Source organism: Styela clava, chromosome 13 (assembly GCF_964204865.1).
Source record: "Styela clava chromosome 13, kaStyClav1.hap1.2, whole genome shotgun sequence".
Lineage (NCBI taxonomy): Eukaryota > Metazoa > Chordata > Ascidiacea > Stolidobranchia > Styelidae > Styela > Styela clava.
In genome coordinates this window covers 14656320-14728408 of record NC_135262.1, presented here as the reverse complement: position 1 = coordinate 14728408, position 72089 = coordinate 14656320, and the positions used below count along the sequence as shown (strand labels likewise).

The window sequence follows — 72089 nt, the reverse complement described above, 5'->3', positions numbered from 1 at the left end:
CCATAATTGACAGTTTGAAAATGTGTTACTAATTGGGCTACTGATGGTTTCTTGCTGGGAATGACAGTTTTCTAAATTTAAACAAGCCGTTTTATGCCCTTAATAATTGGCCATGTCGTGCGTCTTCTGACAATATGATGCCGATCCGAGATGAGCAGTAGTGCTCCTGTTCGTATAAAGTATTTTTCTTTGACATTTTATAGTAAAAGCTGCGTCCTTTGCAGCTTCATAAGTTTCTGATAAGATAAGCTCAATTTTGGGACTACACGCTGGATTGGAGGGCAGTTGGCAACGCTAGCTACGACAAAACATTTCATGTCCTAAAAATAGTTTTGAAGGAATTACACTCACTAAGCGACTTATATTTTTGACTGTTTTTGACTATCCAGCCTCCTCAGCCACGTAAAAAAAATTTGTATATACAACAAGGATATGGCAGAACATTCGTTGAAAAAGACTAAGCGTGCAAATATTCGATTACTTCCTCGTCGTTTTGCCCTGCACGAAAATACAGGCGACATTAAATGAGTTTCTGAAAAGGAACTCAGATATTTCGATATCGAAAGGCCTGTTAAAATTTTAAAAACAGTGACTCCAAGCCCGATGCCATCAGTAGCCTAATCAGTAGCACATTTTTAATCCACTAATTATGGTTATTGATTACCAATTGAGATTCCAGCCTACATTTACGAATGCCGTCAATCATGTTTTGTCGACGTACGATTGAATCATCTCATTGGCATACTCGACCAGTATAACACATGGGAGTTGGTCGCAAGGTGGTAAAGTTCATTTTGACGGTCGAGTCGTAGTTTTAGCGCCGTTAGGTTAGGTACTCAGTGGTATAGCGTCGTGGGTCAAAGATAAGTAAGTTGAGGGAGGTCGGACAGTGGGTCAAGGGTGTGAAGTTTGAGGCAGATAGTGCAGGGGATTACGGGTAGAAAAGTTGAGGGAGATAGGTCAATGAGTCGAGGATAGAAAAGTCGGAGGGGATAGGAAGGTTGGGGAAATAGGAAAGTGGGTCGAGGATGAGAAGGTTAAGGGAGATTGGGCGGTGCGTCGAGGATAGGAAGGTTGAGGGAGGTGGAGCAGTTGGGCGAGGCGAGGGAGACAGGGGAGCGGATCGAGGATAGGAAAGTGGAGGGAGATGGGGCAGTGGGTCGAGGATTTGAGTTGGAATGACTGTATAACTTCACTGGCTCTAAAGTCTAAATCAGAGGTCGGCAATCTTCTGTCGTTCGCGGGCCAAAATAAAGGTTGCAAGTCATTGGCGGGCCGCACGTATTTTAGAAAGTTAAAAACTAAGGGAATGACCAATGAATCACATTTTTTCACCCAGAAATTTCAAGCAGTGCGCGAAGACTGATTATTTGAATATTTTCAGCGTCATTAAACCATTTGCGCTCAGCATCAACTTTTTTACGTTCTGTTGCGATTTCTCTAATTATAATCAATTATAGGCTCAATGAACGAGTGAATGTGAATTATATACTTGTTAGGTTATAGTATAATTTAGTTTCTCAAAACAAATTTTGACACGTAAAGAATATATTCGTCAATAAAGCTGTTTTGTTAATATAATTCAGTGAAGCGTCGCGGGCCGAATCCGAATGTGGTTTGCCGACCCCATATTTAAACCCTCCAATGAAAGTTTGATCATTTTACTGTGTCGGTCGATATTTGTCTCATCACTGCATCTAGAAATCACTGATACATTTATGCATAGACCGAATTCGATATGAAAGTTTCAAATATAATTGGCTTTATAACTGCAAACTCTGCCTTAACAACGAAACATTGCGATAATCCTAAGTGCTGAAAGAGCAACTCAAAAATACGATTTCAATCCATTCCTTGCTAGTAGACGGTTAAAAAAGTATTCCATGGTTGCCGTAGTGTAGTATATTAGTCAACTCAAAGGCGAGCAACGATGAACACAATTGAATCGATATGACAAGACATTTTAAATTCACGGGTCGGCCATGGATTGAGCGATGAGTGTTGCTCGGGAATTTTCTATTCTGAACCCCCTCCCTTATAGACAGGGTTGCCATACCGTGCTTATTTCTAAGATTTTTGCTTATTTTCTAGCCCGCGTCTTATAAAGTAACGATGTGCTTATTTCTAAGTAAAGTGCTTATTTTTGAGTCGCGTGCTTATTTGGTCTTAGAAACGTGGATGACCAATACTTGTTTTGCGTACAAAGCTTGCGTGGAAACGATGGACGAACTTTTTCTGTCAACAATGGGGTTTGCGGTATTTCCAGGCAAACTGTGACATACACAATAGTTGCTGCTAGTTTTTAGGAATACTGTTTTTAGGGACAAACTGCAATTTAGAGTAAGCGTAACCATGAGTTCTGTTTCGAACATGAAAAGAATTTTTTTTTATTAACTACTGCTATTGCGACATCGAGAAAGGTGAAAAACAGTAATCGGGGCCCACAATACTACCATAAAAACACAAGAAGCATTGTGGTCAACCAAAGTATGAAGACTTTAGGTTAGAGGTCGGCCGCCTGCGGGCCATATCCGCCGCACGGAGTAAAATAATCCGGCCCACAGTTCCCCCCCTAAACCTACGGATCGTTGTTATGTTATTCTTGTTCTTTATTAATAATTCGTTTTCCAATCTTTATGAAAAAAAAATCGCTTTTGTTTTCAATTACTTAACCAAAATAAAATTTTCCCTGCAAAGAACTAGGATTAGTGATAGACATTTAGAAAATTTTGATTTTATCTAGTGTGTCACCTAGTGTCGCATTAAATATTATTTGTAAATATTTTGTATAATAAGACGACTTGAGTCAACGAGTTGTCGCAGTGTTCGCTCGCTATCAAAGTCCAAAATTTGAATTTCTAATCTGTATGAATAATGTGGTTCATCAGCCACCCGTTCAGTTTTTAACTTTCTTGAAAAAATATGTGCGGCCCGCCAAGATTTGTAACACTTGTCTTTGGCTCGGGAGCGACAAAAGTTGCCGACCCTTGTCTTAGAGATTGCGTGTGGCAGTGACTTCGTCTCTTTCCATAGCTTTTTGCAATTTTAGAGCTGCGTACAACGTAGTAGTATATATTTACGGTACAACCATGTTCGAAGCGACTTCTAATGATAAAAAGTGGGAGACTCGTGTATGATTTCATGCCTATTTTTGGCTCTGGGTAGATGACAACCCTGCTTATAGAAAACCATGGCTGCTGCGCCCTTAGTTATAGATAATGTTATATTTGAATCACTACCACATTATGAAAACCACCGTCGTCAAATTTTATTAGTGATGGTAATGCTTCTTCACAGATACAAAATTAACCAAGACAGTTTTCCAAGTGAAAGAATAGCTCGCGGAGCCCTGAGGCTCCGTAGGGAGCACTTATAGCAGTGGGGATCAACGCCCGACAAATAACTCATCTTCCCACCCTCATCGGATAGAAATACATCACTCAAACCCTAAATATAAGCGGAATAACAGCGAATATTGTATAAAGATTGGTTCCACGTGTATCTTACAGCAAAGCATCCAAAACTCATTGAAAAACCAATACGTTTTCCCGCCTATCAGCGTTTTCATACATAAAATACAATTACAGATCAAGGCTAGAGGTAGAAAAATATCTTCGAGTTGCTGTCTCCCAAATTAAACCTCGATTTGATATGTTGTGTATTATACACAAAGCTTATAATTTGCATTAGTCATGATAAACGCTATTATTCACAATTTTATGTGATAAGTTTCATATAATTTTGTGCAAGAAAAATGCTAGTGTCGACAATAGTCTTAAAATCGATAACTAATTACATGTTTACCAAATGCTTGGGTCGCGAGAAGTTGAAATTTTTTTTGGTCGCGCTAAAATGTAGTTGCGGACCCTTGCCCCATCCAGTTGGTAAAGCAACAAAGATGAAATTGATTGATGACATATCTGCATTAGATAACGCAATCGAACATTCTAATGATCATAATTCGATACCCTTTCTACCTGGCTCTTTCATTGCTAACATCTGCATATCTAATGAATCAGAGAAGTTTCTCACATCCTGCGAAAATGCCACAACAATCCATGCTCTCAACAGCCTACAATCAGTAACATGGGACGACGTAAAAGTAGCCACTAATAGCGACCCAGGCATGTCAAAACTCATGACTATGATCAAAGATGGCATCCCAGAATTCCGTATGAACTCCCCGTGGAACTACGCGAAAATCATAGATTTTGTAACGACCTCCACACTTACGACGGGATAATACTCTTCAACAGGGGTGGGCAACCACTGGCACGCGTGCCAAAATTGACTACAAAGAATTATATTATGACGTAACAAAAGAGTGAGGTCTCGAGAAATTTTGTCGAGAAGACCGCAGCATTTATTTGGCTACATTCTTACGTAATATAGTTCGTCTGTGATGCCCTTTTTCTTCATTTCTGCCTGATTTATGAAGTATAGCTCATGTTGGTTAGAGTTACTATTTGCTACCTTACTGTTATAAATTGATTTCGAAAGAACTATAAGCGATTAGGGAAGGGAATACAAGAGAGAAGTGCAGAAAACGAATTATTGCATGATTGGAATGCCATTGCCAAAAATATTTCGTGTCTTAAAAATTTTGCAACTGCATTACTCATGTATGTTTTCATTTACATATGCTTGTGAATCTCTGTTCTCAGTTATGAACTTTATTAAGTCTCGTAACAGGAGTATCCCAAAAGATGAAACGAGTAGTTTGTCATTTTATTTGAAAGTTACCAAATATAAAACCAAGTAAAATCTCCATCAGCGGTAATGCATCAGCAGAAGGCTCACTGATATAGAATAAGAAAAGTAATCAAATCTATTTGCCGGACTGATATTTCACCGAATAGTGGATCTGTCTGTACATGTTTAAAAAGTTTTTTGTTTTGACAGTAGCAAAGCATTGTTTCTATATTGGTAGGCACGCGGAAGAAATATGTCGTTAAATTTAGCCGATTTTGGCACCCGAGCCGAAAAAGGCCCACCCTGCTCTACAAGAACCGGATTGTGGTTTCACCGTACCTCAGGGAACGCATCCTAAAATCCACTCATTCTGCCCATCAAGGGTATCTTCTATGTCATGACATCACGAGCAGAGACATCCGTTTTCTGGCCAGGCATCCCAAATGGTATCACAGCTGCGAGGACAAGATGCAAGCTCTGCAATCGTATGGCACCATCTCAGCCAAGCAACCCACCTACGCCCACAATCCAACCAGTATATCCATTCCAATTTATATGTGCAGACTATTTTCACTATAAAGTGTTTAACTACTCTGTCATAGTCGATAGATATTCACAAATTGAGAATTAAACACGGATGCATTCCAGCGAGCGATGCTACAATATCGCAACATCCCAGATCAGGATACTAAAATGTCTCCGGCCATGCAGGTATTTGGTATGCCAATTCGGGACTTTATTCCTATTCCACCCGGAAAATACGTACCTCAACAGACATGGCGAGAAACAAAAACAGCCAGAGAGGAAGTCTTGAGGAATCGTCACATGAAGGCTGCGGAACGCTGGACTGAACACATGCGACAACTCCCTGCCTTGGAAATCATGTCCGAATCCAAAATCGAACTGGCACACATCTGAATAAATGGGATAAGACTGGAATTATCATAGAGGTGAAACAGTTTGACCAATACATGGTTAAAGTTGACGGATCTGGTCGAATTATCATGAGGAACAGAAAATTTCTTAGGCGATATGTACCAATGTATCCTAGAAGCCCAATTATCGACCTCTTTCAAAATATGGCATCCCCATACATGCCACAAATGCAACATGGCCGCACGTCCAAAAGCGTTGACCGGTCACGAACAATACCACCTGATGATGAAGCAAAAATCCGTACTCCAGAAGAATAAACATCAGAGAGCAAACCCAACCACCCGCAGAAACCAACAATTGAGTCCCCGATGACACCAACATCTTTAAACTATAAGAAACTACCTAGAGCAGGGTGGTCCAAACCCAGCCCCGCCGCCGCTTCATTATCTGTGGCCCGCGTCACATTCGGAGAGTAATCAATAAATCGCATTTCGTGTTGTTTTGTAATCAAATTAATCAGAAAAACATATTGTTACATATTAATGATACATATATTTGACACTAATGTCACTGAATTGACTATAGTGTTATGGCTATCTGAGGCAATTGGCGAAATTGAATGATGTGCTTGGCAGTCTAAATTATTATCTGGCTTTCTATCTTTTTGGTCGGGAATATATGCTAACAATATAGGCATCATAAAAAACTGAAAATCAAATGCGGATTCTATTAGCCTGGGATGGCTATGTCTGATAACTATGTGTTTGCACAATAAAAAAAAGCGTTTGTTTTGTATTGCACTGTTTACCTATTCTTGGCACTATTGTGGCCCGCAAACAATAAAAAAATAAATTTGTGGCCCGCGGAGCCGACAACCTTGGATCACCATGACCTAGAGCGTTATCCAGGCTTCAACCTTATAACAACCCTGGTCTACACGAATAGCCACGAATAACTTCACACATGCCTAATACCTTGCCAAATCAAGATCTACCACTTCCGTCATTAAGACACAAGAAAACCGGCGGAACCTTATACATGCATGAGAATCAAATATTTCACTTTGGCCATTCATTTGCGTCCCATATTCAGATAATAAACATATATAGAATGGCCCTTAAATTTTTAGCAATTTTATCTATGTTCGATCAAGATTCGTCTGAATATAGAGGTTTCATCTGCGTCCGAGGATATTTTACTGATGCAATAATGGCACAATCTGAACTCAAGCTGTGAACAACCAAATGCGCAATTGCGCAATCTACCTTACGCAAAGCGTTACGCACGAAACGTCGCGTGAACGTTATCACGACAATGTCGTCGTCGTCCTTTGCGTTGTTACGCAAACTTGGCGTCAAAATAGTTGATCAATTTTGTTCACAAACCATTGGAATCGATAGCACAAATTCTGCAACAAAATGAGTTATGCGTAATTTAAGAAAGTCATCCGTATATCTCCTGATAGGTAATTGAGTATACTTTTCAAAATTTTATATAAATTGATGACACATTTCTAAAAAAGTTGTCAAATCTTACCAAAATACAAAAAATTAGTAGATGGGGCTAAAAATAGGCTTACACATCTCATTAAAACATCTCGTAAGAAATGATGCCAGTTATAAATAAAAGACTAGATTAGCTTTTATAAGACATATTACATACCATCTGATATCTAATGGTTTAGAAGTTACATTGATTTAAAATTAGGGATATTACAAATTTTTAACGCGTCGAATTGATGAGACGCCGTGGGATGTCAGGATGAGAGAGTAGCGTCGTTCTGGGGATTCAGAGTTCAAGGTGTTAATATACCGCACCAATCTGCACCAGTCTCTCTCGAATTTGGCCAGTACAAGGTTAGAAAGAGACCATTTAGTAGCATGAATACCGTTTATCAGACTTACCAAAAAACGCCTAAAATCAAGATGATCGTACACAAAATCATCTTCATCCACAAATATTTTGCTATATGGCGCATATTCATCAAACTTCAAAGATATGTGTTTTTATGTTGTTTACAGTCGGTTCATGTTCAAGAAGTCGGCAATTGATTGTTTAAACTTGTGGTTGTATCGCGCGAAATATCTGTAGTATTATCAAAAACATAAAACTAAATCTCTCAACATGCGACTGCGACTAATGATTCAACGTGTTACTTCAATACAAACTCAAACAAGAGTTTGAGCTAATATCTGTGTTTTTATCTATACTAATTTTATTACATTTAATTGGAAATACATAGCATACTAATATATACATATTTTGAGTTTTAAACTGAAACAGAGTATAAACGTTGTATTCATGATTTGAATATACTTTAACGCTCCAGATAATGAATATGTTCGAGAGGGTAATATTAGCCATCAATTTAATTCTTTGGTATAATTGTCTAAGTTATTAACATAAACACATTTGGAAAAATGCAATTTCACAATTTCCCATCCATTCCCTATTTCAATCATTTTGTTGAAGACTCGCAGCAAATCTTCTGCTGTCAGGAGCCGATTGCGCATTTGTAACCAAACACTTCTCGAGCTTGCTTCGATATCATTGTTAATAAGATTTCCCGTGTATATTATATAATTCTCATAATCATTATGCATAGAACACATCAGCGTCTGAAAATCCTCTGCGACTTTTTCATCAGTTGTTTGCTGTTCCGACGAAGATGCGTCGATGTCTTTTGTTAATTCACTTTCAAACCTGTTCCGATCACCATTCATAATTCGATATCTGTCGTCTCCTATATAATCAGAGATTAGGGGAATCTTTTCTTTTTGATATTGTAATCTAACTGATAAAAGAATCTACTACGTTCGGTTGATTTATATTCGTTTGCTGCAACACACCCTGAGATGCTGTCGATCCTTAGGTTAGCATTCAGAACATCGAACCATTTACCGTCCAATCTGCCCCAGTTTATCTGATACGCAGTATCATGTCCCTGAACACTTTCCTCATTGCCACACGTTGCTTTTCTTACAAAAAAAATACAAAGCCCTGTGTTACTTCAAGACAAACTCACCCCGAATTCGAGCAAATAGCTGTGATTTACTTATATCCGTTTCATTACATTCACATGGAATATATACAGAGTTACCATATATTAATGACTTCAAAGCGGGACGCCTCCAAAGACCAAGACCCGTTAGCTGTGATTTTTTCGACTTCACATTTTCCGATTTTACCACATAAGCCTACATTTAAAGCCATCCCGGCAGTCTTCATTGACCATATTGTAAACGAGAGTTCATGCGCATATTCTCTGTCTAAATATCGGGTTCAGTTCGAAAATAGCAAGGAATTGACTTTAAAGATACAAAATAATTTGAATTTAGATATTTTTTATGTACAGCAAAAAGAAAAAGAATAATAAAATTGCCTTCCGCTTCCAAGCAATGAGAATTTACTTATTATACTCTATATTACTGTTTACTAACGATACAAAATAATTCGAATTTAGAATTTTTTATGTACGCTTTCAAGCAATGATAATTTACTTATTCGCCCAACCATATTGTTCTGTAGATAACATCTTTTTAAAAAGACGTTGTTCGATGTTACATTCTTGCGTACGACTTTTACGTCCTGCTGACTAGCAACCTCTCTAGCAACGTACAGGGCTTACACGTAACAAATTGTACCAATGAACCGCCAACAATGTTAGCGGAAAACAACGGAACAAACAAAACCGCCTTCAGTGGGTATAGGCTTCCGGCACGCTACACAGCAACAACAGTACCACGAACATGCTAATTGGTAATGTTCGTGTATTATGCTGACTTAACGCCAAACTGGAACTTTTGGCTGAACGGTCGGGACGCCGGGACAAGACGTGAAAAGTGGGAATGTCCCGCTTAAAACGGGACGTAAGCCTAAATATAAAGCATATATATATACAGGGTGTCTCAAAAGTAAGTATACACTTTTAATTATGATTTTCTTTTCAGGTACTCATCATAGAGCGTTCATTTCATCAGGAAACATCCTAAAAGTAAAATTTAGATATTGTTTGCATTTTTCATCAACCCACAGAATGACAAGGAGATTGACCCAAGAAATGAGGTGAAAAATTGCTGTTTGGCAAGAAGCATATAAATTAGGAAGGCAAAGTATTATTAGCTAAGAAATTCCCTAGCGACACACATCTTTTCACCAAAATGCTTTTAAAAACGTCTGTCAAGTGTTCCACTTGTGAGACACATTCGGACAGGCCCTGGGGACATTCAAAAAGAACAAAAAACAATGATGTAATATTTAAAATAAAACCGGCATTTATATATTACCAAGCAAAACTTCTAATTCCGGCCAAAGGCAAGTTATTTACTTTTTCGAACCTGCATCAAAACAAATTGAATCTGGTTTACATTTCATATTGAGCTATGGGTCAAAAGGTAACCTAATAGTGCTCAAAACATAACGCATTTCTAGACTTCCAAGCACTCGATGAATCAAAAACTGTCAAATTGTGCCCAGTGGAGCATGTCCCACTAAACCCCGGTCCATTGTTCCCCACAGGGAACAAATATTTTCACTAACCCATGTCGAGATTAGGAATGCACATCGAAACGCCAACGTTTTGAATGTTTTACAGCGGACCGAAGCTGAAAAATATCAGACGTTGGTTTGTCATGTTGGAAAGGCTATGGTAGAAAAACAATAAAACTTCAATACTAAAATTTTAGTTTCAACCCTCCAAGCAAATTTTATCCCATAACTTACGTCGCTCACAGCCGTTGTCCGTTTGCGAGGACGTTGTAACTCAACGAAGGGCGGATTCAAAAATTGAACCGCAGACCTGATTTCGGGTATAGTATGAGTGTGAGAGTTGATTTTCTGTTGTGCCCCGTGGCCCACCTTCCCTTACTTACCTTGAGGCACCCTGTATAATATATATATCAAGTATTTAACTACTCATCAAAGATAAAAGTTGACTTGAATATATTTTAACACTCCACTGAATATTTTAGAGAGAGTAATGTCATACAACACATCGTTCTTCGGAAACACGCGGGCCCCACAATTATTTTTGTATTGTTTGCGGGCCACAATAGTGTCAAATATAGGTAAACAGTGCAATACAAAACAAGCACTTTTATTGTCCAAACACAGTGATCGTTATTTGTCATTTATCAAGCTAAAACATGCAAAAACTACCAAAAAACTCACTAAAACGTACAAAAATCTCACTATATCTACACTTAGTGTAAGATTTTACACTCATAACTGAGAAAGTTTCCGTTTTAGATTGTCTGTTTTAATTGGTCAGCTTTATTTTCATTAATATTTAGTTATCAGGCATAGCCAACCAAGGCTAATAGATTCCTCATTCAAATTTAGTTTTCTATGAAGCCTGCTTTGTTAGCATATATTCCCGACAAAAAATCAACTTCTATTCAATATTTGTATAGAATATTGTCCAAACACATTGATCGTTATTTGTCATTTATCAAGCTGAAACATGCAAAAACTACCAAAAAACTCACTAAAACGTACAAAAATCTCATCATATCTACATTTAGTGTAAGGTTTCAAACTCATAACTGTGAAAGTTCCCGTTAAAGATTGTCTGTCTCAATTGGTCAGCTTTACTTTCATTAATATTTAGTTATCAGGCATAGCCAACCAACCCTAATAGATTCCTCATTCGATTTTAGTTTTCTATGAAGCCGGCTTTGTTAGCATATATTCCCGACGAAAAATCAACTTCTATTCAATATTTGTATTTGCTGCCTCATTTAATCGCCGAAGGAATTCATTTATGATATATTCCTCATCGGCTGGGTCATACGAATTCTGGAAAATAACGTCATTAGCATCTTTAACAGGGTTGATGAACACTGACAGCATTATATAATTTTTGAAATGATTGAAAACGAATTGGATGGGACAAGTTCAAGAGATTTTCACCGCCAACAATATTTCTTCCCTGAACAATTTTGGTGCAAACAATTACAACGTAGATTAAGCGGCATTCGCCCTTTTCCAGAAAATGCTCGAACACAATACAACACAGACCGGAGTTTTCAACTGTTTTACTGACCCATTGCGTGTAATATAAGATTATATTCTGAAAAACAGAAGAAATTTTCATTTTTTTGTTTGTTTTTCAAATTGAAACTCAATTTAAACTAAAAATGATTCAAAATAGATGTATTTGATAGTGTATAGCAAATAATAACAAAAAAATATTTTTTATTAATTTATCAAGTCAAATTTATGGCTATTCAACGACAATATCCCAAATGTAATATTTTCCTTACCTTGTAAATTGCTCCTACAACTTTAGTAATATCTGTTATAGTGAATAATGCATCATTATTTACCTAAAATGAAATCTTGCTATCTAACTAAATTTTTTAATGTTGTTGCTCTGTAGCTGAATTTCACATTCTGAAGTTTGCAAATAACTCTTGCTAAGCATAAAGCCGCAAAGAATTCTTTTGAAAATCAAAAACTAATTGGATGATTTTTTTAAAGCTCCTCAATAATTCACAAAACAAATGGTGCTGTTTTGTTTTGTTCCTGTAATACATTCTTCATGTAATTTTGATTAATTTCGTTTTGTCTGTATGTCAACCGCAATGATACAAATATTGAACAAGATGTTGGAATGTCCACAATAGCTTTTTTAATACCTCGTTATATGATAAGAAGAGTTGAACGATATCTCCAACCCTTTGCGAATATTTTTCAAGCCCATTTTTTCCCTGAAAGAACAAATAATGGGAAATATATATTATATTGTAAAAATCATAGTTACATACCGTGTTGAGTCATATCAGGTCAACTTAAAAGTAAAAGAGAATAATTCTCGCATTACAAAACTGAAATGTCAAAATATATATGAGGTAAAGAAAGGGCGGGATGCACGTATTTATTAGAAACAAAAACATTATAGTGCGTTTTAATTTTATCAAAAATTATATACGAAAATAGACAACTTCTACCTAACTTACAACGGCTCCTTTCACAAGTGTTGAAATTCATTATGCAGATCTTTGTACAGGGTAAATTACCCTTTTGTGAATTTGCTTAAATAAATATTGCCAAAGACTTATCTAACTTCCTAAAATTAAACGATTCTTGTTTAATCATTGAATCATCATGCCTTGAATCATTATATTCCGCGAAAAAGTTGGAAATTCAATGCTCGAATCTAGTCAATGAGCCTGGTCATATAGTTACGCGGTTTGGAAATATAATGTACTTTGCCGTACAGACTGTAGAAATTACGATATATATTAAAATTTTGATAATCACTGTTCAAGATGCTTATGGCTTTTCTAATTATTCAAGACTTCGCATTAGGAACGAATAACCTGGGAACTATCTTTTTTTATTGATTCGGATTGGCGACTTAAATTAAACTTGGCCAGTTAATTGACTCAGCTATTCAGACACATCAAAGGAAAAGAATATTTTTCGAATTGCGACACATGATCAAAGACGAGAATTTGAGGAATGTCAAACTTCTATAAATAAATGTGTTTCTAGATTTGATTTTACCCTGTGATAATATTTTTCATTATACGCCAGCGTTCTTACCATATCATTATTCCTTGATTAAGTTTGTCTGCATTGAAACGTCACCAAATTATATTATGCCAACACCAAATTAGAAAAGCGCCAACAGACCTACTCAACGTATGAGTCGCTCGCTATACGGAGTCTAGTAGAAATTTACTGCATTGTATACTTTGAAAGTCGATTTTCTGCGATCTTTATTTCGATTTGCACTTCTTTCATGAACAAAGCATATTGCCTACAGCATATGCGCTCTAGAATGTGCCACTAGCTACCTCATTGCTTCAGCCAATACTTCCTTGCAGTATATTGCACCGTGGACATACTTACACGTCAGCAATTACTTACCTCCTTCTATTCATCTTCACCATCAGACTATATTTGAAATAATAAAAGAACGATACTCAAATAGATGGACACGATAGCCGGTGCTCCTTAAGTATGCGTAACAAGATGTCGGACACCGGAACGTAGTATATGTACCACGTTGGGGTTAGGCCATAATGTTAGGTACAAATACTACTAGAGTATCTTGGCTAGTCCCCTAACTTGAAATAAAACAAAATAAGGAAAATTGGAATAAAATTATGGCCTAACCCTAACTTGATACACATAATTCGTCCCGGTGATGCCATATTGGTTTACATACTTCGGGAGTACCGAAGTCGAATACTTAGTCATATATTAGGTGCAAACGTTATGTGGTGTATGTGGTCGCCGAGTTCGCCATATTTCATTTTACTTGTATTGTATTATTTATCGACTGACGATTTGCTTGCTCGTTTTTATTATTTTCCTCCGTGGGACCGCACTCGCTAATTTCTATTCTCTACCCAGGTTTCTACCCCTTTTTTACCACGACCACCTGTATCGTGTGCTGATCCTGCCCTGCCCTGGTGTATCAGAATCTAGCTTATTCAATAACGTCACGCATGACAACCCACGACTAGGCTAATTAACTCTCAAAAATTACAATACACATACTGGATTGTTTTAAAGGAAGTGTTGTTATAGCTGAATGGAAGTCGTTCATCTGAAACTATCGTTTGCGTTTGCTTTACACTTTTACAAGATTCGTGGAAATAAAATGATATCTCATTTTAGCTCTTGATCATTTTAGTTTTTTCGATAAAAATGCGTAATTGCGAAAAGATGCGTAAGATAATTTGAGAAGTGAATCCGCGAACCAAATTTCTTACGTTCAGTCAGCTTTTTCATCTTTCACAAACAGATTCAATTTATTATTTGAGTATTTTATTTCAACCGGCCAATATCGAGGTATATGTCGTTTGACTGATTCGAATCTGCCAATTAGTCTAATTCTAAACACTGAGCCCATTGAAAAATCGTCTATGGAAATTACTAAAGTGCAGATATTTCTGTGGTGCCCATTTTCATTATTGCCAGAAGCACCTGATTCTATTACTTAATTCAGTGGTTCCCAATCATTTACGGTAACACGTCCTAGCAGCCACAGCCTGTCGGTACTGGACTATATATGTTTCTTTCTTCTAACAGCATTATCCAAGTCTTCATTACGTTTCATTCAACTGCTCTTGACCTATAAATAATAGACTACAATCTAATTTACAAACGTTATTGCGATTATTTTGCAACTTTGTGATTCTTCCGAAACTATGCCAGCAGAAATTAATCAACTGAAAGTAGGCTACCGTACGATTTGGGCACAGATAGCAAACGTCAGCTTCAATAACAGATGCATCGTATGACATGAAAATTACAAGATTGCAAAAATTTTTGACCCCTCTGCTTCAGGCAAATACTTGCTTCACCTATGTTTGAATATTGTGACAAAAAACAAACATGGGGGGAAAATGTTAGAAGTCTTTCACGTTCATTATTATTCTGGTAATTGTAAATAAAATTGCAAGCTGGTTCATATTTTACACAATGCCATAAGTTTATAAGTTATATATTTCCGTAGTATGGGAACTGGGTTAAGCCATACCTTCATTCAGATTTTCCTTATTTTAGTTATATTTTGAAATCGGGCTGCCTGTGTTGGCCAAGTAAAAATACTCCTTAACATAGGTTTTTGTCCTTGATGTAAAGTGGCCCAACAAAATTAGTTACCTCCATATTTGTACACACACTTGATCTGGCATTTTAAAACCTTGTGCAAGTTTGAATGCCTGACATTGGGTTAAATAACTATATTAAGCAGAGACTAAAATTAATTGACTACCATCTCGACGTAGCATGTTACAGACAAAGTTTCTTTGTTTTATTTTGTATATATTTGACAGGGTTTATTTCAAGATATCGGTCATTGAGCTTTGTTATTTGGTTGACAGCTCATAAATTACTCCCTTTTTTGAAACAATTTCACCATCTGTTTGTGGGCAGGAATAGGCCTGTCGGCGTAAACAAAACCCTTTATAGGTCTTTTCTTTTTCTCTCATTCTTGTTTGTTTATTATTTTGAATCATTGCCAGTCGGCTGTTTACTATTTATTTAGTGTTAGGAGTTTGATTTATTTTGCATAATTTAATGTTGCTATTGTTTGCATATTTTAGAATAAAGTATGTTTTAACCTGCCTGCTGGGTTGGTCGTAAACTTTAGCAACACTCAACATTACTATATCCATTTATTGGGCCCTCTACATTGCAAAAAATATTCACACGTCTATATCTACGATACTGGAATCATTTGTTTTTATCACCACCCAATTTTGTTGTTTCATTCATCACATTTACTTGTCGGTATTTCATCGACTGCAATATATTTCAATCATATTCAAAGTGGTGGAATTTTTAATAATCGAGAAATCTGGCAGGTTATACATCAAAGGAAGTTAAGAGCGCAAAATATCACCGCCCAACACGTTATAGGCTTCTTGTAGAATGTAGATCCTCATTATAAGTACTAAGTCGCTTATACCCTACATATCATATTGACACACTCTGTTGTATTGCTCAACATATATGTACAAAACTGCGTGTCGAAATTGGTTGGTATAAATTGTCACGTTTCTGGTTTAAACATGGAGATCGTCGCCAAAGTGACCCTAGAAAGAAAATTTTCTATAGAAATGATCACTTGCACAAGTGTACATGCAGAATGAGATATACTTATGGTGGTGTCTCTCTTTTGTCAAATATAAATTTTATTGAGTCTCCTCAAGCACGACTCTCTCGTCAAATATTTATTTTATCTGATTCTTCCCAAGCACGAAAAACGAATCCCCCTTTATGGTTTTTAACTTGCTATACTCCGTCATGCTAGTCAGCAATTTCTTTTGTGTATCTACGTTCACCCATGCATGAAGTTACAAAGTAAAACTGACTACGCTCACTCATGCATGGCGTTACAAAGAAAAACTGACCATGCTCACTTATGCATGACGTTACAAAGTAAACTGACTTAGTGCACTCATGCATGACGTTAGAAAGTGAAACAGACCACGCTCACTCATGCATGACGTTAAAAATGTGAACTGACTTCGCTCACTCATACATGACGTTACAAAGTGAAACTGATTGAGCTCACTCATGCATGAATGACGTTACAAAGTAAAACTGAATACGCTCACCGACGCATGAAGTTTTATATTAATACTGAGTATTTTACAAGGTAAAACTGACTACGCTCACTCATGCATGATGTTACAAAGTATAACTGACTATGCTCACCCACGCATGAAGCTACAAAGTACGCTCACCCCATGCATGAAGTTACAAAGTACAACCCCATGTATGAAGTTCCAAAGTAAAACTGACTATGCTCACTCATGCATGAAGTTCCAAAGTAAAACTGACTACTCTCACTCATGCATGAAGTTACAAAATGCGTGAAGTTACAAAGTAAAACTGACTATGCTCACTCATGCATGAAGTTACAAAGTAAAACTGAATATGCTCACTCATGCATTAAGTTCCAAAGTAAAACTGACTACGCTCTCCCATGCACAAAGTTACAAAGTAAAACTGACTACGCTCTCCCATGCATGAAGTTCCAAAGTAAAACTGACTACGCCCTCCCAAGCATGAAGTTACAAAGTAAAACTGACTATGCTCACTCATGCATGAAGTTACAAAGTGAAACTGACTAAGCTCACTCATGCATGAAGTTACTAAGTAAAACTGATTCGCTGACCCATGCATGAAGTTACAAAGTAAAACTGAATATGCTCACTCATGCATGAAGTTACTAAGTAAAACTGATTCGCTTAACCATGCATGAAGTTACTAAGTAAAACTGACTATGCTCACCCATGCATGAAGTTACAAGGTAAAACTGACTATGCTCACTCATGCATGAAGTTACAAAGTAAAACTGACTATACTCACTCATGCATGAATTTACAGAGTAAAACTGACTATGCTCTCTCATGCATGAGGTTACTAAGTAAAACTGATTTGCTGACCCATGCATAAAGTTTCAAAGTAAAATGACTATATGCTCAATCATGCATGAAGTTACAAAGTAAAAAAGGACTATGCTCACTCATGCATGAAGTTAAAAGTAAAACTGACTATGCTCACTCATGCATGAAGTTACAAAGTAAAACTGACTACGCTCGCCCATGCAAAAAGTTACAAAGTAAAACTGACTACGCTCACCCATGCATGAAGTTACAAAGAAAAAGTGCCTATGCTCACCCATGCATAAAGTTACAAAGTGAAACTGACTATGCTCACTCATGCATGAAGTTACAAAGTAAAACTGACTACGCTCGCCCATGCAAGAAGTTACAAAGTAAAACTGTCTACGCTCACTCATGCATGAAGTTACAAAGTAAAACTGACTTGCTCACTTATGCATGAAGTTTTAAAGTAAAACTAATTGAATCTAATACGCTTACTTACTCATGCATGACGTTACAAAGTAAAACTGACTACGCTGACTCACGCATGACGCTATAAAGTAAAACTGACTATGCTCACTCATGCATGAAGTAACAAAGTAGAACCGACTACGCTCATCCATGCACGACGTTACAAAGTAAAACTGACTACGCCCTCCCATGCATGACGTTCCAAAGTAAAACTAACTACGCCCTCCCATGCATGACGTTACAAAGTAAAACTGACTATGCTCACCAATGCATGAAGTTCCAAAGTAAAACTGACTACGCTCACCAATGCATGAAGTTCCAAAGTAAAACTAACTACGCCCTCCCATGCATGACGTTACAAAGTAAAACTGACTACGCCCTCCCATGCATGACGTTCCAAAGTAAAACTAACTACGCCCTCCCATGCATGACGTTACAAAGTAAAACTGACTATGCTCAATCATGCATGAAGTTACAGAGTAAAACTGACTATGCTCACTCATGCATGAAGTTACTAAGTGAAACTGATTCGCTGACCCATGCATGAAGTTACAAATTAAAACTGACTACGCTCACCCATGCATGAGGTTCCAAAGTAAAACTAACTACGCCCTCCCATGCATGACGTTACAAAGTAAAACTGACTATGATCACTCATGCATGAAGTTACAAAGTAAAACTGACTATGCTCACTCATGCATGAAGTTACAAAGTAAAACTGACTATGCTCACTCATGCATGAAGTTGCTAAGTAAAACTGATTCGCTGACCCATGCATGAAGTTACTAAGTAAAACTGACTATGCTCACCCATGCATGAAGTTACAAAGTAAAACTGACTATGCTCACTCATGCATGAAGTTACAAAGTAAAACTGACTACGCTCGCCCATGTATGAAGTTACAAAGTAAAACTGACTATGCTCACTCATGCAAGAAGTTACAAAGTAAAACTGACTACGCTCGCCCATGCAAGAAGTTACAAAGTAAAACTGACTACGCTCACCCATGCATGAAGTTAAGAAGTAAAACTGACTTGCTCACTTATGCATGAAGTTACAAAGTAAAACTGATTGAACCTAATATGCTTACTTACTCATGCATGACGTTACAAAGTAAAACTGACTACGCTGACTCGCGCATGACGCTATAAAGTAAAACTGACTACGCTCACTCATGCAGGAAGTTACAAAGTAGAACCGGCTACGCTCACCCATGAATGACATAACATTGTAAAACTGACTACGCTCAGCTATTCATGACGTTACAAAGTAAAAATGACTATGCTCACCCATGCACTCAGGCATGACGTTACAAAATAAAACTGACTACGCTCACTATATGTTACAAAGTAAAATTGACGGAATCTGACTACATTCATCTATGCAGGAAGTGATGTTCACTCATGCATGAAGTTACATAGTAAAACTCTCACCCATTCATGAAGTTGCAAATCTGCTATGCATGAAGTTGCAAAGTAAAACTGACTATGCTCACTCATGCATGAAGTTACAGAGTAAAACTGACTATGCTCACTCATGCATGAAGTTACTAAGTAAAACTGATTCGCTGACCCATGCATGAAGTTACAAAGTAAAACTGAATATGCTCACTCATGCATGAAGTTACTAAGTAAAACTGATTCGCTTACCCATGCATGAAGTTACTAAGTAAAACTGACTATGCTCACCCATGCATGAAGTTACAAGGTAAAACTGACTATGCTCACTCATGCATGAAGTTACAAAGTAAAACTGACTATACTCACTCATGCATGAATTTACAGAGTAAAACTGACTATGCTCTCTCATGCATGAGGTTACTAAGTAAAACTGATTTGCTGACCCATGCATAAAGTTTCAAAGTAAAATGACTATATGCTCAATCATGCATGAAGTTACAAAGTAAAAAAGGACTATGCTCACTCATGCATGAAGTTAAAAGTAAAACTGACTATGCTCACTCATGCATGAAGTTACAAAGTAAAACTGACTACGCTCGCCCATGCAAAAAGTTACAAAGTAAAACTGACTACGCTCACCCATGCATGAAGTTACAAAGAAAAAGTGCCTATGCTCACCCATGCATAAAGTTACAAAGTGAAACTGACTATGCTCACTCATGCATGAAGTTACAAAGTAAAACTGACTACGCTCGCCCATGCAAGAAGTTACAAAGTAAAACTGGCTACGCTCACTCATGCATGAAGTTACAAAGTAAAACTGACTTGCTCACTTATGCATGAAGTTTTAAAGTAAAACTAATTGAATCTAATACGCTTACTTACTCATGCATGACGTTACAAAGTAAAACTGACTACGCTGACTCACGCATGACGCTATAAAGTAAAACTGACTATGCTCACTCATGCATGAAGTAACAAAGTAGAACCGACTACGCTCACCCATGCACAACGTTAGAAAGTAAAACTGACTATGCTCACTCATGCATGAAGTTACAAAGTAAAACTGACTATGCTCACTCATGCATGAAGTTACTAAGTGAAACTGATTCGCTGACCCATGCATGAAGTTACAAAGTAAATCTGACTACGCTCACCAATGCATGAAGTTCCAAAGTAAAACTAACTACGCCCTCCCATGCATGACGTTACAAAGTAAAACTGACTACGCCCTCCCATGCATGACGTTCCAAAGTAAAACTAACTACGCCCTCCCATGCATGACGTTACAAAGTAAAACTGACTATGCTCAATCATGCATGAAGTTACAGAGTAAAACTGACTATGCTCACTCATGCATGAAGTTACTAAGTGAAACTGATTCGCTGACCCATGCATGAAGTTACAAATTAAAACTGACTACTCTCACCCATGCATGAGGTTCCAAAGTAAAACTAACTACGCCCTCCCATGCATGACGTTACAAAGTAAAACTGACTATGATCACTCATGCATGAAGTTACAAAGTAAAACTGACTATGCTCACTCATGCATGAAGTTACAAAGTAAAACTGACTATGCTCACTCATGCATGAAGTTGCTAAGTAAAACTGATTCGCTGACCCATGCATGAAGTTACTAAGTAAAACTGACTATGCTCACCCATGCATGAAGTTACAAAGTAAAACTGACTATGCTCACTCATGCATGAAGTTACAAAGTAAAACTGACTACGCTCGCCCATGTATGAAGTTACAAAGTAAAACTGACTATGCTCACTCATGCAAGAAGTTACAAAGTAAAACTGACTACGCTCGCCCATGCAAGAAGTTACAAAGTAAAACTGACTACGCTCACCCATGCATGAAGTTAAGAAGTAAAACTGACTTGCTCACTTATGCATGAAGTTACAAAGTAAAACTGATTGAACCTAATATGCTTACTTACTCATGCATGACGTTACAAAGTAAAACTGACTACGCTGACTCGCGCATGACGCTATAAAGTAAAACTGACTACGCTCACTCATGCAGGAAGTTACAAAGTAGAACCGGCTACGCTCACCCATGAATGACATAACATTGTAAAACTGACTACGCTCAGCTATTCATGACGTTACAAAGTAAAAATGACTATGCTCACCCATGCACTCAGGCATGACGTTACAAAATAAAACTGACTACGCTCACTATATGTTACAAAGTAAAATTGACGGAATCTGACTACATTCATCTATGCAGGAAGTGATGTTCACTCATGCATGAAGTTACATAGTAAAACTCTCACCCATTCATGAAGTTGCAAATCTGCTATGCATGAAGTTGCAAAGTAAAACTGACTATGCTCACTCATGCATGAAGTTACAGAGTAAAACTGACTATGCTCACTCATGCATGAAGTTACTAAGTAAAACTGATTCGCTGACCCATGCATGAAGTTACAAAGTAAAACTGAATATGCTCACTCATGCATGAAGTTACTAAGTAAAACTGATTCGCTTACCCATGCATGAAGTTACTAAGTAAAACTGACTATGCTCACCCATGCATGAAGTTACAAGGTAAAACTGACTATGCTCACTCATGCATGAAGTTACAAAGTAAAACTGACTATACTCACTCATGCATGAATTTACAGAGTAAAACTGACTATGCTCTCTCATGCATGAGGTTACTAAGTAAAGTACTGATTTGCTGACCCATGCATAAAGTTTCAAAGTAAAATGACTATATGCTCAATCATGCATGAAGTTACAAAGTAAAAAAGGACTATGCTCACTCATGCATGAAGTTAAAAGTAAAACTGACTATGCTCACTCATGCATGAAGTTACAAAGTAAAACTGACTACGCTCGCCCATGCAAAAAGTTACAAAGTAAAACTGACTACGCTCACCCATGCATGAAGTTACAAAGAAAAAGTGCCTATGCTCACCCATGCATAAAGTTACAAAGTGAAACTGACTATGCTCACTCATGCATGAAGTTACAAAGTAAAACTGACTACGCTCGCCCATGCAAGAAGTTACAAAGTAAAACTGGCTACGCTCACTCATGCATGAAGTTACAAAGTAAAACTGACTTGCTCACTTATGCATGAAGTTTTAAAGTAAAACTAATTGAATCTAATACGCTTACTTACTCATGCATGACGTTACAAAGTAAAACTGACTACGCTGACTCACGCATGACGCTATAAAGTAAAACTGACTATGCTCACTCATGCATGAAGTAACAAAGTAGAACCGACTACGCTCACCCATGCACAACGTTACAAAGTAAAACTGACTATGCTCACTCATGCATGAAGTTACAAAGTAAAACTGACTATGCTCACTCATGCATGAAGTTACTAAGTGAAACTGATTCGCTGACCCATGCATGAAGTTACAAAGTAAAACTGACTACGCTCACCAATGCATGAAGTTCCAAAGTAAAACTAACTACGCCCTCCCATGCATGACGTTACAAAGTAAAACTGACTACGCCCTCCCATGCATGACGTTCCAAAGTAAAACTAACTACGCCCTCCCATGCATGACGTTACAAAGTAAAACTGACTATGCTCAATCATGCATGAAGTTACAGAGTAAAACTGACTATGCTCACTCATGCATGAAGTTACTAAGTGAAACTGATTCGCTGACCCATGCATGAAGTTACAAATTAAAACTGACTACGCTCACCCATGCATGAGGTTCCAAAGTAAAACTAACTACGCCCTCCCATGCATGACGTTACAAAGTAAAACTGACTATGATCACTCATGCATGAAGTTACAAAGTAAAACTGACTATGCTCACTCATGCATGAAGTTACAAAGTAAAACTGACTATGCTCACTCATGCATGAAGTTGCTAAGTAAAACTGATTCGCTGACCCATGCATGAAGTTACTAAGTAAAACTGACTATGCTCACCCATGCAAGAAGTTACAAAGTAAAACTGACTACGCTCACCCATGCATGAAGTTAAGAAGTAAAACTGACTTGCTCACTTATGCATGAAGTTACAAAGTAAAACTGATTGAACCTAATATGCTTACTTACTCATGCATGACGTTACAAAGTAAAACTGACTACGCTGACTCGCGCATGACGCTATAAAGTAAAACTGACTACGCTCACTCATGCAGAAAGTTACAAAGTAGAACCGGCTACGCTCACCCATGAATGACATAACATTGTAAAACTGACTACGCTCAGCTATTCATGACGTTACAAAGTAAAAATGACTATGCTCACCCATGCACTCATGCATGACGTTACAAAATAAAACTGACTACGCTCACTATATGTTACAAAGTAAAATTGACGGAATCTGACTACATTCATCTATGCAGGAAGTGATGTTCACTCATGCATGAAGTTACATAGTAAAACTCTCACCCATTCATGAAGTTGCAAATCTGCTATGCATGAAGTTGCAAAGTAAAACTAACTATGCTCACCCACGTTTCAAAGTAACACTGACTATGCTCACCACCCATGCATGAAGTTGCAAAGTAAAATTCACTCATTTTCTTGGAGACCTTTCAATGCATTTCTTTTTGTAGTTATTCGGGAACCCTCATCAATTGCGAACTTATAATATTTGTCTAATACAGACAATTGCTGGGTAGATTTATATAATTCAATAGCCCGACTAGATCTGCCATTTCGATACGGAATAGAACAAAACAGTCAAAATCGTTATTTTATTAAACAGATCTATTTTTTCATTTATTATATATATGCAAAATACAACTAAAACATATTGCAAAGTAAGTGCAGTAGTCACATATTTAATGAAATAATAAGTAATATTTATTCATTGCAAATAGTAACATTGTATTTTTTAATAATTAAAATAAAAAAGTATTTTCTAAATGGTCAAAATAAAATACCGATCTTCCATGTGGACCCAAGAGGTGTCGGTTTTTCCACTCGTTAGGACTTGTTGATGGGGTCCTATCGCGCTCCAGAAAAATCTGAAACGCCCTATGCCCATATTTAAATTCCGAACGAATTAACCAATTTGGGAAACAAGACTTTACCAATATTATAAAAACCCAGTCATTAATGCATTATATTATACCTTATCGTGATTGTCTTCACAGATATTGTTCGGCTTCTTCTATTTCTTGGTAAGTATCTGAAAAAAATATCATATAATAAAATATTCAATAAAATCGAACTTATTAATAAAATTCACCTAATTGAACTTCTTATCATAAAAAAATATCTAAGCCTAATAAATTTGGTAAAAATATTTACATGTAATTTGTAGATTTTCCTTGTATACGTCTTTTCTTAATTTTTTTCAGTCCCTTCATAGTTCTGTGCCTGAGAAGCTAGAATAACATTAAAAATATCTAAGCCTAATAAAAACCCTATTTTTCCTAATGGCGGGAATGGGTCTAAATCTATCTATAACAAATAAAATGTTAATAGTAAAAAAGCCATGGCGATCCCTGTTAAAACTGTTCTTCTTTTGTCGGTGTCACAATATCATGTTTCCTGTTGAAAATATCTCTAAAATAGAAGAGAAAATAATGATTATGACAAATAAGATAGGCGAATATGGATACAGCATATTATCGAAAAAAGCTTTATTAATAAATATTGAATAATAATAATAACATATTTACCGGTATTTTAGATTTGTCTCTGGTTCCGTCTTTTTTCAATTTTTTCAGTGCCTTCAAAATTCTGTGCCTGAGAAGCTAAGATAATATTAACAATATCTAAGCCTAATAAAATTAGTAAAAATATTTACATGTAATTTGTAGATTTTCCTTGTATCCGTCTTTTTTTGATTTTTCCAGTCCCTTCATAGTTCTGTGCCTGAGAAGCTAGAATAACATTAAAAATATCTAACCCTAATAAAAACTCTAATATTCCTAATGGCGGGAATGGGTCTAAATCTATCTATACCAAATAAAATATTGAAAACAAAACAAAAAACATGGCAAGCCCTGTTAATACTTTTCTTCTTCTGTCGGTGTCACAATATCTTGTTTCCTGTTGAAAATATCTCTAAAATAGAAGAGAAAATAATGATTATGACAAATAAGATAGGCAAATATGGATACAGCATATTATCAAAAAAAGCTTCATTAATAAATATTCAATAATAATAATAACATATTTACCGGTATTTTAGATTTGTCTCTGGTTCCGTCTTTTTTCAATTTTTTCAGTGCCTTCAAAATTCTGTGCCTGAGAAGCTAAGATAATATTAACAATATCTAAGCCTAATAAAATTGGTAAAAATATTTACATGTAATTTGTAGATTTTCCTTGTATCCGTCTTTTCTTGATTTTTCCAGTCCCTTCATAGTTCTGTGCCTGAGAAGCTAGAATAACATTAAAAATATCTAAGCCTAATGAAAACTCTATTATTCCTAATGGCGGGAATGGGTCTAAATCTATCTATACCAAATAAAATATTGAAAACAAAACAAAAAACATGGCAAGCCCTGTTAATACTTTTCTTCTTCTGTCGGTGTCACAATATCTTGTTTCCTGTTGAAAATATCTCTAAAATAGAAGAGAAAATAATGATTATGACAAATAAGATAGGCAAATATGGATACAGCATATTATCAAGAAAAGCTTTATTAATAAATATTCAATAATAATAATAACATATTTACCGGTATTTTAGATTTGTCTCAGGATCCGTCTTTTTTCAATTTCTTCAGTGTCTTCAAAATTCTGTGCCTGAGAAGCCAAGATGATATTTACGATATCTAAGCCCAATAAAATTGGTAAAAATATTTACATGTAATTTGTAGATTTTCCTTGTATCCGTCTTTTCTTAGTTTTTCCAGTCCCTTCATAGTTCTGTGCCTGAGAAGCTAGAATAACATTAAAAACATCTAAGCTTAATAAAAACCCTATTTTTCCTAATGGCGGGAATGGGTCTAAATCTATCTATAACAAATAAAATGTTTATAGTAAAAAAGCCATGGCGATCCTTGTTAATACTTTTCTTCTTTTGTCGGTGTCACAATATCTTGTTTCCTGTTGAAAATATATCTAAAATAGAAGAGAAAATAATGATTATGACAAATAAGATAGGCAAATATGGATACAGCATATTATCAAGAAAAGCTTTATTAATAAATATTCAATAATAATAATAACATATTTACCGGTATTTTAGATTTGTCTCTGGTTCCGTCTTTTTTCAATTTCTTCAGTGCCTTCAAAATCCTGTGCCTGAGAAGCTAAGATAATATTTACAATATCTAAGCCTAATAAAATTGGTAAAAATATTTACATGTAATTTGTAGATTTTCCTTGTATCCGTCTTTTCTTAGTTTTTCCAGTCCCTTCATAGTTCTGTGCCTGAGAAGCTAGAATAACATTAAAAAGGTCTAAGCCTAATAAAAACCCTATTTTTCCTAATGGCGGGAATGGGTCTAAATCTATCTATAACAAATAAAATGTTTATAGTAAAAAAGCCATGGCGATCCTTGTTAATACTTTTCTTCTTTTGTCGGTGTCACAATATCTTGTTTCCTGTTGAAAATATCTCTAAAATAGAAGAGAAAATAATGATTATGACAAATAAGATAGGCAAATATGGATACAGCATATTATCGAAAAAAGCTTTTTTATTAAATATTCAATAATAATAATAACATATTTACCGGTATGTTAGATTTGTCTCTGGTTCCGTCTTTTTTCAATTTCTTCAGTGCCTTCAAAATTCTGTGCCTGAGAAGCTAAGATAATATTAATATATCTAAGCCTAATAAAATTAGTAAAAATATTTACATGTAATTTGTAGATTTTCCTTGGATCCGTCTTCTCTTAGTTTTTCCAGTCCCTTTATAGTTCTGTGCCTGAGAAGCTAGAATAACATCAAAAATATCCAATCCTAAAAAAAACCTATTTTTCCTAATGGCGGGAATGGGTCTAAATCTATCTTCAACAAATAAAATGTTTATAGTAAAAAAGCCATGGCGATCCTTGTTAATACTTTTCTTCTTTTGTCGGTGTCACAATATCTTTTTTCCTGTTGAAAATATCTCTAAAATAGAAGAGAAAATAATGATTATGACAAACAAGATAGGCAAATATGAATACAGCATATTACGGAAAAAAGCTTTATTAATAAATATTCAATAATAATAATAACATATTTACCGGTATTTTAGATTTGTCTCAGGTTCCGTCTTTTTTTCAATTTCTTCAGTGCCTTCAAAATTCTGTGCCTGAGAAGCTAAGATAATATTTACAATATCTAAGCCTAATAAAATTGGTAAAAATATTTACATGTAATTTGTAGATTTTCCTTGTATCCGTCTTTTCTTAGTTTTTCCAGTCCCTTCATAGTTCTGTGCCTGAGATGCTAGAATAACATTAAAAAGGTCTAAGCCTAATAAAAACCCTATTTTTCCTAATGGCGGGAATGGGTCTAAATCTATCTATAACAAATAAAATGTTTATAGTAAAAAAGCCATGGCGATCCTTGTTAATACTTTTCTTCTTTTGTCGGTGTCACAATATCTTGTTTCCTGTTGAAAATATCTCTAAAATAGAAGAGAAAATAATGATTATGACAAATAAGATAGGCAAATATGGATACAGCATATTATCGAAAAAAGCTTTATCAATAAATATTCAATAATAATAATAACATATTTACCGGTATGTTAGATTTGTCTCTGGTTCCGTCTTTTTTCAATTTCTTCAGTGCCTTCAAAATTCTGTGCCTGAGAAGCTAAGATAATATTAACAATATCTAAGCCTAATAAAATTAGTAAAAATATTTACATGTAATTTGTAGATTTTCCTTGGATCCGTCTTCTCTTAGTTTTTCCAGTCCCTTTATAGTTCTGTGCCTGAGAAGCTAGAATAACATTAAAAACATCTAAGCCTAATAAAAACCCTATTTTTCCTAATGGCGGGAATGGGTCTAAATCTATCTATAACAAATAAAATGTTTATAGTAAAAAAGCCATGGCGATCCTTGTTGATACTTTTCTTCTTTTGTCGGTGTCACAATATCTTGTTTCCTGTTGAAAATATATCTAAAATAGAAGAGAAAATGATGATTATGACAAATGAGATAGGCAAATATGGATACAGCATATTATCAAGAAAAGCTTTATTAATAAATATTCAATAATAATAATAACATATTTACCGGTATTTTAGATTTGTCTCAGGTTCCGTCTTTTTTCAATTTCTTCAGTGCCTTCAAAATTCTGTGCCTGAGAAGCTAAGATAATATTTACAATATCTAAGCCTAATAAAATTGGTAAAAATATTTACATGTAATTTGTAGATTTTCCTTGTATCCGTCTTTTCTTAGCTTTTCCAGTCCCTTCATAGTTCTGTGCCTGAGAAGCTAGAATAACATTAAAAAGGTCTAAGCCTAATAAAAACCCTATTTTTCCTAATGGCGGGAATGGGTCTAAATCTATCTATAACAAATAAAATGTTTATAGTAAAAAAGCCATGGCGATCCTTGTTAATACTTTTCTTCTTTTGTCGGTGTCACAATATCTTGTTTCCTGTTGAAAATATCTCTAAAATAGAAGAGAAAATAATGATTATGACAAATAAGATAGGCAAATATGGATACAGCATATTATCGAAAAAAGCTTTTTTAATAAATATTCAATAATAATAATAACATATTTACCGGTATGTTAGATTTGTCTCTGGTTCCGTCTTTTTTCAATTTCTTCAGTGCCTTCAAAATCCTGTGCCTGAGAAGCTAAGATAGTATTAACAATATCTAAGCCTAACAAAATTAGTAAAAATATTTACATGTAATTTGTAGATTTTCCTTGGATCCGTCTTCTCTTAGTTTTTCCAGTCCCTTTATAGGTCTGTGCCTGAGAAGCTAGAATAACATTAAAAATATCTAAGCCTAAAAAAAACCTGGAATGGGTCTAAATCTATCTTTAACAAATAAAATGTTTATAGTAAAAAAGCCATGGCGATCCTTGTTAATACTTTTCTTCTTTTGTCGGTGTCACAATATCTTGTTTCCTGTTGAAAAGATCTCTAAAATAGAAGAGAAAATAATGATTATGACAAATAAGATAGGCAAATATGGATACAGCATATTATCGAAAAAAGCTTTTTTAATAAATATTCAATAATAATAATACCATATTTACCGGTGTGTTAGATTTGTCTCTGGTTCCGTCTTTTTTCAATTTCTTCAGTGCCTTCAAAATTCTGTGCCTGAGAAGCTAAGATAGTATTAACAATATCTAAGCCTAATAAAATTAGTAAAAATATTTACATGTAATTTGTAGATTTTCCTTGGATCCGTCTTCTCTTAGTTTTTCCAGTCCCTTTATAGTTCTGTGCCTGAGAAGCTAGAATAACATTAAATACATCTAAGCCTAATAAAAACCCTATTTTTCCTAATGGCGGGAATGGGTCTAAATCTATCTATAACAAATAAAATGTTTATAGTAAAAAAGCCATGGCGATCCTTGTTAATACTTTTCTTCTTTTGCCGGTGTCACAATATCTTGTTTCCTGTTGAAAATATATCTAAAATAGAAGAGAAAATAATGATTATGACAAATAAGATAGGCAAATATGGATACGGCATATTATCAAGAAAAGCTTTATTAATAAATATTCAATAATAATAATAACATATTTACCGGTATTTTAGATTTGTCTCAGGTTCCGTCTTTTTTCAATTTCTTCAGTGCCTTCAAAATTCTGTGACTGAGAAGCTAAGATAATATTTACAATATCTAAGCCTAATAAAATTGGTAAAAATATTTACATGTAATTTGTAGATTTTCCTTGTAACCGTCTTTTCTTAGTTTTTCCAGTCCCTTCATAGTTCTGTGCCTGAGAAGCTAGAATAACATTAAAAAGGTCTAAGCCTAATAAAAACCCTATTTTTCCTAATGGCGGGAATGGGTCTAAATCTATCTATAACAAATAAAATGTTTATAGTAAAAAAGCCATGGCGATCTTTGTTAATACTTTTCTTCTTTTGTCGGTGTCACAATATCTTGTTTCCTGTTGAAAGTATCTCTAAAATAGAAGAGAAAATAATGATTATGACAAATAAGATAGGCAAATATGGATACAGCATATTATCGAAAAAAGCTTTTTTAATAAATATTCAATAATAATAATAACATATTTACCGGTATGTTAGATTTGTCTCTGGTTCAGTCTTTTTTCAATTTCTTCAGTGCCTTCAAAATTCTGTGCCTGAGAAGCTAAGATAATATTAACAATATCTAAGCCTAATAAAATTAGTAAAAATATTTACATGTAATTTGTAGATTTTCCTTGGATCCGTCTTCTCTTAGTTTTTCCAGTCCCTTTATAGTTCTGTGCCTGAGAAGCTAGAATAACATTAAAAACATCTAAGCCTAATAAAAACCCTATTTTTCCTAATGGCGGGAATGGGTCTAAATCTATCTATAACAAATAAAATGTTTATAGTAAAAAAGCCATGGCGATCCTTGTTAATACTTTTCTTCTTTTGTCGGTGTCACAATATCTTGTTTCCTGTTGAAAATATATCTAAAATAGAAGAGAAAATATTGATTATGACAAATAAGATAGGCAAATATGGATACAGCATATTATCGAAAAAAGCTTTTTTAATAAATATTCAATAATAATAATAACATATTTACCGGTATGTTAGATTTGTCTCTGGTTCCGTCTTTTTTCAATTTCTTCAGTGCCTTCAAAATTCTGTGCCTGAGAAGCTAAGATAATATTAACAATATCTAAGCCTAATAAAATTAGTAAAAATATTTACATGTAATTTGTAGATTTTCCTTGGATCCGTCTTCTCTTAGTTTTTCCAGTCCCTTTATAGGTCTGTGCCTGAGAAGCTAGAATAACATTAAAAATATCTAAGCCTAAAAAAAACCTATTTTTCCTAATGGCGGGAATGGGTCTAAATCTATCTTTAACAAATAAAATGTTTATAGTAAAAAAGCCATGGCGATCCTTGTTAATACTTTTCTTCTTTTGTCGGTGTCACAATATCTTGTTTCCTGTTGAAAAGATCTCTAAAATAGAAGAGAAAATAATGATTATGACAAATAAGATAGGCAAATATGGATACAGCATATTATCGAAAAAAGCTTTTTTAATAAATATTCAATAATAATAATAACATATTTACCGGTATGTTAGATTTGTCTCTGGTTCCGTCTTTTTTCAATTTCTTCAGTGCCTTCAAAATTCTGTGCCTGAGAAGCTAAGATAATATTAACAATATCTAAGCCTAATAAAATTAGTAAAAATATTTACATGTAATTTGTAGATTTTCCTTGGATCCGTCTTCTCTTAGTTTTTCCAGTCCCTTTATAGTTCTGTGCCTGAGAAGCTAGAATAACATTAAATACATCTAAGCCTAATAAAAACCATATTTTTCCTAATGGCGGGAATGGGTCTAAATCTATCTATAACAAATAAAATGTTTATAGTAAAAAAGCCATGGCGATCCTTGTTAATACTTTTCTTCTTTTGTCGGTGTCCCAATATCTTGTTTCCTGTTGAAAATATATCTAAAATAGAAGAGAAAATAATGATTATGACAAATAAGATAGGCAAATATGGATACAGCATATTATCAAGAAAAGCTTTATTAATAAATATTCAATAATAATAATAACATATTTACCGGTATTTTAGATTTGTCTCAGGTTCCGTCTTTTTTCAATTTCTTCAGTGACTTCAAAATTCTGTGACTGAGAAGCTAAGATAATATTTACAATATCTAAGCCTAATAAAATTGGTAAAAATATTTACATGTAATTTGTAGATTTTCCTTGTATCCGTCTTTTCTTAGTTTTTCCAGTCCCTTCATAGTTCTGTGCCTGAGATGCTAGAATAACATTAAAAAGGTCTAAGCCTAATAAAAACCCTATTTTTCCTAATGGCGGGAATGGGTCTAAATCTATCTATAACAAATAAAATGTTTATAGTAAAAAAGCCATGGCGATCTTTGTTAATACTTTTCTTCTTTTGTCGGTGTCACAATATCTTGTTTCCTGTTGAAAATATCTCTAAAATAGAAGAGAAAATAATGATTATGACAAATAAGATAGGCAAATATGGATACAGCATATTATCGAAAAAAGCTTTTTTAATAAATATTCAATAATAATAATAACATATTTACCGGTATGTTAGATTTGTCTCTGGTTCCTTCTTTTTTCAATTTCTTCAGTGCCTTCAAAATTCTGTGCCTGAGAAGCTAAGATAATATTAATAATATCTAAGCCTAATAAAATTAGTAAAAATATTTACATGTAATTTGTAGATTTTCCTTGGATCCGTCTTCTCTTAGTTTTTCCAGTCCCTTTATAGTTCTGTGCCTGAGAAGCTAGAATAACATTAAAAACATCTAACCCTAATAAAAACCCTATTTTTCCTAATGGCGGGAATGGGTCTAAATCTATCTATACCAAATAAAATGTTTATAGTAAAAAAGTCATGGCGATCCTTGTTAATACTTTTCTTCTTTTGTCGGTGTCACAATATCTTGTTTCCTGTTGAAAATATCTCTAAAATAGAAGAGAAAATAATGATTATGACAAATAAGATAGGCAAATATGGATACAGCATATTATCGAAAAAAGCTTTTTTAATAAATATTCAATAATAATAATAACATATTTAATGGTATGTTAGATTTGTCTCTGATTCAGTCTTTTTTCAATTTCTTCAGTGCCTTCAAAATTCTGTGCCTGAGAAGCTAAGATAATATTAACAATATCTAAGCCTAATAAAATTAGTAAAAATATTTACATGTAATTTGTAGATTTTCCTTGGATCCGTCTTCTCTTAGTTTTTCCAGTTCCTTTATAGTTCTGTGCCTGAGAAGCTAGAATAACATTAAAAATATCTAAGCCTAAAAAAAACCTATTTTTCCTAATGGCAGGAATGGGTCTAAATCTATCTATAACGAAACAAATATTTAAAAAAAAGCCATGGCAATCCCTGTCAATACTTTTCCTTTGTCTTCACGATATCTTGTTTTCCTGTTAAAAAATATCTAAAAATACTATAGAAAATAATGATTATAACAAATAAGATAGCCAAACATGGAAGTAGCATATTTTCAAAAAAAGCTTAAAACAATAATATAAATAATAAATCAGTAATATACAATAACAGTAATAAAAATATAAGTATAACGTAAAACGAAAGAAATATTTTAATTTTTTCATACCAGGACGTCAAATAAACGATTGCATTACAGGGTGTTAAAATACAAATAACAATTCTATTCAGTTTTCTGAGCTATAATTAATTTATTAATGAATATATAATCAAGAATTTGTTTGCAATTATTCAAATTACATAAATAGTTCTTCACGGGTCGAGCCATGTTGAACTTCGGCTTATAATCCTTTTACAGTGTGTATGGCATTTTTGTATAGTTTTAAACAACAGTCGTATTTGATATAAATACATTCGTGTGTACTGCCCAGTGCATTTGTTTGCGACCACATATTGGTAATCAGTGCTTATGCATACGATCTCAAAGTACGTATGACAATGGGATACAGTTTCAAACCAACAGTCAATTTTTTTATATCAAAGTCTTGTGTGTGGACTCAAGCGCATTTGTTGGCTAGCACATCTTTGTTATCTTCAATAAAACTCTTCTTCCTATTTGAATAATTGAGTTTCATTTTCTTTTGAAAAACAGAAAGAGTCGTCAAGTTTCATAATTGAGTAATCCTGAAAAAATATATATACATTTAGTTATTATGCCTTTTTATAGTAGATTATAGTAGAAGTAAATTATGAGAAACTTATTATGTATGATGAGGCTCTACAAGGCGCCTATAACGTGTTGGGCGGTGACGCTGCGCGTCATCAACTCCCTCAGACTTATAACCTTCTAGTTTCACAATATTAACAACTCCACAACTTTGAATATGATTGTAGTCCAGTACTTGCAATAAAATATCCAATCTACATGAACAATTTACGAGAGACGAATAATATGTGATGAAATACGACAAATAGTGTGGTGATAAAAATGATTATTGTAGAGGTCGAAACGCATATTGTAGATGTATAGGGTTGCTAAAGTTTACGTCCAACCTAAGTATGTCGACAACATACTTAATTTTAAACAATAGCAACATTAATAATTTATGTAATATGAATGAAACTATTTAACCAAAATATAAAACAAGCAAACAATCCGTTTATTACGGCAATTAAATTAACACTACTTAAACGACAAACTTCTAATGCGAGCATTAACTCTTAAATAGCCGACTTGCAATGATCCGAAATACCGAAATAATAATAAACAAACAAGAATATGAGAAGACAAGACGATACAAGATTTTGTTTACGTCAACATGCTTATTTTCGTCCCACGAACATGAGATTAACTTGCCTTAAAGGGAGTAGTCTATGAACGGTCATTCACCAAAAGTACAATGGCCGATAACTTTCAAAATAACCTCGGATCAAACATATATACGGAATAAAACAAACAACAAACTTTGTCTGTAGCTGAGGAAATGAATCTTACTATTAGTATGTGTAACCAATTACATGCTATTGTGGCATAATAAGGGATGCTATTCGATATCATACGAGTTTTTAATGTTTGCAGTAAAAGAGTACATTGTTTTACAACATATCATTTGATACAATAACGCATGGGATGGATGTCTATTTTAAACATAACATTAACGTCCATTACATTATACTAGAGATTCCAACAAGAGAGATGTACCGATACCACTTGTCGCCGATACCGATCCGACAACAACGATAAAACGCCGATATCAATATTTTAAAGCAGAAATTGCCGACATTTACATGATATGTAATTATTATTTCAAGTGTGCAGTCCAAACTAGTTGAAGTAACAGTTTACAAGCATTATTTATGCCACACAATTTTTCAGTTTGAAAGAGACATATTTCAGATAATAAGAAATTAATATTTGAATCCTGATACGTTTTTTGGTTTAAATACATTGCACACTGACGCTAATAATATCGGTGTTCGGTTAGAAAACTCATCGGGTTTGGCTACTGTGGGGGGTAAAATAAATAAATGTTTACTCACTCTATATAACTGATACATCGAGTTGCGTGCGCAGAATTTTATGCCATTATAACGTCGTATTTTGTATTTTACAAATCTAAAAATTCCCATTTGATATATTTCCTCATAATTTCCATGTAATGTTAAAAATGTCAATATAAAAAATGGGCTGCAAAAATAGCCAAATTAGTTGGGCTGATAAATGGCTAAAATCAGGTCATAATCCTATTCGCGTTTTTATTCGCGCGGTTGGGAAACAGCATTGCTTATACTTAACGAGGCTAATACCGTGAAAAGCAAAAAATAATTTTCATATCAGTATTTCGAGCTACTTTTTAAAAACATTCTGGAATTGATCAAAAAGTTACTTATCGTGGAAATATCAGTCTACATTTAGCCGATATCAATACGAATACCGATACCAAATATTATCACCGATGCCCGATACCTTTTACCGAAAGCCTTTTAATTTAGTTTTGATCAGCACTGACTGTATAACGACATTGATGTTTGTTTTAAGCAGAAGGTAGAACACTCTTTTAACCACTCCAACCCGAAATTGAAATTAATGAAAAGCCAATATACCTCAATTAATAATGAAATCAAACAAGTAAACAATACACCATAGTAATATGAACATTCGTTAGAAAAATTAATATTCAAGCCAGACGATATTATTGCAAAATGAACCTAGCAATTTGTGTTAGTTTAGCTGCCCTCAGTTAATCTTGGGAGGGGTTTCAACTTATTGAATCGAGCATTAAAATTGGAACCAAGTTGAAGTAATAAAAACGAGACTATCAGAAGACGACCCGTAAGTTACAATTACATTATATTTTCATGGCATCGTGATTCCAGGACAAGTTCATAGATGACCTCTTATTAGCGGGAAAAGGAGAACAAACGATAAGCAAGAGACTCAAGTAGAAAATGCGTGTAAACATTCACAATAAATGGTCTTTTTAAAACCAAGAGAAAAAAAAACTGTGAAATCAAAAACGATCAACAACAAAAAATGAATAAGTCTGAAACGCAAGGAGCTACAGAAAAAAATGTGGAATGGACAGACATTTTTCTTCTTTACATGTATTCCATATTTTCCTCTGCATGATTGCAAGTAGAATCCGCATTTTTATTTTTTCAAATGCTCAAAGTAGTATAATTTTGCCACAATTACAACCAACAAGGCTCATTTACGCAACGAGCGTATTTTTATTTATTTTTTGGCGCTTCAAATTTCATTAATGTGATACGGAATGAATAAAAGCAAGGCATTTCCGTCGACGAAATTTAAAACTATCCAACGCCAAAACTTTGCCTTTCCAAACACAGTTTAGCGCCCAAGCACATTCTGTCTCATAATCAATATTTTATCTCGGCTTTAAATTATGAATCAGTTTCCTTTTGTGTATATTTTTCAGTGCACGCACAAGTTTAACCAGTGCTAGGCATTTGTAGCAGAGGCATTATCCAGCATATTGGGTGAATTTAAGCGCCTTCAGTTAACGGTTAGTTGGACGTGTTTTAACCTAAAATTAATCTAACACTAACCAACATTGAAATTAGAAACAAGTTAAAGTAATGAAAACGCGGCTATTTGAAGAACTGTATGGTAATACGACATTATAGTGGCATTCCCTTGGTATACCCAAACAAGTTTTTAAATGTCCACTTATTAGCAGAGGATCAGCTAGAATAGAAGAACAAACGATTAAGCGAGGGCTTAATTAATATGACTCGGCATGTGTGCAGTCTAAATTGGATATTTTCTGGCCTGCCAGCCTGTTTGGAACTGTTTTCTATGCGCTCAAAAATATGAATATCCAGTGTAAGCGTCAAATATGCAACATTGCAGCCTTCAACAGATTTAGCAACCAATCACAGGAAATCACATTTCTTTGCTACATTAGATACCCGACAGACGGACTGCACCTTTTGAAAAGGAGTCAAAAACATCAACCGTTGGAATATCAAGCGCACAAACCCAGGATAAACAGATCGAGTAATAATCAAACACAACAATTTGATAACAATCCAAAACTATATGAATGTATGTATTATTATTCCTTTATTATAATTTGTACACCCCAGCTGTTTGATTTACATTTTTTACCACCAAAACTATGTCGTGTCTGACATTAAAACTTAACGGTTCTAATGAATTTACTAATGGAGACAAAATTCGAAAAAACTTTCGCTTTCAATTAATATGTTTTCAGTCAAATATTTGCACCAATAAGTTGGTCTTTTTTATGAATCTGTTGTTGTGCATGGCTTTCAAACATCTGATCAAGCTTTTTGTTATGGCGGAGATATAGTGTGGGGAATCTTGTATAAATAAAACATGGTATTAGGAACAAGAATTATGCAGTTCATTTTTATCTCTTCACCACGTAGCTTAAGATTTTTGCAAAATACCATTGTGTAATAAAGCATTGTTCTGCAAAAGTACTCGCAAGCTCTAATGAAAAACAAACTGATCAGTATCAATACGACAAAATCAGAAAATTCTAGAAAAATAAAGAAAAGTCCTCATGTTGCGTGTTTTTAAATCTACCAATTTATTACGCTTTATCAGAGAATTAGAAGTAACCATTTCATTTCTTTCTTAAATTCGTGGAAACGTTCAGCGCTTTTTATTGATACGTTTGCTTGCATTTCTCCAATATTTAGCTTAACATTATTACTTTCCATCTTTACTGTTTTACTTAACTAAGAACAATAAACATCATTGGGCATTTTCCAATGTATTTTTGTACGGCTAAGACATCCATGCGACAATGACTTAGAAATAAATTATTATTTATCAGAATTTTTTTCTATTTAAATAAAAATTCAAATTCACCAAACACAAATCTGAGTCGGGCATTTAAGTTACGACAGATTTAAATTCAATTCAATGGAAGAATTAACTTCAGAAAAAAAAACACATCCCTGAATAAGATTTTAAATTTTTGAATCATTCCTAACCCGAACCCAAGCTGAACAACTACTAATTTGTTATGCCGGGAAAGCACTTAGGTGCTCATAAAAATGTGACCCTAATATGTTTGTTGAGTGAGAGTTAATATCCTTTACGTATACGTCTCATCGTGCACTAAGTCAAAAGAGTAAATCAAAACAAAAGCAATAAGAAACTTTTGCGTCGTTTTCAAGCATGATATATGCTTGTCCGATTGTTTGTGGCCACGGTAGCACGTAATTTCTCTTTATCATATTTTCAATTCTCCGAGTTTTATGTCTGTAAGTATTTCAAAGTTAGAAATATACAGAGGAATATGTCATTACTTGAAAGAAAGTAATTTGAGCTAGCGAGCAATCGTTTTCAGCGCGTATATAAGCTAGTAATCATTACCCGCACAATAATAAACAAACATTAAATGCGCTCGCTCGAAACTACTCGCGAAAACATGCGCCCTTTGTTACTTGAATATTCACTTTGCTTCAAAAGCCAGGTTTGGGCTTGCCAGAACGGTGACGTAATTTTTTCTTTCGTGAGAGACTTTGTTGTCGAGTCGATTTCGCTTGTATTTATCAGAGCGGTACCAAAACAAAACTTAAAAAAATAAAAAATAAAAAATTTCTCTCATTTTCAACGCGACACGGCTGAGCGAAAGGCACACGCGTATCGGGAAGCGTCTGGCACAAAGCGCCCTAATCAAGTTTTCCGATGAGATTTAGCTCAAATGGAGGGCGGGTAGATTGAGTTAGGTTAATGACAGATTTAAATTCAATCAAATGGAAGCATCAACTTCAAAAAAAAACACTCGAATGCAGATTTCAAATTTTCAAATCATTCCTAACCCGAACCATATAACCCAAGCTGAACAACTATTAATTTGTTATTTTAAAGCGAGCGGGGGTGTTTTCCGAAATTTCATTTTTCCAAAGAAACATATTCAACTGTGGTAATATACTTAAATATTTAATATACAGTGCAAACGAAATTGAGAATGAAACACAATAGCGGGGGAAAATTTGAATATTTCATTAAATCGAGCACTAATATAAAAAACTTGATTCAACAAAAAGTTGTGGTGGCTCAATGTGATTAATTTCAAAAAAATAATTAATTATTTTGATTTAATTTCGGCTGGGGGGTAAAAATTTGAATGTACCAATAATTTTTCGAACTATGTCATTATGTGAACTATATGAACTATTTCAAGTTTTGGGTTTATGAATGACAGAAAATGTAATTTGATAATTTAGATATGAATTGGATATATTGGAATTGGATATATTAACAAAGCGGAAAAATTTATTGCATACCGGCTAAAACTGCACACATGCCCGTGAACTAACCACTGCACAGTGGCGTAGCCCGGGGGTGGTTTTGCGGGTCGACCCACCCTCCCCTCTTTTAAAAAGAAAAAAAAAATTTTTTCTGTATCATAGATGGCAATCTTCCGTACATTGAAACGCTTTTTAGACTCCAAAGACTGCTGAAACACGCGTATTCTAGCGTTCGATCGGACTCGCTAGCTGTTTCGATCTAGCTTGGCGAAAAAAAATCAGAATTGAAAAATCATTCTAGGCTCAGACCTTTCCTATCAAGATCGCATTTTTTTATTTCGCAATCTGTTTCTGAATATCAATAATTGTTTTTTCATTGTTTGGTCACAATTAATTTCAAACAAATTTATTTATCGCTATATTTAAACTGCATGATTGCTCTTTTCTTGTCATTGTTGTAAACTGCTTGTTTGATTTTTGAGGAAGTCTGGTTTTGGTCAGACGAAACGTTACAGAAATATATTTGTGTTAGTGTGCACAGCAGACTCTTGAATTGCATAGTATGGTATTTTATTCTTGCTACAGCATCCTTGCATTACATGCATACGGATCCCCTAGCGCAAAGGCATAGAGGAAGAATTGGGAGTTAGTCTCGCACAACCTCTACTGATCGTTATATTAGTCTTTTCGCGTGACTTCTGTATCCGAATGGATCCTGCCAAACTCCGGACTCGACAACTACCACAAGAAAAGAATTTAGAAGCAATACTAAAAAGAATTCAACGCCTTTAAAAGAATCACATTAAAAGGACCCTGGCTACCAAGATCTGAGCCTATTGTTATAACACATTGATAAATGTTAAACACATTGGTAAATTCCACTAGCGCAAAGGCATAGAGAAAGGATTGGGAGTTAGTCTCGCGCAATCTCTACTGATCGCTAATTTATTAGTTGTTGAACGTGTAAGTTCTAATATCTGAGATGAACTGTAGCTAAATTTGCATAATTTGTAGACGATGTGATAGAAAAGTGCCATAATATAAAACTGTGTTAATTTGAAGGACCCTCGTCGAACCCCTGGAACAGCTCCAACGAACACCAAAAATTCGATTGAACCCAGGTAAAAAAAAACTACTGTTTTAGACCAGCGTTTCCCAAACTTTTTCGGTCACGGAACTTTTACACTTTTTATCTCGCCTCGCGAAACAAAAATGAAAGGGTAAAATTGATAAAGGAAAACGGTCTAATGTAGTGGTTCCCAATGGATAATATTTTGGACATCTTGTGCGATAATTGAAATATTTGCAGCTTTTCCTGACTAGCGGGATTGAACATGATATATATATCAGTTTATACGTGACAAAATATGAATTAAAAGATTATAAGATTACATATATACTTGCTCTTTACTCTTTAGACTATATAGGCGTCAATCTCACTCCGTGATGCACCAGACCATAGGTTCTCGAAGTGCTCCGTACGGAGCCCCAGGGCTCCGTGAGAGAAACCCAGGGGCTCCGCGAGGTATTCGATTACTTTTCAAAATACCGAATTGGCTAATTTTACTATTAGGATTACTAAAATGAAAGAATACTATTCTGGAATAACATAAAATACGCGATAAACCACCAACTATACATAATGTGCAGTCGTATTTTTGCGATTTTGGGATTTGTCAAGCTTGATTTTGTTCTTTCGCACTCACAAGCAAGATATCGCCGTTTAAAAAATCAAGAGGTCGGGGCCAAATACGAAAGATTGAAATTTATTTCATTGCATGCGGCTCCGTCGGTATAGTTTCAGAATGGAAAAATAGGTACATCGAGCGCACAATTGACTATGTTCCGGTTTTGCAGTTACTACGACGAATAACCAAAGAAAACCCAACATAACACCAAATTTTGTGATTTACAATGTCTATGAAAGCATTTTTAATCTGACGTGAGTCTGCTGAAACAAAACTTAGTGTTATTTTCCATTTTAGATTTTAGTTTTATTATTTTAGAATGCCGCTTTTCAATCAAGAAATTTGAGTTGCGGATTTACTTCTTTATTATTTGTTATTTTTATCATTTCGTCTCCGATGACTATAATATGGTTACATGTTTTTCACATTAAACTCATAATTCCCCAAGAAAACAAAAAAGCAACACTCGTCGTCCTTGTGGAACAATACATGTATATGTCGAAGGAAATTTTCGATTTAGGGAGAATAAACAACGCCATGCTGAAGAAAACAATCGGCGATCATAACAAAATGCAATCGAGTACGTTATTAGCGGCCTTTTAAGTCTTTTAAAAATGTCTAAAGAGAAAAGATCCGACCCCTAATTTATTAATATGTTTGTCAAGTGTCAAATTTACAGCTTTAGTATATATAATTTATCTTTGACATTTAGATTCATTTATGACTTGTATTAACCCTATCAAAAGAGGTTTAGCATTTAAAATAAGTAAAGTACTTTTAACTTACTCGGGAATATTATTCGGAAATTAACAATTTTAACATTTATTTTGGGGCTCCGTGAATAATAGTCAACTTTTTCAAGGGCTCCGCTAAACAAAAAGTTTGAGAACCCCTGCACCAGACTATAAACAATGTCGATTCTGTTTGATGCAATGACTCTTTCAAGCAGTGTTTTAGAAAACTGAAAATAAATATATAGTTTCATTATCAAGTTTGGGATTTATAAATCACAAAAAGTGCTGTTTGGCAGAGGTAAAGCAGGTAAAGGTAAACTTATATTAAAAATACATAAAAAAAATCAATCCAATGTTATGTTCATGTGTATACCGAGTCCATCTAACTTTAGGTGAAACTAAATTTCGTTGACCCAAGACACTATCAAGTTATTTAAATCACAAAAAATGCTATTTAACAGAAATACAAAAAAGAGATTTGGTTAAAGACATAGTCTTTTAAACTATGTCCTTATCAATCTTTGGAGCTGTAATTAACATGGACACAGAGTAGCTAAGCTTATACTAGAAGTTAAAAAAAATAAAAATATTAATTTTTCGTTTAAATAAAATTATTTGCTGATTTGCTGCGTTACAGTATCGCCACTGGAAACGATATTTTATTTTGGGGCTTGCATGGCGTAGTTAACCAATGCCAAATCGTATAGAAATCACATTGATACACTCGGTTGGAATTACTTATTAGCCAGAAAAAAACGATAGTTGTCCGAATCATGATATTATACAGTATTTAGACTAGAGGATTTTTCAAAATAAATTCCATTTGACAGACAAACCAAAGCTGAGGTTATACTCAATATAATAAAAATAATACTTTGTCAGCAGGTTTTCCGAAAAAATTGCAGATAATATTTATTGATGGATATACAAGTAATTTACACGAGACGCGAGATATTCCAAACTTGAACGGCTTAAAATGTTTGTGTACCACAGGCATTGTGCGTTATATTTACCTAATATTGAGGTCCTCTAAATTAGCCACAGGGATTGTAGACATTCTACATTCATTATAAGAACATAACATATTAATACTCGAAATAAACTATGAAGAAATAGGGAATATATTTCTAGATTTGAAAACTTATAGACATGAGGGGCATGGGTTCTAGGAACACTACCAATGAAGGTCTATACTGGTTATAAGGTATTTGCGGCTATAGTATATCATAGGAAATTTAATTTTAGGACACGAATTTTGGGAGAGGGGATTAACAACTACATTAATACCCTCTGGGGAAAACGGGTTTCAAGATAAAAAAAAAATGGTATATGGTATGCAGAATGATAAGGACATGTTAGCTTTGGTGCCTCATGATAAACGATTTTAGAGTCGTAATATTTGCAATAATAAAGCGTCATACATATTACATACACGCATGAATATAAGATATGAATACTCGCACTTAATAACAGCGCATTAGGAATATTGCCAGCTTCGAACACTTATCAACCTACTTCGAACATTCATAAATATGAATCGTATGGTTACTTGGACTACCAAGGATTGCCGGCTTCGAACACTTATCAATATGAACCGTATGGTTACTTGAACTACCAAGGAATGCCAGCTTCGAACACTTATCAATATGAATCGTATGGTTACTTGGACTACCATCGATTGCCAGCTTCGAACACTTATCAATATGAATTGTATGGTTATTGGTTACTAGGACTACCAAGGGAAGTATAAGTCGGGTGTACAATTGGCCTAATTTATATATTATCCTTATTGAAAATTCCAGTTTGGGACACAAATTACATGGTTGACCAGTATCGAAGGTAGTAAGATTCACGGTTATATTAATGTACTTGATTAGACTCACTCCAATATTACCAGTATTGAAAATTTATTGCGATTCTGGATTGGAACATGAATTGCATAGTTATTAACTGTTTACTACCTGGTGGTATAAACCAGGGATTCCCAAAGTGGGCGGTTATAATTATATTATAACCTGATAATTTAGTGAAGAGTTAATCGTTTACCGAGCCTACAATTTAAATATAATACGACGAATGAGAACACGCTGCAATGGGCAGGGGTTCAATAGCGCAGAAAATATTTAATTTAAATGGAGCTCCTTAAAATGCAATGAAATGAGGAAATAAAATCCATATGTTATATTTGAGAAATGCATCGATACTTGTTTTTTATAAAGATGTATCTTTTTAATGAAAATCTCTCACAATTTAAAAACCATGCAAAAAAGACAGAAGGCAGAAACCTGGATTCTTTCATTTACGACCTCGTTTGTGGTAGAGAAGGGGTTTGTAACAATGAAACAAGTGCTATCAAAAAAAACATCGCCATTCAATTAGTAAACGGGGTGAGTTGAGATTGTGGCTGACGAAAATGTCACCAAAAATTAAAAAAAAAATACTCTCTGGAAGACCAATAAGCTTATATATCTCATTGAAAAAAACACTATAAACTATGATTTACCTATGATGTTTTTGTAAACTGGGTGGGTATATATTACTGCGAATAAAAAGTTTAGGAACCACTGATATAGACCATGATAATTTAAAGATACATTTCTGCGCTTAGTCGGGTTCTTTTTTATAGTATGATACTATTTTGTGGAAAAAAACAAGTGAATTCTACACAGAATATTAAGAACCAAGTTATCAATAAAGTAATACCCATATAAATAAAACATAAGAAATATAGACAAATCCGTGTATTTATTCTATTGAATCATTTATATAGATGTATACACATAATAACCTAACATATTAGTACCTGCAATCAACGATATAGCAATAGGAAATATATTTCTAGATTCAAAAAGTTTTGAACATGAACAAACTATTACCAATAGGAAATATATTTCTAGATTCAGACAGTTATGAACATGAACGAACTATTACCAATAGGATTTACGGCTATATTGTTACGTTACAGCAGTGGTTTTCAAAGTGGGCGTCGTAAATTTTTTTTTTTGCGGAATCTCTTTTGCGGCACGTAGAAAAAGTAATAATACAAGCGTGAAAATGATACTAAACAAGAAAAGGCTAAAAACGCAAGTACGACGTAGGCTACATTGACTTTGGATCGTTCAAGTAGTAAAATTCCGTGATTTTTGTTGCAACTGGGGATGCGATGATACTAAATGCCGTTTGGGCTTATTAGATAACATGTTTCACTGGCCAAAATCTTGCTTCAACAAAACATTGCTGCTTTTCTTCGTCGTTTTTAAACGAAATCGATGTAAAAAGAAATTTGGATTTTCTTCAATAAGGATCATCCTTCATTGGTAAAAAAAAGCGTTGCGCACTCTGATCCCTTTTGCGATTTTGTATTCATGCGAAGCAAGATTTGCGACCATGGTCGTAATACGAACAAAATATCGATCTCGAGTAAATGTTGAGAGAGAAATGCGTGCGGCGCTCACAAATCTTACCAAGGTTTAGTAACAGTAACATCCCATTAAATGCAATTTCACTGACTTTGGTTTAGTTTTCTTTGATCGTTTAAATAAAACTCATTGCAAAAAAGGTCCTTTATTGGAAGGTACGGTTTAATACGGTTTCCACGAAAAGTCGCAACTTGAGCATATTTTTTTGAAGGGTGTCACAATACGAAGAAGTTTGAGAACCACTGCGTTACAGTATCGCCACTTGAAACGATATTTTAGTTCGGGGCTTGCATGGCGTAGTTAACCAGTGCCAAATGGTATAGAATTCACATTGATACACTCGGTTGGAATTACTTATATCACATCGTTATTGGAAAGCTAATGTAATTCTAGCTTGGAACACGAATGACACGGTTAACTGGTTACTACCATGGTCATAGATCATGATACTTTTAAATTACATATATAAGATTAGCCAGATTGGCCCAGAAAATTAAATCAATAAATTCTATGCAAGAAAATAATGACTATGCTATCAATAAAAGAAGGCAATATACATATTAATATGACACAGGATATATAGACATCCTTGTATCCGCAAAACTCAGTGTGTACTCAATTTAATTCATTATACATAGAAATGAGTTTCAATGTTTTAGAATAAATGATGTCCTCTCTATATTATTATTGATACAATGCTGTTCTAGCAGTTAGGTAGACGTTTTCAAGGGAGGATTCAAGGAGAAATCGATAAAGAAGTACTGGTACTTATATCTTGAGTATAATTTTTTTTCATAAGTATAGTATAGCTATGAAAATATTTTTACGAATTGTGGTGATTACAATGTAACTCTTGTTATGAAAATGCTCGCAACAACTCAAAAATAACTAGCTAGCAATAAGCTACATATAACAAATATTATGTTTCATTCAAAAATACCTTGAAAATACGGGGATGGACGGGGATGGAATGTAAATATCCAAAAAATGCACGATTAAGTCCAACAAACAAAAAATAGATTCAATTAGCTACATGCCCCCTCAAAAATTGTCTACGCCCCTTTTGCAAAGCGCGCCCCACCCTTTGAAAACCATTGCCCCAGTGAATAATTGCTGATACTATTAAATTTCATGCCAACGATACTGAGAAATGAACACTGGTCCGGTTCTAAAGACTTTGCCATATAAAATTATTAGCGCGCATTGGTGCCTAAACTAACAGTATTACTGCAAACACAAGGGGAAAAGTTCCTTCTCAACAATGACGAAAATTTGACAAAATTTGGAACAAAGTAATGCAAGTTTTATTCCGAATATTGGGCGGTAATATAACAAAAACACGGTTTTTTATTGCTAAAATTCATTCTTGTCTTATTCGCTCATTAGCCACAAAAAAACGATAGTTGTCCGAATCATGATATTATAAAGTATTTGGGGGGTTTACCAAAAAAAATTCCATTTGACAGACAAACCGAAGCTGAGCTTATACTCAATATAATAAAAATAATACTTTGTCAGCAGGTTTCCCGAAAAAACGGACTTAGTTAACTTTTTATTCATAACTATTATATATGTGTCCATCAGCCCTTTCACGAAGTATATTGTTAATGCTGAATATGTTTTGCTCTTCATAACTAACAAGAGAGCTATGCTCAAATATATGGACACGAAATCCATACCGAAAATTTTTACCATCATTTCCCTGAAAATCATATGGTTTTCGTGTCCCACGCGTCCCATGAAAAATACAAAGGTGTGTTATCCCATCCCATCTCATGGCACGTTTCCCATGGACAAGCCTGTACATAAGGTAACTTTGCGATAATGCGTATCCATATTAAGTTTTCGGCCACTCGGAAGCGTTGACACAAAATCTCAATATGGTGAGCTGGAGTGTATATTTAATTATTAGATGCAAACAGCTAATTTTCAAAGAGATGCTAAAATTGTACAATATTCCGCCTAAAACTCAGCTATTAAACATGTACAACGATACTTCAAACACTTTTACGAAAATTTCTTCCCTGGTCTATTAAGGCATATGTTCTCAAAGTGCTCCGTGGGAGAAACTCAGGCGCTACGATTACTTAATAAAATACTGACTTGTCCAATTTTGTGACTGTCCAAAGAAGTAATAACACTAATGAAATTTGACATCAGTAGTGTCGAAATATGACAACGAGCGCAAATTCAAATGTGACATTATATATAAGTAAGATCGCAGAGGATAAAAAGTTGTCTCTCGAGTAAAATATTCAATTCATAGCCGGTGCGAGCATTCAAAATATCTTGTCATAGTAATTTATTTGTGTTCTTCGTTACTCGAATTTTAGTCGGGAAAACTTTTACGATTATTTAATAAATGAAAAATCACTATTTGAAAATTGCACGAAATACGTCCCAAACTGCCAACTATAAGTAGACCGGAATCGTATTTTGAAGTTAATCAAATTTGATTTGTTTTTTCGGCACTCAAAATTATTTTAAAGATATCGACAAAATACGAACGATTGTAATTTAAAATATTGCAAAAAAAAATGTTCGATATATTTTGCATTAATTATCTTATATATCGTCACATACAGAGAAAAAGTCGTATTGGGCTCCATCGGTAGTTTCAAAATAGACAAAAGGTACATCGCGCGAACAATTTACTGTGTTTCCATTTCAGTTCCTATATGGTATACATTTTAAAGAAATCCTAACATACCACAAATTTACAATGTCTGAAAAGCGTTTTCAATCTGCTGTGAGACTGCTAGAACAAAACTTATGGTGATATCTACCGTTTTAGATTTTAGTTTTAATATTTTATAATGCCGGTTTTCAATTAAGAAATTGGGTTGCAAATCTACCTGGAATTATGCCTATTAAAATGTTTAGCATTTAAATTAAGTACAATAATTTTAACTTATTTAGGAATAGTAATAGATACCAATTTTAACTCTTTGAACTCTGACGGCTCAGAGCGAAGTCACTCGCTCACCCTGAAGGTTCGCGGCGCCGTATTGGTAGAACAATAAAATAAGTCTAAATACGGGCTATTTGGCACGCCTATAATTTTTTACCAATTATAGGTAGCACGTTGTGTGACATTTCAATCGAAAGGAAATTTTATCGTGCATCCAGAATGTATTTTCCATTTCGAAATACATTTTGTCAAAATTAATAAAATTGACCCTAATCTAACAGTGATTTTTCTGCATGTATGTGAGTTTGGCTTGAAATTTTGTTACTTTGGTACAAAATATACTGCCAATATTTGATGTTCATAAAGAGTTTTTTATAAGCGTTTTGTTGATATTCGAATTACTATTGTGGCTGCCATATAACCAATTTTATATTTAAATATTTAATTGTGTATCATTGTGTCGTGTGAACAACTTCGATAAGCGGCCATGACGCACTGATTACGCAGCTACGCAAAAGCCGATCACGTGACTACCGTCATGAAGATGTTGATAAGTACGTTCGAAACGTATTGCGTGGCAAAATGCGCAAGATAACTTTCACGACGACGTTCTCAGCGGGACATCGGTCGCCGAGTTTCGATATGATATTAACCCTGTATGGATTGAAGTACCGACGTCGAGTAATGCGTGCAGTAATAGCGAAGTGAAGGGAAGTTAATATCGTCATATAAAATTTCACGTGGAAAATGTTTTATTCGCCCATCAGTATTTGTTCAAATATCAACCAAAATAAGTACTTGCCTGCTCTGCAGATCAAAATAACTGATTGTACGAATGTTAGGCGAAGCAAGTGGATGGATCAATATCTGAGAGAACTAATAATGCAGAAAGAGCAACTCTTATTCCAACAAGATCATATGCGTCACCAGAACTAGATACCCTACCGCAAAACGCCAGTTCTAATAATAGATGCGTCGTATGCAGCAAAATTCACATTATTGCCAAAAAACCAATCCAGCTGCTAAAGACAAAGCGTTGCTGAAAGGATGCGAGACAGTATATAAGTACAAATACTGTAATGAGTACCTATGTATAGATAACGAAACCAACAACCATGGGTATACCTGGCACAACAAAGTGCAATATTGGATTTAGAATGTGTCTTTTATCTGCATAATATTTTCATGTTCTTCATTGTTCCGGGCACAACAAAGTGCAATATTCAATTTAAATTTTTTAGCAAGCAGTCTTTTATGTACATACATTTTTTATGGTCTTTATTGTTCCGTTATTTGCTAATAAAATCACAATCTTGTTCATATTGCGTATACGTAACCACAACTTAATGGGGCTTGAGCGGGCAGTCAAAGTCAAAGCGTAGTGCGAATTTTGAATGCGTAGCATCGGGTTAATTAATTACTTCCTGTGGACATTTAAATAATAACATCTCGACGTAACGTCATTGCGGATATCGTCACGTTTAGTTGCATTTGCGTAATATACGTAAAGTTGTGCGTGACGAGACGTAGCCTCTCTTCAATGAGAACATCATTTTGACGCAGCGTCGCTGTTAAATCTACAGATAATCTAATATATTTGGCCATAAAATTTGAATGGCTCATCGTAAAATCGTTTTGGATACGTATATAAAAAGCTATTCAAATTCTCCACATATATTGCCGATTGAATATGTGGCTATTTAGGCAAGAAGTCGGAATTCTTTGTATTAAATATTTGTTATCATACAATAATTTCATACGCACTTTCAAATTGCCAATTTTACTGAAACATCGTATATTAGAGCACCGATATTTACAATATAATTAGTCCCAATAACAAGCTTTCATGCAATCTAAAATTTATAATACTCATTGTGGTTCTTGAGATACGAGATCATAAAGTTGATTCCTTCCGACACGAAAAACAAGCCGGTAAACCGGCTTGCCGGGGCACAGAGCGTACTCAAACAAAAACCGGCTTGCAGGGTTCAAGCGGTTAAAATTGATTGTGGGGATCCGTGAATAGTGGTGATGAATGTAAATTAGAAAGATTAAAAAGATTTTAAAATAACATACTTGCTCTTTAGACTCGAGGCAGCCACCTCTCTCAGTGATGCATAATCGGACGAATAACCCCGCATGTCTTTAGATATAATGATGAATTGTCTTTCCCTCTTTCAAGAAGTGTTTCAGAAAGCTGAAATTTATTTGAGATAAGGAAATGTAGGTAAATTTTGTATGATATTGATTTGAATTATATATAGATGTTCGAACTACGTCATTATTAAGTTTGAGGTTTATAAGTTACAGAAAATGTAATTTGACAGGAGCACAGAGAAACTATGCTTATACTTTTTAGAGTTTAGATACATAAAAATGAAAGTATTAATTGTCAGTTCATTGACAAATTATTCACAGATTTCCCCCTAAATTTCAAATATTACTTTGGAATGATTTGTCAGCGTATAATATTGCAACACATCATATAAAATATATTTATATTCATGAAGAGCACGTTGAAAATACGGCTACATATTCAAAAAAGGAAAATATCGAAAATAATGCGGGAAAGATAAAATCTAACAAATTTTTCCTTTACGCCCCTCAATAAATTGTCCACGCCCTTGTGATAAGCTATGCTTATTCTAAAGATACAAAGACGACAACTTGTAGCATACTGATATCCATTTACATTCATTCTATATTATTTGCAGATTTTCAATATTATAAATATTACTTATTTTGAATGATCTGTCAGTGTGCTATGTTGTATCTCATTATCTAAATCTTAAATAGTTAATAGTTTATCAGTGTGTTATATTTTACCTTCAATTTCTCTATAGTCTTTCCCCCCCAGCAACTTCCTGAAAATATAGGTCAATAAATAACTTCAGCCACAGACATTGTAGACATATATATATATATAAATAAGAACAGGACAGATTATTACTACGGAATAAACGATAAGGAAATAAGAATTATATTTCCAGATTCGAAAACTTATAAACATGGGACGGTATGATTACTGAGACTACTAGCAACGGATATATAGGCTGACTATAGTAGATTTACAATTTGGTGGGATCTCATGTATATAGTGATCTTTAAACTGGTTATCGAGCAGCGACACCCAAGTTTCTAATATCTAATTAAAAAAGTAAGAATTCCAGAGATTTGAAACTACTATATCTTATATTGACGGTGTGTGCCGTATAAACGATTCAACTAACACCATTCAGTAGAGATTATAAACGAGAGTTTAAGTGAATTAAGCTCTTCACACGTGATTAGGCAGAACACGACGTGACCTGCACCAACAATAGGGAAAATATGACATATATTTCCATATCTCTAAATTTAAACAGTCATGAACATATGAATACTTAGCACTTTTAGCAAGGGGATATGGACCAAAAAAAGTTTACACTTGGTTGAATATAATTTACACAGTATTGTTTTTGAAAATTTTAGTTGGGACACGAGTTCTTTGAGGTGTAAGATTAACGGCTATCTTAATACACTTAGTATGACTCACTCTTATAATATCATTATTGGAAATTTGGGGCGATTTCAGTTTGAAGTATAGTTGGGAACATCAATGACATGGTTATCAACTGTTTACTACCAGAGCGTTTACTACCACGATGAGCTACAGTTAAATTTAAGACATTAGTCTGATTACCATTATCATTTGTGGCAAAAACGCTCATCAGATTAATAAAAAAGGCCAGGACTACGATTTCAGGGAAATTAGGCATATTAGTGTGTATATAGGCACCCCATGGTGAACAACAAGGTAAACAATAAGTTTTAATATTTGCATGGTTATTAAGTTGGGGTTGGGGTTGTGTTTTAACCGAATTGCACTTAACGAGGCATAGTTCAAATTCTTTCAGTATCTCTGCAGATATACACTGCTGGATTAACTTATAGTATCACTTTAAAAAAAATTCACTGTTTGTAGTAATCACAACGTGACGCCCTATTGCGATGAAACGCCTTTTCTTTATGCTGGCACAATGAACTTTACCTAAACTGACATTAAAAGATAGTAATTGGTCTTTCGGTTTGGACGATTAAACGAAACAACAGCAGATGGGACAACACAGCAGTTAGCCCCTGAACGTGCAGCGCTATACTGACTACGCCATTATTCACCGGATATTGCTACAGTTAATTTGTAGTACAGAATAGTTAATTTCGCGATTATACTCAAAATATTAAAACTAATAATTTGTCTGTCGATTTCCCGAAAAAATACAACATATTATTTATTTATAGACATGTAAATTGAAAGATTTCAAATGATATGATTACATACTTGCTCTTCAGACTTGATATGCCTCCATCTCACTCAGTGATGAAAATCTGACACTTGACGAATTTCTTTTGGTGCAATGATAAATTGTTCTGTCGACTTTCAAGCAGTGTTTCAAAACGCTGAAAATCAATATATAGATCGTGATTTTGTGTAAGTCAATTCTAAATTTGAATTAAACTAAATTTCATGGAGCCAACTGTGCCATTTTCAGGTAGTTAATTCACACAAATGTTATTTGACAGAGACACTACAAAGCTATGCTTATGCTAAAGATACAAAAAACCAACTATGTAATTCAATTGAGGTCATTTTCAACTATGTCGCTGATTTCCCCAAATTTACATCCTTTAGTTAAAATGATATGTTAGTGTATCATATTGTACCTCATTTTGTATTGTTAAAGTGAGACTCTTTTCTGAATATTTTCTTCTAAAAATATACGTAAGTTTTAATAAAATACGTAACGGGTAGATTTCGATATTTAATTTCATAAAATTTAAAATTTAGAAAGTTTAGACGAATAGACGAATAAAATTTATTCAGCGATTGACAATAAATTTCAAATATAAACTCTATAACATATCAGGTGTAGTCTTCAAACTGCACAAATTGCAAATATTACAATAACAATAAAATACTCAATGAATTTATTTAACTCTTTCATGGAGTATATGACTAATTAATTACCTCTGATCAGTAATTTGTAGCATTATCACATTGTTCACGGTAGAGATCGCAAACTGGGGATCGCTATCCAGCAGGGAAGCGCGCAACGAATTTTAGGGGTCGCAAAGAGTACACCAATTTGATACAAGATACTATATTTATAGTACTTTTTTGGACTTCTGCTTTGAAACACAATTATTAAAGCTTGTGCAAAATCTAAATCTTACAATTTCGATAGAATGCACAGGATCAAAAAAGCGGCATAACAATGTTCGGACCTCCTGAAGTATGCGCACCAAGATGGCGCACAACCTGAACTCGGGTTATGTACCTGGTCAGGATTCAGGTTATGCGACATTTTGGTGCGCATACATCAGGAGCACCCAATGTTGGCTTGCATCGAACTATTTAGCATTTTAAACGTGAACGTGGGTCTGACTTTTTTATATAAATCTTACAATTTCGAGAGAAAACACATGATCAGATAAGTGGCATAACAATGCTGACTCTGATCGCAAGACCAGAGACGCGGTGCGCTCGCATCGAATTTTTTAGCATTTTAAACAAAAACAGTAGTATACCGGAATCAATAGGCGTCAAATAAAATGTTCAAATAATATTTACTTGTAATATTCCTCGTTCGTTAGTTCGTGTCTTTGAATCTTTAACCTTCAATATTTCTTCATCTGAAAAAAGTTAAGATATTGATAAATAAATTGTCGCAGAACTGTAGCTAGCATAATCAATGGACAGTGGGACTGAATTTATCGGATCTTTTGCACAAAGCTCCCGCCACGTTTTAAAATCACATATCAGTAATTATCCATTTGGGGTTAGGAATGATTCAAAAATTTGAATTTCCAGTGCAATCTGCATTCCTAACTTAAACTGGATAATTACTAATTCTCTTATTTTGAACGTTGGTAGGGTCTTTGTACAAAGATCCAATCCATACACAATAATATATTAAAGTAAAAAGGCTATGGCGAATCTCTATTAAACCATGGATTTTGCGCTACATTTGCGAAAGTTTTGAAAGTAAGTGTATTACGTTTAAGTTTCTTCATGATAAGCTTATGTATTGTCATATAGGTTTTAAGTTTGGCCTATTTGTGAGAAAACGATAGAACCCGCTGTTAGTGAGTTGGGTGCAAAAGACAATCATCCATCAATCTTGACTTGCAAATTCACCTGGTATTAAGCCTATTAAAATGTTTAGCATTTAAATTAAGTAAAGTAATTTTAACTTATTTAGGAATAGTAATAGATACCAATTTTAAAATTGATTGTGTGGATCCGTGAATAGTGGTGATGAATGTAATTTAGAAAGATTAAAAAGATTTTAAAATAACATACTTGCTCTTTAGACTCGAGGCAGCCACCTCTCTCAGTGATGCATAATCGGACGAATAACCCCGCATGTCTTTAGATATAATGATGAATTGTCTTTCCCTCTTTCAAGAAGTGTTTTGGAAAGCTGAAATTTATATGAGATAATGAAATGTAGGGAAATTTTGTATGATATTGATTTGAATTATATATAGATGTTCGAACTACGTCATTATTAAGTTTGAGGTTTATAAGTTACAGAAAATGTAATTTGACAGGAGCACAGAGAAACTATGCTTATACTTTAGAGTTTAGATACATAAAAATGAAAATATTAATTGTCAGTTCATTGACAAATTATTCACAGATTTCCCCCTAAATTACAAATATTACTTTGGAATGATTTGTCAGCGTATAATATTGCAACACATCATATAAAATATATTTATATTCATGAAGAGCACGTTGAAATACGGCTACATATTCAAGAAAGGAAAATATCGAAAATAAGGCGGGAAAGATAAAATCTAACAAATTTTCCCTTTACGCCCCTCAATAAATTGTCCACGCCCTTGTGATAAGCTATGCTTATTCTAAAGATACAAAGACGACAACTTGTAGCATACTGATATCCATTTACATTCATTCTATATTATTTGCAGATTTTCAATATTATAAATATTACTTATTTTGAATGATCTGTCAGTGTGCTATGTTGTATCTCATTATCTAAATCTTAAATAGTTAATAGTTTATCAGTGTGTTATATTTTACCTTCAAGTTCTCTATAGTCTTTCCCTCCCAGCAACTTCCTGAAAATATAGGTTAATAAATAACTTCAGTCACAGACATTGTAGACATATATATATATATATATATAAGAACAGGACAGATTATTACTACGGAATAAACGATAAGGAAATAAGAATTATATTTCCAGATTCGAAAACTTATAAACATGGGACGGTATGATTACTGAGACTACTAGCAACGGATATATAGGCTGACTATAGTAGATTTACAATTTGGTGGGATCTCATGTATATAGTGATCTTTAAACTGGTTATCGAGCAGCGACACCCAAGTTTCTAATATCTAATTAAAAAAGTAAGAATTCCAGAGATTTGAAACTACTATATCTTATATTGACGGTGTGTGCCGTATAAACGATTCAACTAACACCATTCAGTAGAGATTATAAACGAGAGTTTAAGTGAATTAAGCTCTTCACACGTGATTAGGCAGAACACGACGTGACCTGCACCAACAATAGGGAAAATATGACATATATTTCCATATCTCTAAATTTAAACAGTCATGAACATATGAATACTTAGCACTTTTACCAAGGGGATATGGACCAAAAAAAGTTTACACTTGGTTGAATATAATTTACACAGTATTGTTTTTGAAAATTTTAGTTGGGACACGAGTTCTTTGAGGTGTAAGATTAACGGCTATCTTAATACACTTAGTATGACTCACTCTCATAATATCATTATTGGAAATTTGGGGGCGATTTCAGTTTGACGTATAGTTGGGAACATCAATGACATGGTTATCAACTGTTTACTACCAGAGCGTTTACTACCACGATGAGCTACAGTTAAAGTTAAGACATTAGTCTGATTACCATTCATTTGTGGCAAAAACGCTCATCAGATTAATAAAAAAGGCCAGGACTACGATTTCAGGGAAATTAGGCATATTATTGTGTATATAGGCACCCCATGGTGAACAACAAGGTAAACAATAAGTTTTAATATTTGCATGGTTATTAAGTTGGGGTTGGGGTTGTGTTTTAACCGAATTGCACTTAACGAGGCATAGTTCAAATTCTTTCAGTATCTCTGCAGATATACACTGCTGGATTAACTTATAGTATCACTTTAAAAAAAATTCACTGTTTGTAGTAATCACAACGTGACGCCCTATTGCGATGAAACGCCTTTTCTTTATGCTGGCACAATAAACTTTACCTAAACTGACATTAAAAGATAGTAATTGGTCTTTCGGTTTGGACGATTAAACGAAACAACAGCAGATGGGACAACACAGCAGTTAGCCCCTGAACGTGCAGCGCTATACTGACTACGCCATTATTCACCGGATATTGCTACAGTTAATTTGTAGTACAGAATAGTTAATTTCGCGATTATACTCAAAATATTAAAAGTAATAATTTGTCTGTCGATTTCCCGAAAAAAAATTAAACATATTATTTATTTATAGACATGTAAATTGAAAGATTTCAAATGATATGATTACATACTTGCTCTTCAGACTTGATAGGCCTCCATCTCACTCAGTGATGAAAATCTGACACTTGACGAATTTCTTTTGGTGCAATGATAAATTGTTCTGTCGACTTTCAAGCAGTGTTTTAAAACGCTGAAAATCAATATATAGATCGTGATTTTGTGTAAGTCAATTCTAAATTTGAATTAAACTAAATTTCATGGAGCCAACTATGCCATTTTCAGGTAGTTAATTCACACAAATGTTATTTGACAGAGACACTACAAAGCTATGCTTATGCTAAAGATACAAAAAACCAACTATGTAATTCAATTGAGGTCATTTTGAACTATGTCGCTGATTTCCCCAAATTTACATCCTTTAGTTAAAATGATATGTTAGTGTATCATATTGTACCTCATTTTGTATTGTTAAAGTGAGACTCTTTTCTGAATATTTTCTTCTAAAAATATACGTAAGTTTTAATAAAATACGTAACGGGTAAATTTCGATATTTAATTTCATAAAATTCAAAATTTAGAAAGTTTAGACGAATAGACGAATAAAATTTATTCAGCGATTGACATTGAATTTCAAATATGAACTCTATAACATATCAGGTGTAGTCTTCAAACTGCACAAATTGCAAATATTACAATAACAATAAAATACTCAATGAATTTATTTAACTCTTTCATGGAGTATATGACTAAGTATTTACCTCTGATCAGTAATTTGTAGCATTATCACATTGTTCACGGTAGAGATCGCAAACTGGGGATCGCTATCCAGCAGGGAAGCGCGCAACGAATTTTAGGGGTCGCAAAGAGTACACCAATTTGATACAAGATACTTTATTCATAGTACTTTTTTGGACTTCTGCTTTGAAACACAATTATTAAAGCTTGTGCAAAATCTAAATCTTACAATTTCGATAGAATGCACAGGATCAAAAAAGCGGCATAACAATGTTCGGACCTCCTGAAGTATGCGCACCAAGATGGCGCACAACCTGAACTCGGGTTATGTACCTGGTCAGGATTCAGGTTATGCGACATTTTGGTGCGCATACATCAGGAGCACCCGATGTTGGCTTGCATCGAACTTTTTAGCATTTTAAACGTGAACGTGGGTCTGACTTTTTTATTTAAATCTTACAATTTCGAGAGAAAACACATGATCAGATAAGTGGCATAACAATGCTGACTCTGATCGCAAGACCAGAGACGCGGTGCGCTCGCATCGAATTTTTTAGCATTTTAAACAAAAACAGTAGTATACAGGAATCAATAGGCGTCAAATAAAATGTTCAAATAATATTTACTTGTAATATTCCTCGTTCGTTAGTTCGTGTCTTTGAATCTTTAACCTTCAATATTTCTTCATCTGAAAAAAGTTAAGATATTGATAAATAAATTGTCGCAGAACTGTAGCTAGCATAATCAATGGACAGTGGGACTGAATTTATCGGATCTCTTGCACAAAGCTCCCGCCACGTTTTAAAATCACATATCAGTAATTATCCATTTGGGGTTAGGAATGATTTAAAAATTTGAATTTCCAGTGCAATCTGCATTCCTAACTTAAACTGGATAATTACTAATTCTCTTATTTTGAACGTTGGTAGGGTCTTTGTACAAAGATCCAATCCATACACAATAATATATTAAAGTAAAAAGGCTATGGCGAATCTCTATTAAACCATGGATTTTGCGCTACATTTGCGAAAGTTTTGAAAGTAAGTGTATTACGTTTAAGTTTCTTCATGATAAGCTTATGTATTGTCATATAGGTTTTAAGTTTGGCCTATTTGTGAGAAAACGATAGAACCCGCTGTTAGTGAGTTGGGTGCAAAAGACAATCATCCATCAATCTAGACTTGCAAATTCACCTGGTATTAAGCCTATTAAAATGTTTAGCATTTAAATTAAGTAAAGTAATTTTAACTTATTTAGGAATAGTAATAGATACCAATTTTAAAATTGATTGTGTGGATCCGTGAATAGTGGTGATGAATGTAATTTAGAAAGATTAAAAAGATTTTAAAATAACATACTTGCTCTTTAGACTCGAGGCAGCCACCTCTCTCAGTGATGCATAATCGGACGAATAACCCCGCATGTCTTTAGATATAATGATGAATTGTCTTTCCCTCTTTCAAGAAGTGTTTCAGAAAGCTGAAATTTATTTGAGATAAGGAAATGTAGGTAAATTTTGTATGATATTGATTTGAATTATATATAGATGTTCGAACTACGTCATTATTAAGTTTGAGGTTTATAAGTTACAGAAAATGTAATTTGACAGGAGCACAGAGAAACTATGCTTATACTTTAGAGTGTAGATACATAAAAATGAAAGTATTAATTGTCAGTTCATTGACAAATTATTCACAGATTTCCCCCTAAATTTCAAATATTACTTTGGAATGATTTGTCAGCGTATAATATTGAAACACATCATATAAAATATATTTATATTCATGAAGAGCACGTTGAAAATACGGCTATATATTCAAGAAAGGAAAATATCGAAAATAAGGCGGGAAAGATAAAATCTAACAAATTTTTCCTTTACGCCCCTCAATAAATTGTCCACGCCCTTGTGATAAGCTATGCTTATTCTAAAGATACAAAGACCACAACTTGTAGCATACTGATATCCATTTACATTCATTCTATATTATTTGCAGATTTTCAATATTATAAATATTACTTATTTTGAATGATCTGTCAGTGTGCTATGTTGTATCTCATTATCTTAATCTTAAATAGTTAATAGTTTATCAGTGTGTTATATTTTACCTTCAATTTCTCTATAGTCTTTCCGTCCCAGCAACTTCCTGAAAATATAGGTCAATAAATAACTTCAGCCACAGACATTGTAGACATATATATATATATAAATAAGAACAGGACAGATTATTACTACGGAATAAACGATAAGGAAATAAGAATTATATTTCCAGATTCGAAAACTTATAAACATGGGACGGTATGATTACTGGGACTACTAGCAACGGATATATAGGCTGACTATAGTAGATTTACAATTTGGTGGGATCTCATGTATATAGTGATCTTTAAACTGGTTATCGAGCAGCGACACCCAAGTTTCTAATATCTAATTAAAAAAGTAAGAATTCCAGAGATTTGAAACTACTATATCTTATATTGACGGTGTGTGCCGTATAAACGATTCAACTAACACCATTGTGACCTGCACCAACAATAGGGAAAATATGACATATATTTCCATGTCTCTAAATTTAAACAGTCATGAACATATGAATACTTAGCACTTTTACCAAGGGGATATGGACCAAAAAAGTTTACACTTGGTTGAATATAATTTACACAGTATTGTTTTTGAAAATTTTTTTAGTTGGGACACGAGTTCTTTAAGGTGTAAGATTAACGGCTATCTTAATACACTTTATCTATTTATCGGCCATCTATGACTCACTCTTATAATATCATTATTGGAAATTTGGGGCGATTTCAGTTTGAAGTATAGCTGGGAACATCAATGACATGGTTATCAACTGTTTACTACCAGAGCGTTTACTACCACGATGAGCTACAGTTAAATTTAAGACATTAGTCTGATTACCATTATCATTTGTGGCAAAAACGCTCATCAGATTAATAAAAAAGGGCCAGGACTACGATTTCAGGGAAATTAGGCATATTAGTGTGTATATAGGCACCCCATGGTGAACAACAAGGTAAACAATAAGTTTTAATATTTGCATGGTTATTAAGTTGGGGTTGTGTTTTAACCGAATTGCACTTAACGAGGCATAGTTCAAATTCTTTCAGTATCTCTGCAGATATACACTGCTGGATTAACTTATAGTATCACTTTAAAAAAAATTCACTGTTTGTAGTAATCACAACGTGACGCCCTATTGCGATGAAACGCCTTTTATTTATGCTGACCCAATGAACTTTACCTAAACTGACATTACAAGATAGTAATTGGTCTTTCGGTTTGGACGATTAAACGAAACAACGGCAGATGGGACAACACAGCAGTTAGCCCCTGAACGTGCAGCGCTATACTGACTACGCCATTATTCACCGGATATTGCTACAGTTAATTTGTAGTACAGAATAGTTAATTTCGCGATTATACTCAAAATATTAAAAGTAATAATTTGTCTGTCGATTTCCCGAAAAAAAATTAAACATATTATTTATTTATAGACATGTAAATTGAAAGATTTCAAATGATATGATTACATACTTGCTCTTCAGACTTGATAGGCCTCCATCTCACTCAGTGATGAAAATCTGACACTTGACGAATTTCTTTTGGTGCAATGATAAATTGTTCTGTCGACTTTCAAGCAGTGTTTTAAAACGCTGAAAATCAATATATAGATCGTGATTTTGTGTAAGTCAATTCTAAATTTGAATTAAACTAAATTTCATGGAGCCAACTATGCCATTTTCAGGTAGTTAATTCACACAAATGTTATTTGACAGAGACACTACAAAGCTATGCTTATGCTAAAGATACAAAAAACCAACTATGTAATTCAATTGAGGTCATTTTCAACTATGTCGCTGATTTCCCCAAATTTACATCCTTTAGTTAAAATGATATGTTAGTGTATTATATTGTACCTCATTTTGTATTGTTAAAGTGAGACTCTTTTCTGAATATTTTCTTCTAAAAATATACGTAAGTTTTAATAAAATACGTAACGGGTAAATTTCGATATTTAATTTCATAAAATTTAAAATTTAGAAAGTTTAGACGAATAGACGAATAAATTTATTCAGCGATTGACATTAAATTTCAAATATAAACTCTATAACATATCAGGTGTAGTCTTCAAACTGCACAAATTGCAAATATTACCATAACAATAAAATACTCAATGAATTTATTTAACTCTTTCATGGAGTATATGACTAATTAATTACCTCTGATCAGTAATTTGTAGCATTATCACATTGTTCACGGTAGAGATCGCAAACTGGGGATCGCTATCCAGCAGGGAAGCGCGCAACGAATTTTAGGGGTTGCAAAGAGTACACCAATTTGATACAAGATACTATATTCATAGTACTTTTATGGACTTCTGCTTTGAAACACAATTATTAAAGCTTGTGCAAAATCCAAATCTTACAATTTCGATAGAATGCACAGGATCAAAAAAGCGGCATAACAATGTTCGGACCTCCTGAAGTATGCGCAACAAGATGGCGCACAACCTGAACTCGGGTTGTGTACCTGGTCAGGATTCAGGTTATGCGACATTTTGGTGCGCATACATCAGGAGCACCCAATGTTGGCTTGCATCGAACTATTTAGCATTTTAAACGTGAACGTGGGTCTGACTTTTTTATATAAATCTTACAATTTCGAGAGAAAACACATGATCAGATAAGTGGCATAACAATGCTGACTCTGATCGCAAGACCAGAGACGCGGTGCGCTCGCATCGAATTTTTTAGCATTTTAAACAAAAACAGTAGTATACAGGAATCAATAGGCGTCAAATAAAATGTTCAAATAATATTTACTTGTAATATTCCTCGTTCGTTAGTTCGTGTCTTTGAATCTTTAACCTTCAATATTTCTTCATCTGAAAAAAGTTAAGATATTGATAAATAAATTGTCGCAGAACTGTAGCTAGCATAATCAATGGACAGTGGGACCGAATTTATCGAATCTTTTGCACAAAGCTCCCGCCACGTTTTAAAATCACATATCAGTAATTATCCATTTGGGGTTAGGAATGATTTAAAAATTTGAATTTCCAGTGCAATCTGCATTCCTAACTTAAACTGGATAATTACTAATTCTCTTATTTTGAACGTTGGTAGGGTCTTTGTACAAAGATCCAATCCATACACAATAATATATTAAAGTAAAAAGGCTATGGCGAATCTCTATTAAACCATGGATTTTGCGCTACATTTGCGAAAGTTTTGGAAGTAAGTGTATTACGTTTAGGTTTCTTCATAATAAGCTTATGTATTGTCATATAGGTTTTAAGTTTGGCCTATTTGTGAGAAAACGATAGAACCCGCTGTTAGTGAGTTGGGTGCAAAAGAGAATCATCCATCAATCTAGACTTCTGTATTAGTTAATAAGTCCAAGTCGTATAGGCCCGAAAACCTTTAATTTACCACCTATACAATAGTAAAATGAAAGCAATATAATAGCAATGAAAACAATGGGTATAAAGAACATTTAACTCACCTGAATATTGTTTCGAACTCGCTGTCCTAACCTAACAGGCAGCCTATCCATACATCCTACACAAAATCAAATCTTATCCTATCACGAACATTTGTGACTGACTGAAAGCGATGTCGCTTGTGGCGTCCCGCGCAAAAATATCTGACGAAAAAAGCTATCTGATTGTTGGTAATCAAATGATTACTTTAATTACTCCAGGTTGTCGTTACGCGGCGATCACGCTTCTGACGCGTGATTTCAAAGTTGCAGAATGCAAATGGCGGTTGGATTTGCTTTATTTATAGTATAATACCTAGTTCACAGTAATATTCTCAGGATCTTTTGTAACAAGCCCCGCCCCAAAACAACACCCCGCCAACGCTCGAATTAAATAAAAATAGTACTTATTCAGTTAAGGTGAGGGATGCAGATTCAGCCGGAAATTCAAATTTTCGAATCGTTCTAACCCAAAACCCTAACTGCATAATTACTCATTTTATATTTTAAAACTTGACAAGGGTGTTTAGCTCAGATCACACATTTTTGCATCAGTGACGGAAGCTTAGTACAAAGAATCCAGCAATTCCATTGTATTTGTCTGTTTACATTTGTCGAGTAAACGCGCACGTGAATGCCATCAAAAATGTAACCGTCCTACAACTCAATGAGAGAATAACGGCGTGTACAGGTTCAGCGTTATATCAATGCATTCTCTGCATTGGCGTACAAACCTTAGCTCATTAACTGGCGCATAGCCAAGAATACTTTTAAGTTTTCTTACTATAACGTGCGGGCGGTGTCGTTAAAAGAGAGGTCATATTGTGACGTTGTTTCGATGCCTACTATATAGTAATTTCTTCGCCCAAACCAAACGGCGGAGACATAACATCAGCAACGAGATTAATCACGGTTCTATGTGAAGTAAATAATTGACTGCTCAAGACAAGAGCATACCGACGACAACAACTGATGATATATAGATCAACTATTCGAGACCATTCAAATATTTGGTGTTATGGAGCTCGTGAAGAGGTGGACTGTTATTGACGTAGCCCCACAATAATGACGTAACAAAAACAAATTGTTACTTAGCGATCAATATTGATGGGTGAATTGAAATTACTCTATTTAATACCTCAGATGTATTTGCTGCTGCTTAAATTTTATTAATGCCATTTTGAGTAGACGAATAGATCGCGGAGACCTTAGGTCCGTTTGAAGCACTTTGAGTCTGTCTCTAGATTAGACCTCTTGGTAAAGAACGATCATGATACAGGTATGTAGGGCCGTAAAGAACATTCCTGAGATTTCAACACCCAGGGGAAGGGTATACACGTATTTTAATGTATTTAGTATCTATGTCAGCCAGTGCACTGCAGCTGACTACGTTTGCGTTGAGTGGCGCATCGTGCTAAGCCCTAGGAATGCGCTTGATTTCTAACCTAAGACTACCCTTAGACTTAGATTCGCAGGTTCAAATCCCGTAGGGGATAATTTAGTACCAGAGGATTGCTGGCGGCTTCCTCCCGCCACCCCTACCCCAAGCCACAGAACACTTGCACTTTTTAGGTCGCTTCGCGGAACACCAAAAATGAAATTGATAAAGAAAAATGATGCAATGCAGCGAGTTGCTAAATGCGCCGCGAATACCTAAAATATGATTGGATATTTTTGTTTTTCAATTTAAATGCTGGGTATATGGATTAATAAATTATTTTCACCTTTCTATGTCGATTACTTTTCATTACGTAGTGTGTGCCTTTAATGTTACGTAACAATGAAGTACTTTTATTTATCTGCTCAATCTATTATTATTTATCCACTGAATCCAGTTTAGCAAACATAAGTAATTTTTTCCGCATTTCAAAGTGTAACCAGGCAGAGGTGGAGAAAGAAAAGTTGACCTTTTGCCATTATCCTTTAGGCATACATGTTTACCTACAGCAAAACCAAAAGCTGTAAACTTGATATTGAACTTGACAATCAAAAAGCTAGGCCGACGGTTAACGAAAATGCCACCACCCGCAAAAAGTTTGTCAGCTTTAGGCCGATGGTGACGCGATATTCAACAGTCGTTAGTTGAGCGACAACTTTACGATGACGTGATTGACATGGCGACCAATTTAGCCCTAAGCGAACGCCATATAAAAAGATGTTTTCTTGTAGGCTTTCCCACTACCGGAGGAAAAAATCTCATTATGTATAATTTTTGCAGCCATAGATTAAACATTTACATAAAGTCATCAGCTCCACGAAACTAGAGCTCAACGTCTCAACTTCTTAACTTTGGCCGCGAGTAGGGCTAGCCTAAATTTTACTGGTTGGCAAAATTGGCCCGACTTCGCTCAGTTGGATGATTCGTGTCAACCATAACATCGACTGATGGTTTTATTAATCATCTTGCACAATTTCATTGATCATTTGAAGGCTCTCTCCTAACTTTCCAAGCTAAGGAAGAACGCAAGAGCATCGATTCCGGCCCATTACAAGTTGAAGCAGTGAGGAAAGCTTACTTGTGCCTTTATGGGTTTTGCTTTGGCTAGGATCTTCATATAAGCGCGACTGGACTGAGGTCTGAACTCTGGATCTCCAGTTGGATAATGTATATTTAATACACTGATTTGTAAAGATCCATTTGTACACTCAGTGTCCAATGAGAGGATGAGCTGAAAAAGCCTAACGTGGTAACATCACGCGCACTCACTCAGAAATACAGGAGACCGATATCTGAGCAAAGTTACAGGCCATCACACTAAACTGCCAAGAAAGACTATAAAAAGACATGATATACTCGACATAGTCGACCACATGTTGGAAGTACAGTAAGTTGGTCTCGCGCAATCCAACTCGTAATCCATTTAGATTCGCCAATATTATAAAACTTACGACACTTGCATAAATATAATTTTGTGTCTCCAGTATTAGATTTTCTATATGTAGCCTACTATTCAAACAACTGAACTATCGCACTATTGGATTCCTCGGGCCCCTAAATGTTCCACTGGATTTATGCTTCACCAAAAAAAATAAAAAAATTCAAAACCACTGGGTTGCATCAATAAATGATTCCATGTTTGATAACTTGACTAACTGGACAGCATAACCGATTTTTAATCGCATAACCCACACGGACTGGTAACCTGGCAAAAGGGCGTGGTACTCAGGTTTGATTACGCAGTCATTTCGGCTTTCATCACCCCCACCGGATTGTGTGTGGAAATGCTTCTTATTAAATTTCATATTTTTTTTTTTGAAACTTCATCGCTTTTGGCAGAATCCGAAAATACCTTAGAAGAGTGAGTAATTTGATACATAACATTATCACATTGCACCAAAACTTGTAGGGTCACATTTTTGCCAGAACAGCCATAGACCACTCACAACACTATCACCCTTGTGTGGTGCATACCATATATGTACACACCCTTTAAACTTGACCATTTCCCCGTTTTATAGTATATATGGTATCATCACTCAATGGTATTGTACTTACATCCAAATTCTTAATCTTATTACTATATTTACATGCAGTGTTTTTCATGCTGTGTTGTGTCTGTATTTATATATATAGATGTTGTTTTGTTATACAAACTCCTTTGTACACACAGTTTTAGATACTCCACTCTTACCTCTGTTACCAAACCCAGCCACCCTTTTTGCACAACTGTCTGTATAAAGGACCATATTATACGTATTTGATGTACCGTAATATAATTTATACATATCAAAAGGGATGTATGACGCATATTCGTGTTTTAGGCCAGTATGATCTTGTGCATACATACCGTATTCAGTATTTATGATTACTAATTCTTTTATATTGCTTTTGAGAGACGAATAAACATACATACATACACCGGACCAATATGTAAATCCTATCCCTTTCTTACAAACTTTTAGTAATATTATACAATAAACATATATAACCGCACGAACAAACGCAGCATGTTAATTACCGAATTTGCCTCGAGGAAAATCTGCCTATAAGTAATATTTTGACGGCGGTGTCCTCGTCAGTCACCGTAGCGCAGGGGTAGCGACTAGGTGCCGCTGAGCGTAAGTCTTTGGAGGATGAACTGATAGTAAGCCCCAAAACGGCCAAATATCAGTGAATAGCTCTAGAATAGAGCAAAATAGTATTGAAAAAGACGTTCTTACCACTTTGTGTCTAACTTTAAATGCCATGAAATCGTTTGTTTCAAAATTTCGGATCTCAGGGCAAAAAATAAACACACTCGCTACCACTCAAAATTGAAAAAAAAATAAAAGATTGCGCAAGAAATTCCAATTTTCAAATCATTCCTAACACTAACTAGATAAATACCAATTTATAAACGATGCGGACCGTTTGCGTGTAAAGCGAACGTGATGACCACTACACTACAGAAACGCATACGCCGGTGGGTCATATCAAAATGAACAATACTCTTGGGAGAATTCTATATAGGGAAACATATACACCCGTGGTTCGTGAAATCGGCTTGAAACCGACCCTGATGTCTTTCCGTAGTGTAGTGGTCATCGCGTTTGCAAACGGTCCTTTCAAAGTGAGAAACATGTTTTCCTGTTAACATTTCGCTCTAGCCTAAAATCTTTGACGGATCTCGTTCATCGCCGTAAGAAATGGTGCATATTATGAACTTAGGTATCCTTTTTAAAGTATAAATTAACCCTTCGTGGTAGATTTTTACTTCCTCCTAATATCTCGAAATACTTTTAAGATGAAATGAATATTTGCTCGAACAATCGATAATAACCAAATGTATTTTTATCATAATTATCACACATTTAAGAAAAATGGGTTGAAATGCTGAAATTAATCAGTTGTTAAAAACATCTCAAATACAATAAGTAATTAAAGTTTAACTTCAGTGGGAAGTATTGCGGTAAACTTATAAATGAAAATAGTTGTCAAATCACCGACTTTTTTTTTAATTCTAGATAAGTGATTTTATCCGTTGCTAAAACGTGGAGATAATGAAGATAGACATTTCGAATGTCAAGTTGCTCAATTTAAAGCGTAAAAGTGTGGAATCGAGTAATATATGAACCGATTAAAATGAACAGGAGACGGATTAAAATATGCAGTGGATCTTGAGAAGACTTCGAAGTTTTTTGAAAACCCAAATAACACGCATATGTAGTTACCACACACCCTGCCTCTATACACGGCTGTTGTGAATTAAGTATTTTAGGTTCGAAACCTGCTTGGTCTAGCAGTATATTCCTACCAAGCCGCAAGTTTCAGATTTTTACGTAAGAGTCACAGTTTCCGTGAAGCCTCGTTCTGAGTGGAAATACGAAACACCGTGAGAAAATGACCGCGGAGACTTATCATAACTACATTCTCATTCGTCACATATACAAATCGTTACGTTGTAAACGATCCATCCAACGTGAATCTAGACCGCTAGGGTTGATATCTAACTTTTAAGTGTTTCCTCTTTCATGTCATTTATTTTGCCGTCATATCCATTGTGCAAGGCTGGCTGCATTCTGCGTTATTGGACACGTTAGTGGACATAACGATCGTTTTGTTATTATGTTGTTGTTGTACTTGTTCTTTGTAGCAGAAAAAAACTCTTTGATTACTGGACTAATCAATTTGAAACTAAACTTTTCGCTAGAACGCTATTACTTTTATTTATTTCAAGTATCCCGGTGTGCTGTATGGGATTCGTTTCTTCGTGTGATATGACGTCATCGCAATTTTGCCACTATGTTGCGCTATGTGCTCATAAATTTGAGCATAACTCTCTTGTTTATCGCCATTTGATTGTTCACAGCGTACTCAATTATAAATTTTTACCCACTGTCTAATGAACACAATTGCTACGACACCGTCACTCCCACCACTTCAAGGCAAACCATATGCTTATTTTGTCTCATATTTTTTTGAATGATGTATAGGACTGAAACAAGTGCAGAAACGAAACATTTAGTGAACTTGCAAACAGCTTTGAAGATTATATCTCATATTCGGTAAACAAAGGTTTAGAATTCGAAGTTTTATAAGATTTTCATATTCAGCAAACGAATAATTCAAATTTTACAATTGCGGTAAATTTTGAATTCGACAAACAAACATTTCAAAATCTAAGTTTTGTGATGAAGTTTTTATTTTGTGTTGCAGTCCTAACCAATTACAATTCTTATTTCTACGCCGTGATTATCTTGTTAAAACGTGTAAAAACAATAAAAAAACCGTCAAAAAGCACTAGAAACCTTGCTAAAAAGTGCAAAAATGTATCAGAAGTTCGCTCAACTTCATTTGTCTCTTGTAACTTTGCTCAGAGATCATTGTTCTATATTTTTGAGTGATGCGCGTAACTTTGCTTTCAGTAAATTTGCTTATACAAACACACACACTTTGCTCTGATTGCATATAGAAGGAATGCACAAACTTCATGTGCGGCGAGCACCCTAATCATCATACACGAGTAGCAGACGTAAATTAACTCTTCGCTATATTTATCTCGGGAACTGAATGCCAAGCCCTGTATTATCCCCAAGATTAACAACTGAATAAAAAAAAATATGGCTATGTACTGATTTATATTCTTCGAGTAAAGTTGTAAATTGATGATGTTTTAGCCTTTTTTGATATAATTCGTACACTTTACCACAATTTTCACATTACTTGAATTTCGAATACAATTTATTGGAATGGTCGTGATCACAAATGTACTGATTGACTCGACATGGTTTGCAATACGCTAATCATTGTTATCAGATTTCCTATTTCCAGAGGTAAATAGTATCGTGTGCTACTATAATAGAAACCAGTCGAACTTTACATATATTATTGCGATTTTGAGGAAAATCCATAACACGCACTGCGATTAATACTTCAGCCTTCTCCTCTTATGGAATTAGTTTGAAACGAGCACGCCAAAACCTGACAAAAATAGCACGTGGTGACTCAGTATTCTAAATTACCAAAATTATGTTGAAACCAATGCACCCATCGAAAATATTCATAACGGTCGGTTGTAAAATAGCAAGTATGCAATTTATAGATATGTATTCCTATTTTATCGATTTGATCGACAACACGGGGTTATTTTCGCTGTACTTGGGCGACGGTAATATTTGGGCCACATTTTGCTGTCGCACAAATAGTTTGGACTTTATTTTCTTTAGGAGCAAAAAGTGTGAAACTTTTTGTGATTCTGGTTCTTGTCGACAGTTTCTAGGCCCAGCTATCTATCTTGTAGTTGTTTTTGCTAAGTTGGGGCTACAAATATATATCATGATTTCTCTTTTTAGACCCGGTTATCTTTTGACAAGATTTTGAGGATTATCAGGAAATTTTTTTCGCTATCGTATTGTATTCCAATAATTCGCTGGAAACATATCTGGAACTTGGAGTACTGTTATGGTAAATTTCACCCTAAATGTGCAAACTTGCAGACTGGACCTATTACGTCATATATAGTATGTATCTGCTTAGTCAGGAGCGATGAGAAGTCGGTTTTAGTTATCGATTCAAATAAAGAATAAATTCAGTCGGATCTTGCTCGCCTTACCGTACTTGGTAAGGATTTCCCATAATTAATCGAATTGGTGGGGATATCACTTCAAGTGTGCAAAGTATCTCACTATCTAAATATGGCAGCCATGAGAATATATGGAGCAAACATAATAATCCTCTCCAGAGTGACAGAATAGAGTCTTTTCGTGATATTATTAGGAGTGTTTATAGAGTTTCTTTTCAGGGTTTTGCTGATATATCAATTCAATGGACCATATATAAAAACTTTATTATGTTGTTTTGTTCTGCCAGATAATATTTAGTAAGTTGCATATTAATAGTTTCATTTGAACTCCTGGATATGAATCACTGTTTGCCACAACTTATTGAACAACTATCATAATGTCAAATATTCATTAGTTTCATAGACACCCGATTAGTTTTTGTTTTGAGCATTAAAGATTAGGTTTTTCAAACCAATCAATTCTGTACATTCTAGCATTGCTCAATCAGAAAATTAACTAAAAATACATATTACATATGATAACAATTTTTGATTTGGCAACATATTCCATATTCTTAACAACATGCTTGACTATTGCCGACTTTATTTATATTTTGCTTGAAAGCTAACAAAAAAGCGGCGACGTCGTCCCATAAACTGGTACCTATCTATATCGATAAATGAATATGAAACATTCAGTACTCCAGAAGTATGTGAACCAAGATGGCGGACACCGGAACATTGTATGTGTACAACGTTAGAGTTGGGCCATAATTTCAGGAACAAATACTACGGGACTCACTTGGGTATTCCCCGACCTTGTAATACAACTAAGGAAAATTAGAATACAATTATGGCCTAATCCTAACCTGGTACACATACTACGTACCGGTGTCCGCCATCTTGGTTCACATATTTCTGGAGCGCCAAACATCCATATCGGTACATTATTATATTTTCCCAAACCAAATCAACAAAATCATTTTTTTGCTAAAGATGCATTTTAGATCAAATAACGTTAGCTGGGTTTTCCTAATCGCAGATGTGGTGAATTACGATGCTAACAAGAAAACAGACAAAAAACAAAGCGCTTTGCTTCCATTTTGGGGGTTTAATAAATGAAAGACGTTAAAGCGGTTCAATAAATGATTGAAGAAATATGTGCTTCATTGTACAGTATATAAGATAATTCGGAGTCATTCAAAAACATGTGGAAGGAAAGATGGTATTTGGAGAATGAAGAATTCGGTGAGGATAAAACTAGTAAATATCGCAAGAAAAATCATATGGTTGATCAGCAAATATCGGAAAATAGACATATTGGCAGAATATCCACAAACCGTTGGTATGATTGGAAAGTTATTTATCAGCCAAACCCCTCTTGTGCACTATAAAAGTTTATCTATTACCATTCACGAATATAAGTGATATAGCATTGTAAGCTGGCCTCTAAGTGAGTGTTGATTCTGAGTATGCCAACAAAACTACAATCGAAATCGGTGCGAGCCTGGTAAAATATGTTGGTGATCGACAAGGAATGTCTTTT

At 34.5% G+C, this 72089-nt stretch overlaps 1 long non-coding RNA gene across 1 annotated transcript; it reads right to left on the bottom strand.

Moving 5' to 3' along the window:
* Positions 1-33147: 33147 nt before the first annotated feature.
* On the bottom strand, positions 33148-59046 carry LOC120348605 (uncharacterized). Its single transcript, XR_013480011.1, has 8 exons — positions 58924-59046; positions 58192-58253; positions 56902-57020; positions 53925-53986; positions 52635-52753; positions 51140-51177; positions 50390-50510; positions 33148-33990 (listed from the first exon to the last, which is right to left on the bottom strand). It is a non-coding gene; the product is annotated as an uncharacterized LOC120348605 (long non-coding RNA).
* Positions 59047-72089: the final 13043 nt, after the last annotated feature.